Source organism: Dermacentor variabilis, chromosome 4, assembly GCF_050947875.1.
Source record: "Dermacentor variabilis isolate Ectoservices chromosome 4, ASM5094787v1, whole genome shotgun sequence".
Lineage (NCBI taxonomy): Eukaryota > Metazoa > Arthropoda > Arachnida > Ixodida > Ixodidae > Dermacentor > Dermacentor variabilis.
Genome location: NC_134571.1, coordinates 64,743,559 through 64,815,647, shown reverse-complemented (window position 1 = coordinate 64,815,647; position 72,089 = coordinate 64,743,559). Strand labels below are relative to the sequence as shown.

The following is a 72,089-nucleotide window of genomic DNA, read 5'->3' as shown; positions in this document are numbered from 1 at the left end:
CGCTCCAGCATATATGCTGGGCAGTCGCACATCATATAATACTAAGTGCAACAATGGCAGACCGGAACGGTACTGAACATGGAGGAAGGAGAAAGATAGGAGGGAGTATTACGTCATGCAGCCAGCCTTGGTAAGAGAACGCTCCGTGAAGCCACAGTTGTGGCCCAACACGTCAACCTCTTGAGTCGAGATCCCGGAGGTAATTCGAGATTTGCCGAGATGATTGGTTGCCGGTAGTTTTTATTCGGTGCGCGCTCGGCCGGCAGCTGCTCGCTGCTCAGGCAGAGGTGGAAGCCGCCATGGCTTGACATCTGCTCTGCCTGTATCTCTGGTCACAGTTTTCTATGGATGCTAGTTCCACTTCGGTCGTTTCCTGCAAGGCATGTGTTCTGCACTTTGGGCGAGTTGTGAGAGGTTCACAATCCAATGTGCATCAGCGCATTTAGGCTGCAGGTATACTTCGGCCGGAGTAAACAGACCGTTGTGAGCAATAAGAAGCGATATGTATCTGTCACATTTTTGAGCGAGGCCTTGCCCATGTGTACTTTGCCCTGTTATGCCAGCTTTATTAATTTGCATTGCGGATGGATCAGTGGAATCTTACGCATGAGGGTTTGCATGCATGCAATTGATCGCCCTGCAGGAGCGGAGTCATCCTCGCAGGCGAAAGGCGGTGGAGCTCATTGCCTCAGATGACGCTGACTCCCGCAAGAAACGGTGAGTGGCATATGGTACGTACGTGCTATGCTGTGTCTTCATGAAACGCTTTGCGTTGTGAATTTATCTGCTCTGAAGAAAAGCAGCAGAAACTGCAAACAACGCTTGCTCCAGCTTTGGAGTTTGAGACCCATATTCGGCTGGGTCATGCGGTCTCCGCTACGTTCCCAAGCACTGACCCTGCTTCGAACACTGCTTACTGCGAACACGAACAAGTGGTAGGCCATTGGACGCACACCATCTTATTACAAAAAAAAATTATGAGCTTTTGCTTGCGAAAACACCAATCTCATTATGAGGCACGCCGTAGTGGAGGTCTCCAGAATTATTTAGGTCACCCGAAGTTCTGAACGTGCATCTAAATCCAAGTAGACGGATACTTTCGCATTTCATCCTCATTGAAATGCGGCCGCCGTGGTCGGGATTCGATCTCACGATCTTGTGCTTACCAGCACAACACCATAGCCACTAAGCAACCACGGCGGGTAAAACATAGCATGTATCGGGAACGAAAGAGAAAGGTACGCACCTTTTGGAGAGGCCTGCAACATTTGCCTGCAACTTCCGACAGGCTTTCTCTATGATGTGGCTCGTGAAACGGACATGCGTAGCGCTACACCGCGATTCCATTCTACAATCCAGAAACTTGAGTGCTGCATTGAGCGAAAGTACCGCGGTGGTAGCCATGTTTTTGTTTATTTGAAGAGTTTCAAATGGTTTCGAATATGTATCGAAAAAAAACAACAAATCAACCGGGAGTGCTAAAACATACCGCGCTCTCTGGCGTTTTTACCGTGTTGGGCCGCCACATCGGCTTCAGTCACGTTGCGGCATGCTCCCTCCAATTATTTCCATCCTCCATGCCATGAACCGATGTTTTTTTTTCTGGAGATTAACACACAGACAGACGCAAAACGTATAGTTCTATGATCACAGGCTCAAAAATGTGAACCGATAAGCCACGTGCTGGATGACCATTTTCAGAAGACTGCCTGGTAGTCTCGTAGTGCCATTTTGAATAGCAGAATAAGATCGCGCTTAATTTTGTGCAGTATGACATTTACTTCGCTGTAGTTCTTATCAGCACGATACAAGAAGCCGCTGAAATCACCATGTGCACGTGTGAATGCAAGACTAAGTCCGCAAAGGGGACAAAATTGGGTTTGCATATACGTTTACTACACTGTCGTGCGGCTGTACCTTTCTGTTTAGAAAATCGTAGCAAACAGTATGCGTTGCAATTACCATTCCCGTGTAATCTCAAGGGCAACTAGTATCGCATAATAAAGCACATTATGCATAACAAATCCTGGTTTTACAATATGAAGTAAAGAGCTGATTTTGTGTCTTTTGTTTTTGAAGTAGTCGTGAGATTGATGTGGTAAAGGTGCTTTACCAATTAGTTGGAACTTTTTAATCTTGTTTTCACGAGGTCTGAGCAAATCTTGTTTACGCGGACTTTTCGAATGTAACAGAAACATCGACCTGAAGTGAGCGCTTGAGTTGATCTGCACTGCGTTGTTGTTTAATGTTGCGTTATTAGAAAGCAGATTTCGTAACCCCCCGTATGAGTAACTGTGGGCAGTTCTTGCTTCACTGCATTGGTCAATAATCACTCGGTCCTCACATCTTCCGGAGTGATGTATCACTCGCTGAATGCAGTTGACCAAGACAAGGGCCCACGACTCTGGATGCTTCAGCCGAGACGTGCACGTTGTCTCTGGCCTCATTATGTTTCATTGCCCAAGGGCATCTCATACACGAGACGGTCAAGTTAATTGCTTCTGCCTCGGACAAGAGCTGATGCCTATTCGCTAAGGGTTAGTCGGTGCGCTGGCGCTGAAATTAGGGCCCTTACATGGAGTTTGCCTTGCTTAATTATTGCAGTGCCAGCGCGTGCAAATGACCTGCGTTCGCAATGACCTTTCCAAACATTCGGACCTATAACTGTAAACACAAATATTTACAGGCAAGCGCAGCGCAAATAAATGTAGCTTTACTCCCTTGAAGCATGAGTCCTTCAGTGACCAGTACACGCGTTTCCAAGTTACATAGTTAGCATTTTGCACTAATTGCGATAGTTAAGGACGGTATAAAGTAGGCGACGTTGTAATAAAGATGCGAAATATATTCGTACGGGTTACAATAATTCTTTTCGACGTACAATTACCACAACTCTATAGACCTCAAGGAGTCTCAGCGAGGTAAATTTATTACTTGCGAAGAAGCGTATAGCATGCAGAATGCTCCACTGGTCGTGAATAGCTGACGATGCCCATAAGGACGTAAACGTTACGCTTAATGTACACAAGAAATGTTGTAAGAAAAGTTGCTTTCAAGGCTTTCACATTTCGCTTTTTACTTCGATGAACTAATGCTTTTGTATGTTCTGTGGCTGACCGTCGTCTCCTCTTAGTAAAAGCGATGTATGAAAGTTGCGCCCATCAAGCTCTGTTAAAAAAGGTTACGTCTGCAAAACGCAATGTGGCGGGAAAAAGTCCCGACGCTATATCGGAGCCTTCCTGGAACATCGCAGCTGCTTTCAGATGTTCTAAATAGTTCAATAATGCATAAGATGGTAAATAGCGCAGCAACTCATTGTTTAGCTATCCACAACAGTGAATAACAGTACAGTTTCGAATAATGAAAAATGGGTTGAGTTGAGTTGAGTGGTTGTAGGCTACTGGTGAGATTAGCCTTGCAGTTGCTGCCGGCAATTGCTCCATGGTAGCGACACTTAAAATACATAAATCACATAAATCAGACACAGACCTCACAACTACACATAGTCACTCCTAAGGTCGCAATGTGGAGGCGAAATCCGTGTCCTGCAGGTAATTTAAAAGAAGGCGAGCTCTCAGATAGCCTCTTTCATAAAATTGATGCAGGGCGCTAAAGCAGGTGTATGGTAGCCCATTCTCAGCACAGTAACGCTTATGAATGCGCGAATTTTTCACATTTTAGGGTAACTGGTGCTCGTCACCTTGAATTACGGTAGCAGCCGCGCCAGCTTAAATATTTTGCTTACTTTAGTCAACCTAAATCTTAAAGTTGTAATAATGGCGTTCTCAACCGCTGGGGCAACGTACACTTATCTTCAGTTGTAGGCTTCATTTTATAGACGTTGTACATATAGTGCACTCTCGTATATTTACCTAGCAATGGTTTCAAACGTATGCCCCACGAAAACAAATCAGCGATTCAGTAATTCAATGAATCAGCAAGAATATTTCAGCAATTCCGCCGGCTAGAACTGATTTAATACGACAGAAGCCGAATCCCGCAATGAACATGGCCAGCTTCTATAATCAACAACTTCCTTGCGATCCGCACAATACCGTCTTCGTCGACTGCAGTATTTCTTGATGCGGCGAGCGTTGCGCAATAGCTCCGTGGTGAGTGGATCGTGAGTGGATCGAAAATACACAGTTGCGCAGCACCGTACGTTCTTAAATTTTATTTATTTTCCGACAATGTATTGACGTTCCCCAGGCGACAAACGCAGTCAAAAACTGCTTGAAGGTTGCCTGGAAGCCGGCATACCCAGCAGCCGTCAGACTAGCTTGACACAATTTCATTGTTCTTTGTCTTGCTAATATTCATATATGAGACTAGGTTATTACAAAAAATATTATTTATTACTACAAATAAAACAAACATCAAGCTTTCAGATAGGAAGCGTAAGAGAATAAAGAAACAGCCTAATGCAGCAAACGGTATTCAACATGTCTTTTATCATCATCATCATCATCCTATTTTATATTTTTAGCATGCTTTTACAGCATGTATTTACAGTACCATTGTTAGGCTGCTGAGCACGAGGTCGCGGGATCGAATCCCGGCCACGGCGGCCGCATTTCGATGGGGGCGAAATGCGAAAACACCCGTGTACTTAGATTTAGGTGCACGTTAAAGAACCCCAGGTGGTCAAAATTTCCGGAGTCCTCCACTACGGCGTGCCTCATAATCAAAAAGTGGTTTTGGCACGTAAAACCCCATAATTATTATTATTATTACAGTACCATATTACCACACATGGAGCATACAATGAACACTTACAAAATGCATGACTTAATTATGTATTTTGTACCCACTGGCGCAACCAAAAATAAACAGAACCCGTGTCCTATCATAAGCGTCGAATGAACAATTTCTTTAACTGCATGGCGAGGAGAACAAAGAACGATCCCCACTAGTGTTGGCCCAAAATTTCCATCTTTCGTCGTTTGGGTGGAGGTAAGCTGAGCATGACAAGGAGTCCTGACTATGGCGGCTCGAGGACGCCAGTATAACCAAAGAGACGGATAGATGCACACAGCAGATCTACTCTCATGATGTTAGCTGCAGTCGCTGGAATGTTTTGAAAATTCTCATGTCAGACAGGATAGTCATTGCCAAGTTCATGATTAAAAATGTGCCGGCAAACCATATAATGTGAAAATGGGCAATTTATGTAAATGTTTCCGCATTTGTAGCGTATAATTCGCCCGGCCTTCTTGAACCTCCACCACACACACACACACACACACACACACACACACACACATATATATATATATATATATATATATATATATATGTATATATCTTAGTTGAAATCAAGAAAAAGAAATGGGCATGGGCAGGACATGTAATGAGGAGGGAAGATAACCGATGGTCATTAAGGGTTACGGACTGGATTCCAAGGGAAGGGAAGCGTAGCAGGGGGCGGCAGAAAGTTAGGCGGGCGGATGAGATTAAGAAGTTTGCAGGGACGGCATGGCCACAATTAGTACATGACCGGGGCTGTTGGAGAAATATGGGAGAGGCCTTTGCCCTGCAGTGGGCGTAACCAGGCTGATGATGATGATGATATATATATACATATATATATATATATATATATATATATATATATATATATATATATATATATATATATATATATATATATATATATATATAGTGTTAAAACGAGTCATTCACTCCTTTGAAAATGTCAGCAACCTTGCAGCCATTAGAGGGAACCTCTGTGGACGTACTGGGCACGGCTGCACAAAAGGAATCAAGTTGTGCGCGGAAATGTTTCCATATCCATTTTCTTTAACATTTTTTTTAGCGAACGTGAATGAAATAGAGTTACGCACTAATAAAGACGCAGATGAGCTATAAGCTGTAGAAGTAGTCTATTCCTCGAACGACGACATAGACAGCCGCAAGTATTTCAACTATACGCACTTTAAAATTCTAAACCATCTTGTGTATTGAATAACACTTCATGGGGGCCTAGTTGGTACATAATTCTGAACTTAACGTTACATCGCAAACACCTAAGACGATCCACAAAAAGAAAGACACAACACACACAGCGGCAGTGTATGTCGTGTCTTCCTTTTTGTGGATCCTCTTAGGTGTTTGTGCTGTAACGTGAAGTTCAGAATTGTGTATTGAAATCCACCAAATCAGCATACGCTCATTCTTCGCAAGCCGCAATCTCATGTTGCCATCCCCAGCAGCCGCCTTCGTAGGCTGTATTACTGTGAGTTGAACGAATTAATTCTAGCTTTTCAGTGGATTGTCGAAATGGTAGCTCGTGCTTGCGTTTTCAGTGCGCAGGAGAATTTTTAACGACTTTTTTTTTAAAGCATAAGCTGAGTAAATTATAGGCAGTACCAAGTCTCGGATGTCCTTCTTTCCATGCGTGTCTGTTAATTTTTGAGGGCAACATTTGATATTCCTTTTCCCATCCTGTGCAAATGGAACGCAATACGGAGGGATCCAAGCTGGTCCGGAGATTCGTTCCCTCTATTTCTGTTTCGCCGTTCCTGTGCTTTAATCGCGTCATGCATTAAACTGACACTATTTTGTTTGCAGTCAAACGGTGGAATAAACATAAAAAAGCACGAAGGACGAGTGTTGTCTAACCCTTGTGATTATTTAAAAGGACCAGCGTAATTACGAGAAGCCAACAAAGCGACCATTCGCTCAAACCAAAGCATTTCCAAGGAAACCAATGGAACCAATTTACATAATTGTGATACCATTTTTCATTGCAGAGTTACAGACTTGTAAACTTGATAGTTTCATTTTCTGAATATTCTCCATTTTTGCCAATTTTTCATAAAGAATTGACGACCTAAATCTAAAATTCGAAACCAACAGTCACTAGATTTCAAGTTTTTCTTTTAAATACAACAAACCTCGTCAAACTTGGTGCTGTGGTTGCCGAGAGAGACGAATTCTCTTTTTACGTGTATTTAGATAGGATCACCGGAGCTAAAGCTTTCTCTTAAGCACAAAAGGAACTGGAACACTAATGCATTCCATGGGACACTTTGTAAATTAATATCTGGAAACTGGTGCACTGCTGAGAATTCGTTCTAAGTATACACAGCTTGCGAAATTCACCGACTATAATTCGCAGATTGAAACAATGGCGTAATGCTATTATTTTAAAAAAAACTTAATTAACGTAATTATGCTACATGTTTAGATAAGTATCTTGGTTTTATGTAGAAGTAGTGGTCACCTGATCGAGTGATTTAGACCAAGGATTAGAATTGAGCTATCTGCTGCATGCAATTTTTAAAAATTTGGTGCAGGTAAAAAAATACACCTTGTATATGGAACTTTACTAACCACGCACCTTCCTTTGGTGTCATTGGGTACAAAAAAGACGTCCTTACTAGATCGTGCATGTCTCGTGTGAGCAGATACCGCCATCGTAGCGCGCGCATGACGAACTTTCAAGAAGGCGTATAATTAGCAGCGTGTTTGTAGATTCTAGCGGGAGTGGTGGCATATTTAAAGCTTAGTCCGTCATGGTAAGTGTAATTAATTGCACATAATCCAGTGCTCATCTGGAGTCATAAGGCTTTCAGCTTGCCAAGTTGTTGCAGAAATTAGACGGTTACGCGACCGTAGCACCCTCGCGCAAGACACGTATTGTCTAGCTGTAGCTTGAGGAGACGCGGCAAGCAAGACAGCAGGATGCCAATCAACGCCCAGCCCTTTTGACCACGGCGTATCGCGTCCATCTCCGTAGGGAGCGTAAGCACAGAACATCGAGGCAAGCGCAGGAGCTCCAACCACCTACGACTGCAGCCGGCTAGAGCGCCTCAAGGCAGTCTCACACGCGGCCAGTAAGAAATTCTGTGAACGCAACTGACGTAACTTATAATACCAGCCATCATAATTCACCACGAGCGTCGAGGGTACACCCAACAGCCCCAGTCTGGGACACCAACCACAACGTACTACGCGTGCTGCTCATTACTGCAGGCGCTCGGGGTTGACTACACAGTGGTTGAAATCTGTCTTCATTGACAACGACTTTGGTTACAAGTGCGACGTGTTTGACTGGTTGTAGTTCCAGCAAAATACGAAGCCAGCCACTGCAGCCGTGGCGCAATTTCTACAGGGGCCGTTCCCAGGAAAGGATCCAGCCAAGATTGAGCTCTGTCTCAACTACAACGCTTGAATCTAGCAACGGGAGCCACTTATGAGCCCGAGCGAAGGGCACCGGTACCCTCCGCACTGTACTTGTTTGCCCACGCAAGGTCCCATAGAGGAAAGGCTCGTGTGTCCACACGGTTGTCGTACCTTCAGATACGACGGTGGCGGCATGCGGCACAGTGTAGCATCGTGGGGTGATTTATTGTTATGGTGGGCGCTAGCAACGTGGTCAAGATCCTAGCAACGTGGTGAAAATCAGTTGTGATGATTTATGCTGCCCTTGGCAAAATGGCAGTTACTTGGCTGGGCATTACCATTACCCTGTCATCAGCACTATCAGTTCCATTATGTACCGCATTTTTTCTGATTTCTTTCAGGGCTTAAGGTGTCGTCGCGATTGCCTAAATCGCGTTGCTGTCAAACCCGGCTATATCGAATCGGGGGGGGGGGCACAAACAAAGTTCAATATATATGTAATTACAGGTATGGATGGATGGATGCAAAACTTTACTGAAAGTCCTGAGGTATGTGACTCAGTGCGCTGCGGGCCGCTCCCACCTTGGAACAGTCAGGCCACGCCCGACCGCCGCAACTATGGGTGCTCTAGCAGCCCATAGTTGCGCCCCGGCATCGGGGCTCTCGATAGCGGACATCCACTTGTCCTCATTGATTTGTTCCGTGCCTCGCAACGAGAGGCAAGCCAGAGCATATGGTCTAGGCTAGCGAAGTCTTTATTTGCAGTGCCTGCAAGAACTACTGGCATAAGTGTCGGGATAAAGCTTGTGGAATAAAGCCAGGCGGGGGTACGAGCCTGTTTGCAATAATCTGAGGGTCGATGCCTGCGCTCTATTTAACTTCTTGTGAGGAAGGGGAAAGTATATCCAGCAGAGATAAAAGCCCTGCTTAATTTCATTTTATGTGGTCGGTTGATCTCTCTTCTTCACCGCTGAGGGCAGGCGGGGGTGTTCTCCATGGTCGCGGAAAGCGAGACCTCGAGCCTTGGAGTGGGCCAGCTCATTGAGGTTTGTGGGGCCTCCCATGACGGATCCCATGTGAGCGGGGAACCACGTGAAAGTGTGGTTGGCGGTGCTTTTGCCGTCTAGGATGCGACAGGCTTCCTTACACACGGCGCCAACGCTGAAGGCGTGGATGGCTGCCCTTCAGTCACTAAGATATTGGCATGTTTGTCGTCCTAGAGGGCCAAGGCAAAGGCAACTTGCTCGGCCGCACGCGACGACGTGTTTCGTACCGAAGCGGCGTTAACGGTCGAACCCCTGCGGTTGATCGACACTACGGTGAAATTGTTGCTGTTGCCGTACTGGGCCGCGTCAACGAAGCAGATGCCACCAGGGAGTTTTGTCACGCGGCGTAGGAGCGCCACCACCCTGGCCTTCCTTCTTTCTACGTTGGGCTGGGGAGGCATATAGCGCGGGGTGGCGGATATGATGTTGTTTTTCTGCTCTTTCGGAAGGCCCTGGTCGGCGCCTTCGACCGTGACCGGCGGGATGCCCATCTTTATTAGGAGTCGTCTGCCCACTCTGGTGCTGGAGAGTCTGAGAAACTGTGCCCTTTCTTGTGCTTCTGCAATTTATTCCAGGGTATTATGAATGCCCAACTGCAGGAGTCGGTAGGTGCGCGGGTAGTTTGGTAGCCTGAGCGTGCTCTTGATCCTTCTCCTTATCATGGCATTTAGCTTGTCTCGCTCGGCCCTATTCCAGACGTGCATGGCCACTACGTACGTGAAATGGCATAACAAGAAAGCGTGGACTAGCCTTATGAGATTCTCTACGCTCAAGCCTCTCCTTCTGTTAGCTACCCGCTTGATTAGACCGATGACGCTATCTGTCTTCTTTTCTAGTTTGTGAATGGTGATGGTATTTGTGCCCGCCCCTTCGAGTGTCATTCCCAAGATTCGAATGGACGCGACTTTGGGAATCGGATCTCCGCACTTGGTGTAGAGATCAATGCCAATTTCAGTGGGGTGTTTCCAGTTCTGTGACTTTCCGCCCTTTCTAGTTGGACTGTAAAGAAAGAGTTCCGATTTCTTTGGGGAGCGCCGGAGTCCCGTGTCTGTTAATAAACGCTCTGTAGTGTCGACACCTTCCGGAGAGCGGCTTCGACTTGTCCGTCACTCCCTCCCGCGCACCGGACAGTGATGTCGTCCGCTTAGATCGTGTGACCAATGCCTGGATCCTGCCTTGGCATCTCGAGAGGTCGACCATTCCAATGAGGTATAACAAAAATTTTATGCAATAATATTCACGGGGATTTTGCTGTTGTTTCATATACACAATAATTCGTTATATGTAAGTTCTGTATATCCGGGTTAGACTTCCATTACTAAACAAATCACAAAATATCAGGGTAGTGCCTTCAATTATTCATTTGTTTGGGGAACCGAACATTGATTATTATCACAAAGTGGCTTGTTCATACATCTCAGCGACATACAAAGTGTGCTGCGAATTGGGAGAAACTTAAAGAAGGGATATTTACTAGACTGGCGTGACCAATGCTTAAGTAGTAGTAGTAATAGTATAAACCTTATTTACGTTATGGGCTTTATGCGGTGTCCACTGTTTTCTGCAGTTCGCTGGGTTTGATCGAGAAGAGCCCTGTGGCCCTCTTTATCTTCTCTATGAAGCCTTATTATTCACTGCTTTCTTGTGCGAGTAAGATGATTTTTTTCACGCGTAAGTAATTGGTTTAGACAAATTATGACAACTTTCACATATAGCAGAGAGTGAGAATACAGAGAAAGGCAGGGAGGTTAGCCAGAGGTAGTTCCGGTTGGCTACCCTGCACGGGGTAAGGGTTACGGGGATAAAGAGAGAAAGAAAGTGGAAGTGGGAGAGAGAGAGAAAGCGAGACGAGCACTAAGAAAGCGCGTACGTACCTATAGCGCGGTAGGAGGCGGCGTTCTTAAAGACTATCGTTAAGCCCCGTAGATCGCATCAACCATAATAGCGCGAATAAAGCCTTCAACGCGGTTGTTCTTTCAGAGCACTGCCCTAAAACTTTCAGTTCTGATAGTGGACGATTGTCCAACTGGTCCAGTACTCTGCACATCACTTGTCTCTGGGCACCATATCGTGGGCAGACACAGATAATGTGTGTGAGCTTCTCTTCTCTGTTGCATGTGTCGCACGTGGGCCTGTGGGTCATTCCAATAAGGAAAGTATATGAGTTTGTAAAAGCAACGCCTACCCACAGACAGCATGGTCTGTTCACGTCGGCGTGACCCAGGCGGCAGGTGCATCCGTATGTCCGGAGACAACGAACGCAAACGACACATGGTGAAAGCGTTCAAGTCCCACAGGGGCAAAGTACAATCACGGGTCATCAATCGCAGCCCTGCCGCAGCGTCTGTTTGCGAAAGCGAAATGAAGACTCGTTGACCACATTCTTGCGCAGATCGGGCGGCTTCGTCAGCGTGGTCGTTGCCACTGATGTTACAATGTCCTGGAAGCCATTGAAAGATTATGTTGTGTCCCATGTCATGGCTGTGATGATATATGTGTCGAATTTCTGAGGCCAGTTGTTCATTAGATCCGTAGCGCATTGGGCTTTGTATGCACCGAAGGGCGGCCTTCGAGTCACTAAAGACAGTTCAATGTTGCAGTGGTTTCCACTTAATGAAATCAAGTGGAGCACGGAGTGCCGCGACTTCTGCACCCGTCGATGTGGTCACACATGATGTTTTTAATTTGATTTCTTCACATTTTGCGGGAAGGAAGACTGCAGCAACAGAGCTGTTGAGTTTCACCGAACCATCTGTGTGGACATGCTGCGGGAAGCTGTTCACGTTGTGAATGTGTTCCAAATTTGCTTGTTTCAAATATTGCGAAGGCGCTCCGGATTTGTTTCTGATGCCTGGAATTGTCAACTGCACTTTCGGCCGGTGCAGACACCACAACGGGTAAGATAATCGTGTAGCAGGCGTAAATTGTGATGGCAAGTAGGACTGATGTCTTACAATACTTTTGACAAAAGTTGAATGTGACCTTTTTGCTGGTAGGCAAGCAAGATGTTGGGAGGGAATCCGAGTCAGGTGTGGGATGTGTGCTCTCAGGACAGACACGACTGCGTATAACTTTCAGCGTGATATCTCTCATTGCAGGAGTGCCAAAGCAGAGCTATTTTCGCCAATCCTCCCTATTTTGACAAGGCTGCTGCTGGTGTCTGCTGCTGGGTCGGTGACTGTCTCCGGAGATATACTTCAGGATATACATTCATATAAAAGTTATATGCGTGTTAAGCTTAGGTAGCAGCGAATAGTATTATTTAATCCCTGTGCACTGATCAGCAAGTCAGTGTGAGATGACGCATTTCAGTTCTGCGCAGAAAAAAATAAATTTTAACATAAACCTTCTACTTATAACGTCGGCTCATCGGTATCGCTAAAGCACACAGACCTTTTATGGGAGTTGAATTTTACTTTCCCAACATTTATTTTAATTACATGATTATTTTTTAAATTTACCCACTCGATATGCGGCCCTTGTTGGGGGCCCGTTTCCTGGCCGACCCTCCTCAATGAGGATGTGCCACCTGCTGTGACACAAAAAGTTCAGAGTGCTTAAATGTAGCTAGATAGCTAGATATTTGTCATACTTCTTTGTGCGTACATCATTCATCTTCATTGCATTCTCGACAAGCACGATACATCGCTCCCATCCTCGTCATATCGCGTGCTGGACTCGGCACACTTCGCTGCCTAATTGGATCTTGGCACTTGGGCATAGCTTGTAATAAACATGAAAAAAACTGTATGTGATTCATATTGAGACATTGGTGGTCGGTAAACAAACATTACGCGATGTTGCATGCTTCATATGATCAAAGTAAAATAAAAGCGTATGCGTCGTCGTAAGTTCCATAGAATTTTATACACACCGCTTGACGAAAACTTTGTTGCGTATAGATTCCAACATGCACGTTCGATATGCTATTTTTTTGCAATCTTGGTTTATATTTTCCGAACGGCCTGGGAAGTGTTAAGCGCTATACGATTTACACAAGAGCAAATACGGAACGAAGAAGCAGACTAAGTTTACTTTCGCGTCTGTGACGGACAGGTAGCAAGGCGCGGGAAGGGGTCCGCCGAGATCAACTCCCCGCGGCGTCGTTTACCTGGCGCCACAGCGGCGTACGAACGGCTTGGACGTGCCATCAATCATTTTGTGGTAGCGCGCAAACACACTGTAGCGCACGAGGAGCCGCATTTTCGTATTTTAAGAGGCAAGCCATTCTACGTGTTTTTTTCGGCTATCTGTAAGAGCTGGCGCACATGTAAGCCCGTCGTCTCGTCAAAAAAAAGAAAAGAACGTATATGCAGCGCTTATCCGCGTATACAGCCTCACATTTCTATTGATCTTTCTTTATCGATCTTTTTTATCGAATATATTTATTGACAGAACGCACAGTAGTATGTTACGTGTTCCTGGGGCGCCGCATTTTGTGGCGCTTGTATAGTCAAGAACAGCTAGGCTCAGGCATGCAGCCAGAATTTTTTTTCGGGGGGGTGGGGGGGCACCCCAAGGTTACATTTTTATGCAAATGCGGGGTGGGGGTACTTTTACCAGTGCAAACGTGAATAATGCCCACTATTTGCCATAGAGGCGCGTAAACCCGCTAATGGCAAAGAAAGTAAGGCGTATATCACAGGTACGCCTGTGATATACACCTTGTTTCATTTGTCCTTTGCGGCTTTACGAGCATTTATGGCGACCTGTGAGATACACCTCTCCTTGGCTTGGCAAACAAGGAGCCACATCAAGTGGACTCGCGCAAGAAATGAACGCAGGAAGGACACTGCCAAGAACAAGTAAACAAGCGAAAGCGTAAAATTTCTGGTAGCGTTTCCTGAATTAGCTCTTATAGAGAAACATACATTTGCGGAACATTCACAGTTCTTTTGGATCCCTCGTTTGCTGCTGCACCAAGTTTAATGTCAAAATCAACTAGTAATGTTGTGAATGTGTGTAATGATGCGTGGCCGCCAATCTCCTACAGCCGCGTAAAGCGCAGGACGCGGCGGTTCTGCACTGCACCCACCACGGAAGGTTAGTAAAGAACTCGCATAACTACAGTATAGGAGTGCCCGTACATCGGGCGGCTCGACTGAGAACTGTAGAAGCGTTATTCAGAACACACGCAATTGTTCTCCACTTCCGGCGGCGTTTTCTCTACTTCATTTTTAAAGAAAACATCTTCATCCATTAGTATTTCCGCAAACAACAAAAAATTTTTGCCTTTCATGCCTGTTTGGTTGTTTCCTTGGCTTTCTCCCCTTAGTATATCGCTTAATTTCCCAACTCCTTGCTACTCTTGTTCCCCGCTGCCGATTTTGCAGGAGAAGTGGTGTACAATTGGGTAAAAACCAGGCAGGGTAACGGGTGAATAAACGAGTTTAGTGGTTATTGCAGGTTATGATTGAAATTTTGAAATGATTTGCCATGGGTATTTAACGTAGATCACTCAAAAGTTATCACTGAGGCTTTTCCAGCGGTGACACCTTGAGATTGCGGAACAAACATTGAAATAGTGCGAAAGGCGAAAACATTCCGCCATTTTTTAGTGGGTAGAATATCAATATGGTTTCAAGACCTCAGTTCAGTGTCATTTCCCTTGACCCGATCAGCGACAGATTCCACGCCTCGGACATAATAGTACTGCAACTGCAGCCCAGTTTTGACAGATGAACACCTGTGACGTTTCAACATTGATTTAGCGGCGCTTTCGGAATCTGTATGAGGAGTACTCGCGTGGGCGGAAGGGGGGGGGGGAGTTAGGCCGACTAATTTTGGAGGTGGGGGCACAGACCCCCCGAACGCCCATGCCACCACTCCTCATACACTGCGAACTTCACTATTCGTCGTATTTCTCGATGCCTCATTTCCGATTCCACCAGGAAGATAGCGGAGAACTTTCACGTCATAAATATGGTGATGCCTGTTAAGCTGACCATCGATATCGTCGTCAGAAAAATAAATTCGCTATCTGTGCAGTGTTATTGATTATGACCGCCTGCTGGAAAAATGACCTGTGATATGCAATCGTTGGTTGAGGTTTATATTTAGTTCTGTTAAAATAATGCTTCCTTTACTCTCTTAAAAACCTATGTTCCTTCTTTTTCGAATAAATTATTCTTCCTCAACGCAGTGACCCAGTGGCTATGGTTTTGGGCTGCTGAGCTCGATGTCACTGCATGTAGATCGGGGCGCAACGCATAAACACGCGTTTACTTAAATTTAGGCGCCCGCTAACGAACCCCAGGCGGTCGAAATGAATTCGGGGGCCGTATAACGTAAAACTATTCCAATATGTTTTTATTCCAATGTCCTGACGTCACGTTTGCGTAACCGCCGACGCAAGCATTGGGCGATCACCCACAGGGTTGCCTGAAGAAACCAATCAAATGCTGCCCTCGTTCATAGGAGGTCACTTTTATTTGCTTGAAAAACGAATAACATTGCCTGCACTCAGTGGCTTGTCTTATCTAATTGGCTCACAAGAGGCGAGGAGCATGCTCAAGTGGAGAGCGATTCGATGGGGTCGAGCCACTGCACTGAATATCGATAACCAGATGAAGAAGGTGGTGCCGGCGTCTGCGATTGGTCCGCTTTCTCTTACTTAGCTTGCGGTGGCTCGTTGACAATCGCGGCGGCATGCAACGGAAGCTTAAGAATGACGCTAAAACGGATCCTCAGTAAAGAAGAGTTGGCAGAACGAGGTCGTAAACGTGCCGAAAGTTCTCGAAAACGTTACACGGGCGCGCAAAAAGCTTTATTACACGCAAATAAACCCATGCTCCCCTGCAGGGGCGAGTAGCCAGTGTCGGAGCATCGGCGGCAGCCATCCTTTATTCCTTTCGGAACAGGGCAGCCTTCGGCTATTCAGAAGAAAATTCAGTTTTGTTCGGCATATTAATGCAGCTTTAACGCGTACGCGTCCCTTTGACGCGGTAAATTTTTGCGGTTTTTTGACGTCGCGTGAGAGGCAGGTGAACCGGGTGCAACTCGAGAACTTTTGACCAATAGCGGAGGGCTAATGGCAAAAAGGCGTCGAATCAGAAATAACTATTTTTGTTTTGTTCGGTCAAATTATGCATATTTCAGTGTGTACACGTCGTATCATATAGCGAGCTATCGCGGTTTTTGTGACGTCACGTGATAGAGAAGTGAAGTGGGGGTGGTCCAAAAAAGTTTTTGACCAATCGTGGTGGGCTGATTGCAGAATTGGAATAGAAAAGTTTGGAATAGTTTTACGTTATAGCACCCCTGATTCCCTCACTACGACGTGCCATATGGTCAGATTGTGGTATTGGCACCTGAAACCGCAAAATTTTTAAAGTACTTTATTTTCAGGTTAGCGCTATCGTTGTGCACTTGTCTATTGTCTGTCGTTATTCACGCCCAACCCTTACCATCATAATTGCAAATTTTCGAGCGGCATCTCAAGAGCATGCTAGGTGAACTTGGGGAAAAATCAACAGAATACAGCCACTGTTCAATTCATACAGCCCAAAAGAGCTAACAGCAGCAGAAGTGCCAGACTCTTTACGTGGTTAGTGACCTCTGTCTTTCGTCCTCTTCCGCCTCTCCCAGTGTGTCTATAAGGATTCCGGAAATCCTTTGCGATATAACCGCGTAATCGTTATGAAGAAAATTACAATGAAAGAAAAACTGTTAATGCGCCACTGGGATTTGAACTTCTGACCACAGACTGGCAGTTCAGGATTCTACTTCATAGCTACGACAGTGGAGAATGCTGATCCCGCAGCGTTTCAGTGTGCCAGCAGCCAATGCCCGTTCAACATCTGCGCATTGGACACAGCTGGCGTCCGCAAGAAATTCGCCTTTTAGGGCCTACCCAGTTGCGCCAAGCGGTTCTAAACTCAATTTTCTTCTTCTACCTGTAAGGACAATGATTGATTGCGCCTGCTTCGTCTTCATTGATCTTGTTATACGAAGAATTTGGCTTCTTTTGTTTGCTCTATGGCGTTGACGTCTTCTTGTTTTTTCTTTGTTTTTTTTTTCAGGGATAGAACGAAACGTATTAACGGGGTAGCCGAAATAGGAATTTGAGAAAAGCCGAATTAATTCAGCAGTAAAAAGCGGAAGAGTTGTTTTAGCGGATACCAGTGGCTAAGTCCGAATGGCCATTCCAACACCGCTCTGTAACAATGTGAGACTTACTGCGCATTTCCCCAGCTATCGCGTCACTGCGTCACGTTATAAGGACAAATTGTCAATGTCTTTGGTAACACTTGTTTTACGAACCCTGGGAAACTAACGAATAACAAGTGAATCGCGCTCTCTCTGAATGGCAGTAACACACAGCGAACGAAGCGCACGCTGTCGCAGGCACTGCGTGTTGGTTGTCCGGAACAAAACACGAGCACCATGAAAGGCCGTCGTTCTTGGTCTGCACCCAGTACAAATATTATCATTTCGCTAGTGCTTGACATCCGTGGCCTTATAGTTTGTAGGCTAGAGCGCTGTATCTCCTGTATACCAGCCGGAATGGCTTTCTCTTTGACTCTGTCGACAGGTTTCGTAAATCAGCGTAGAAGAATAGACAGGTGGGCGAACGACGCCTCGTGGCTGAGGAGTTTAGGCGTTCAAACGTGGTCATATTGCCTTTGCCTGCCGCCAGACAGCGACAGTTTATTAGGGTCGTCACTTTGTACCGTCTTGATGTAATTTTCTTTTCGTGTATTTTGACTGTCAGTTTTTTGTGTTTTTATGCGTATTCTTCTTCTGTTACCTTTCGTTTGGTGAAGTAGCTACGGATATACTGCTTTACGCGTCTTGTGGCACTGGCTGGAAGTCTGTCGCGCAAATTTTGGGTGTTTCCATCTTCGAACTTGTGGTAAATCTTAGTCAACGGCAGCATAGATACATCTTTTTGTAAGGATCGTCAAATCAAAGCAATGAATGTGGGGAATAAAGCGGGTCTTGTTATGAGGAAGTTTTAGCTTGGGTGCTCCTATCTAAATACATGTAAAAGGAGAATTCGCTTTTCTTGACAGCCACTCCACCAAAGTTGGCGAGGTTTGTTGCATTTAAAAGAAAAACTTCACATATAGTGACTGCTTCTGTCGAGGTTTTGATTTAGATGGTCATTTTTTTAATGTAAATGAGGAATTTCATAAAACACGACTATCAAGTTTAAAGCTTTGTAACTCAGCAATGAGAAATAATACAACAATTCTGTGACTTGCATCTGATAGTACATCTAAAGCGGACAAAAGTGATGCGTTACACAACAATGTGAAAAAAATTTAGTAGTATGGAAATACAACTTTTGTACAACCCTTGTACACAACCTAACAAATTCACGTAAGGTAGAAATCGACATACAGAATTTGTCCGCCTTGAATGATGTAATATATGCCATTTACAGAACTGCGATACCGGTTTTCAAACACACACAAACACAAACAAACCGCGTACACTATGGAGCGGTAGGGGGCGGCTTCCTTAAAGACTATCGTGAAGCCCTGTAGACCGAATGAACATCAGTAACACTAGTAAGGCATTCAGCGCGGATGTTCTTTGGGAGCACCGACCTAAAGCTTTTAGTTCTAATAGTGAAAGATTGTCCCATTGGTACGGTGATTGTGCAGTCTAAATTTAGTTGCCATAGCGGTGACTAGGTATAGGTAACAGGGGGGAATGGATATATGCACTGGGCACGTGCCTTCTCTTTTTTTTTTTTTTTTGGTCGACGTGGAAGTGGCCCGCGGTGGGTCCTCCATCGTAAAGGGGGCGTCGGAGTGAGTAAAGTTCATTGCATGCCTGCCTGCTTCTTGAAGTTCCGGTTGTCATCCAATGTTCAGTCCTCTAGGTTGATAGGGATGCGATATGCGGCATGGTATGTGCTTTTCTTTACTTCAAAGCGAGAGAAAAAACAGAGCGAATTGAAAAACAAGGAGGGTAGCTAATTTACACATGGCTTACGATGTACCATAAGTAGTTTTTTATTGAAAAAGTATTACTAACATTGATGACTTGCTTGCGCCCATGAAATCGTTACTTAGCAGATGTATTATGCCAGGTTCCGCACGTTACCGCGCTTGATGAATGGTGTTCGGGCGGAGTAATCTGACAACATTTACAAGGCTAGCCCCCGTATTCCCAAACAATCCTGCACTCGAAGCCCTTCCTGCACTGAAGAAACCACTACGCTTCTGAAGAATTGCCGTGGAGATGCAATGAAGTGTTGAGTGGAAGAACGTTCCAGATTACGGGGTGGATACACCTGCAGCAAGCTTATTCACCTCCTTGTCTTGCGAAACGCGCAATAGCCTCAGGTATTCTTACGTAAACTTCTTTTTCATGACCCAAGTCAACTATGGGCGTGCGTGCCGACATGATGATTAGCAGTCGCAAACATTTATTTATTGTGTAGATCATTCAATATTACTTGAGTTATCCGCCCATTAAAATGCAGGTATATTCCCTGAGGTGCTGATTTAGGTTGCAATTCAGTTTTCATATTAACGCCAGCATTGTTGGACATGGTGAGAACCCGCCGTGGTTGCTTAGTGGCTATGGTGTTGGGCTGCTAAGCACGAGGTCGCGGGATTGATTCCCGGCCACGGTGGGCGCATGTCGATGGGGCCGAAATGCCAAAATACCCGTGTACTTAGATTTAGGTGCAGGTTAAAGGAACCTAGGTAGTCCCAATTTCCGGAATCCCCCTCTACGGCGTGCCTCATAATCGAATCGTGGTTTTGGCAGGTGTAACCCCATAATTTAATTTTTTTGGACATCGCGAAATCTATGGATAACCCAAATTGAACATTCCTTTCCTCGTTTAATTTCTTGACGGGTTCTTGCGTACAGTTTTCGAATATCACGGAGTTTATTATGCTTGTTTGCCAACCACCTTTATAAACCGGCACCTTGCACTTGGGAGAAAATATGGCAGCCTTCTAAATTTATCTAGGTAAAAACTTCATTGGTTATTCATATGCCTTCTCCCCATGCATTGCCAGTACAAAGTTTTTATGATTTCAACTGAATGGCGCACATTTTCACGTTTTACGCAAATGATTACAGTCTTTTTAAGAGCAGAATGAACGTAAAGCAAGAAAAGTACAGGGGAGGATGCGGGAAGCTTAGCTGGTTTGATGAGCTTAGGAAATTTTCAACGATTTGGTGGGGTGTACTGATGCGAAGTATATAGGGTTAACTGCATATCGTAGGCAGTGCTCTTCATAATGCAGTAGACATATTCAATCAATCAATCAATCAATCAATCAACCAATCAATCAATCAATCAATCAATCATGTTCATTTAGCTTTCCAAGGAACAACGCCAAGGTCTGAGTGCTGGCGTACGCATATATTGAAATAAAAGAAAACAACAAACAAAAACTGTGCTGGGGAATATAATGAAAAAAGCAATGAATAAATACAAGAATTGTGGAAAGACAAAGATACAACAAAGTGCATTGTAAACACAAAAGAAAAAGGAGGAAAAGGGCAGTTTGACAATGTATGAAACTATGACACAACGCAAGGCTCGGAAAGGAAGGATGAGAGCGTGTCATGAAAATATAAAGATAATGAAAATAGGCGTTATAATGACACTGTATTCTGTGGACGGTTGCGTGCTGTTAATGACAGTAAGGTACATGGAAATGCCCATGTTCTGTGGTGGTCTTGCGCTGAATACGAAGCATGGGCGCCTCTAACGTAAAGCTATTCCAATTCTGCAATCAGCCCTCCGCGATTGGTCACAATTTTTTGGACACCCCCCCCCCCACCACCCCCCCGCGATAGCTCACGAAAACCGCGATAGCTCCCCATCTGATATGACGTGTACACACTGAATATGCATCACAGGACTGAACAAAACAAAAATGGTTATTTCTGATTCGACGCCTTTTCGCAATTAGATCGCGGCTGTCGGTCAAAAGTTTTAGGGCTGCGCCCACTTCCCCGGCCTGTCGCACGGCACCAAAGTGACCTGTACGCGTTAAAGATGCATTAATATGCCGAACAAAACTGATTTTTTTTCTGAAAAGCCGCAGGCTGCCCCGTTCGGAAAGGAATAAAAGATGACTGACCGCCGATCGCTCACGCACTGACTACTCGCGCCTGCAGCAGAGCGTGGGTATATTTGCGTACAAGAAAACTTTTTGCGTGGCCGTCTAACGTTTTCGAGCATTTTCGGCACGTTTACGACCTCGTTCTGCCAACTCTTCTTTGCTGAGGATCCGTTTAACAGGATTCTTAACCTTCCGTTGCATGCTGCCGCGATTTTTAACGAGCCACCGCAAGCTAAGCGAAGAAAAGCGGACCAATGGAAGACGCCGGCACCACCCTCTTCATCCGGTCATCCATTTTCAGCGCGCTGGCTCAGCCCCATCGAATCCCTCTCCACTTGAGCGTGCTCCTCACCTCTTGTCAGCCAATTAGATAAGACGAGCCGCTCAGTGTAGGCAATGTTATTCGTTTTTAAAGTAAACAAAAGTGACCTCCAATAAATGAGAAGAGCGTTTGATTGGTCTCTTCAGACAACCGTGCGGGTCACCGCCCGATGCTTGCGTCGGCGGTTACGCAAATTTGGCGTCAGTAGATTAAAGTAAAGACGTATTGGAATAGTTTTACGTTATAGAGCCCCATGATACAACTGAAAAGTTCGGGACAGGTGAGGATACCGTGAAGGTGTTGAAGAAAAACTGAAGGTCAGCGCGATTACGTCGTGAGTGAAGTAAGGGCAATGACAATAATATAACAGTGTTAGAACGAGGTCCAATGTCACTGTTTGCAAATCTGGGATGAGATACGCTTAGAAACGTTTTCTGGGTCCGATTTATAATGTCACTGTTATATCTAGAAACGCAATTCCGGACGATCGACGCATATTCCTGTTGAGGAAGACAGATAGTTGTGTAACTTGCGTAACGGTGTAGGAGACTTGAATTCCCTCGGTAGTCTGCAAACAGAGCCAAGAGTGCGCATACCCCGCATAGCAACGCCTTTCTAGCAACACCATAGAAAGCTGTAAGGTTGCATCAAAAAGTACACTCTCAGATATTTCAGACCTTACACAACGGTACAGGATATACATAAAAAAAAAACAAATGCTTGCTGTTTTTCGTGTAAAGGTCACGATTTTGGTCTTAGTTGCGTTCAAGAAAAGAGAAGCAGGTCTGAGTGCAGGGTGCGACAGTCATCAGCAGTGCCAATTTTCTCTAAAATTTTGATGTAATCTGCATATCGAAAGAAATAAGAGTTCCGAATAATGGAAAGAATGTCACTAATAAAAATTAAAGAAAGGAATGGCCCTAATATTGATCCTCGAGGGACACTGCTAGTCGCCATGTAAAAAGAATACGTTTATCCATTGACGTTAACACAATAATAATAATAATAATAATAATAATAATAATAATAATAATAATAATAATAATAATAATAATAATAATAATAATAATAATAATAATAATAATAATAATAATAATAATAATAATAACATTATTATCAGTAATTATGTCACGTATTTGGTGGAAAGTGATTCTACCTCAAGTAGCCTTCCTTCTCAGTCTGGTAGGGTGCGTACGCTATCAGCCAAGGAATATAGACCTTGTTTTCAACTGTAAGAAGCGCCTTAAACCTGCCTATACTTGTGGCGCTGGTGGCATCTCTCTGTGGAAGCATACTTGTCCCTGTTCCTAAAAGCATCTTCAATAGTTTCCTGAAGTCTAATACGTTTCCTAGCACTTGGACGCTGGCACAGGTAAGTGCCCGTACACGAATCAGGTGCTAGAAGTGCAGTTACTATCGACCTATATCTGCCCTCCGCGCGGCGCCAAATGGTCTGAATGTGTATTGCCTTCCCTGCGTTCTGGTAGTGTTAGGAACATTTTACCAGATTACCAGCATGGCTTTGTATCAGGGCGCTCCACGACAAGGAATTTGGTCAAATTTATGACCAATGCTTCGAGTCTGGCACATAGTAGCGGCCAAATCGATGCTCTTTGACTTTTCTATTGACAACAGTGTGAACAAGAATGCACGAGAAATGTTGTGGCAGTTATTGCTCCGTAGACTGTACGACTTCTGGTGGACTAAACAATTTTTCGTTGGGCTGCTGACCACGAGGTTGCGGGATCGACTCCCGGCCACGGCGGCCTCATTTCGATTGGAGCGAAATGCGAAAACACCCGTGTACTTAGATTTAAGTGCACGTTAGAGAACCCCAGGTAGTCGAAATTTCCGGAGTCCTCCACTACGGCGTGCCTCAGAATCAGAAAGGTGTTTTGGCACGTAAAACCCCATAATTTAATTTTTTTACGATATTTCGTAGACTGAACGACTTCTCGTACTACACTTGTGTACGAGATTGCGTTCTTGCTACTGAATGAGTTTCTCGTACATCATGAACTAGTGTGTTTGTACGAGCTGGATGAATACAAGATGAACGAGCTTGTACGACCTGCAAGAGTATGAACCCTAAAAATATTGGCACCTCCTTTTCATATTACTATAGTAATGAAAATGCAGTTTTTGTAAGTGTACGACATGCGTTGTCACTTGTGCTGATCTTACTGCACTGTTCTCTTGCTGTAATGGTTTTGTCACAATTCTACAGTAAAGAGTAATTTTAGGTGAAAAAAATGTCAGCTGAAGTAATGGCTTGTATTTCGAAATAAAAGAGTATACTTTACGCAGGTCCTTTTGCACAGCCATTCAAGCTTTCATTAATAGTGATGTCCTGTGAATTTAGGCAACAGCATGTAATACATCTCAAAAGCGTTGTTTATTGGACCTTCTAATGGTACTTTGATGCACCCAGCCTGCTGGTAGATGACCAATGGAACGTTTTGCTTGAGTGAGAGCTTGCAGAGCACCTGAAGAAATAAAAAAAAGCCAACAATTTCTTTTCACTTATGCAATAAGATACCACATAGGTAAAATAATTTTCGCTATATTCACACAGGTAAGAATGCTCCAGAGTTCAGAACATACGGGATACTGAACAAAGTTTATTAAAAACAAGTGGTTTTCTGCAAAGCAATGTTCCCTGCAATGACTCATATAGGAACATGCATTACTGTGGTATAATAAGTTGTCACATTAGCAGGCCACTGAAACAAATGTTATCACAGTAAAATAAAGAAAGACAAGCACACTGTTCGATCAACAATAATTACTAGTATTGAAGCAAGAGAAGCAACAAGCCTAAAATGTCATTTAAGAAGGCAGCACAAACAGGTCAATCGAAGTAACTACAACGAAGGCGCCAAATAAGACAACGGACGAAGGAAGGAGACACGAGACAACCACGTAGGCGCAATAAAACAACGGACGAAGGAAATAGACACGAGGCAATCGCGTAGGCGCTGTTGTTGTTTTATTTCCGTCCGTTGTTTTATTTAGCGCCTTCGTTGTAATCATGCACAACCAACTCGCCCACCAGCAAGTGCTCAATCGAACTAAAGTACTTGGAAACTGCCCGTCTGCCTGCAACGCAGAAAAGCGTGGTAGTGTGGTGGCTTTCACATTGCACTGCTAGGACAAATGGCGCACAATGATATCTCGGCCACAACGCCCGCATTTCAGTGGAAGCAAAATTCAAAAATATAAGGTGCATTGGGCACACAATAAAGAATACACAGCGTCAAAAATTAATCCAGAGTCCCTTACTAAAGCGTCCCTCATAATCATATTGTGGTTTTAGCAGATAAAACGACAGAATTTGATTTACTTATAGAGCTAAGTAAAGCATTTTGATGTAGTTTGCCATGAGCTCCTCATTGCAAAGGTCACCCAAATGAACATACCTTCTTTCATCACTACCCCGGTATCACTTTACGTAAGCAATGCCTCGTGCTTCGTTGGTATAAAGGACATAGTTATCTTAGGTATGAACTTAGTAGCGGAGTTCCTCAAGGATCTGTTCTTGGCCCTTTTCTCTTACTACTGTTCATAAATGACATTTCTTTAGCAATTCGACTCTTCATTTCTTCTATATTCCAACATCTTAAACTATCAGCAGTATTCACGACTGCATGAAACTCCAAAAAAGATGTTTATCACTCTCAAATTGGTGCAGAAACAATAGCTACAAAAACTATGGTATTGAGCTATACGTGAAAACTGTACAAAGGGCAATTTTCATACATCCTATCGAATGCTCCACTGTCCAGGGTCGATGTAATGAAATATTTTGATGTGTACTTCGATAAAACGCTAACGTGTCATTTGTGCTCTTGGAATTGGTTGTCGTATATCGTATGGTTTCCACTCCCCTGTTGTCTTTCTGAAGTTGTGTTGCACTGTTTGCCTTCCACTACTAGACCATGCCTCTGTAGTTTGAGGTGGAACCTGTAAATATAATTTAGATCTCATTTAACACGTCCAGAATAAATGAGTAGCTATTTTGAAGCACCACTCTGCCGTTCTTGTTACCATAGTCCAGCCTTCTGAAATATAGCTTAACGCACACTCCTAAAATTAACCCATATATGCCTAGCGTCCTACATGTAATACACTTCTTTCATTGGCTATAACTCGTTACATTGCATATGTAAACACTTGCGGTTGGCAGCCTGTGTCCATCAGGTCATATCTCTTCCCTGTGGAAACTTTGGTGAGTGAGCTTTTAATCCTTTCTGCATAACAACCACTGCAACATCTTGGATTTTGGGACTTAGAGGAGGGCATTGCCTCATGGCAAAAAGTTACCAATAACAATTCAAATTTAATTGATTGTTGCTGAGAATGGGCTTACATGTCCCTAAGGGACAACATTCATATTCGACAAAGTATCTGTTGTTTGTATTTATACTTTCTTCACTTACAACATTTCAGTAATAGGTTGCTTAAACATCGTACCGAAGTTAAACTAACGCAACCACGAATTGTATTGGTCCTTTTAGGAACGGAGATATTTTTTGATCAAGCTATTGCAAACAAAAATCCTCCCCACTATAATATAACAGGACGTATTCATACAGACCTCTCGTTCCTCTGTAGGGTGGTTACTACTATAACTAACCGTGGGAGTGTAAAACAAGTACCCAAGAAAGAGGATGGGAAAACGGCGTCGCGGTGGCTGAATTGGTAGAGCACAGCACGCGTAATGCGAAGACGTGGGATCATTCCCCACCTGCGGCAAGTTGTGCTATGATCCACTTTCATTTCCATTAAGTTATCATATCGTTAATTCATTTAGTAAGTACAAGTAACTTATCCTGTGTTTTCCTTGGTGTCATTGTTTGTTGGCTTATTATGATATGATTAATAAATATCGGGCCTCTTGGTTAACCCACTTTCTTCTCGTTTATATATATTAAAGATTCTGCCTGTTCGGACTTATTTCAGAGTTCACTTCCTCTGTTTTGTTTATATGTAGATAATCATGCTGCATTATTCCTCCATTTCTCACCGGCCTCCTCGTTTTCTGTTTTCGTATTTGTTTCTTTACCTCACATTGTGTTGTCTGCATTTGTTTTCTCTGTACTTTTTGTCTCGCGTAGTACGTGCACCAGTACAAGGGCTCCATACATATTTCTGGGCACTATAATAAAACATTTAATGAATGCTTGATTCAAAAATCGATTGATTGATTGATTGATTTTAATTGCCCTTCCTTGGCTGCCGACGTAATCACGTAACTTCTGTTCCTTTTTAAACTCCTTCGCGATATCCTCACCCTCCCGAACTCCTTAATTGTATCGTGTTTCGTATTTCGCGCGAGAACAGCAGAGAACATAGACCTTTCCATTTTTCTGCCTTTAATCACCAACACTGAACGGCTTCCAGAATACGGAGTCTTTGTAATGCTTACCTTCGTGATCGTGATATCTTTCATAACTTCCTGTCATTGTTGTTTTCCGAGATTTCAGTTGTTTCATAGTTGTACGCATTTTTCAGCCTTTATTATCCTTCTTCTTTCATATTTACCTTGGGTTTTGTTTTGCGTAAACTGTTCATTTCATAATTGTTTTATATGCGTTCTTTTTATGTCCACCCTTCTTGTCATAACTGCTCTTTTTATATATTCATTCTTTATTTATACTAGCATGCATATTTTTGTTCTGTTTTTTTTGTGCTTTGCTGTATGCGTGCGCCAGCACTCATACAGAAAAGCATAAATTGATTGATTGATCCATAAATTGAAGCTTCATAAATTTAGCTTCATAAATTGAAGCATAAATTGATTGATTGATCCATTTATTTATTTATTTATTTATGTATTCATTGGATGTACTGATTGATTGAGTGATTAATTAATTAATTAATTAATTGGTTGATTGATTGATTGATTGATTGATTGATTGATTGATTGATTGATTGATTGATTGATTGATTGATTGATTGATTGATTGATTGATTGATTCATTCATTCATTCATTGGCTATATTTCACCGCTCTCCTAAACAACCGTATAGATTGCTTCAAATCTCGGTGGTGTAAAATATCTCCAGTAATCAGTGAGTGCTCGTGACACCAACGTTATATCTTCCTATCTGGTTTTCAGGAACTGCGCGGATGCGCATTAATAATTACAACTTCATTCTCTTTTATTATGCAAAATATATTTTCAGAGGAGTAAGTGCGCCCGCTGCATGCCTGCGTTATGTCAAAGGCGTAGAGGGACATCTCGGAGCTTTTTCCAGATAATATTAAGTGCATATAGCAATGCACTCAATACGATGAGTCATTAGTTTATCGGTGTATGCATCACATTTTCCACACCCGAGTTCCCGTTGAAACGAGAACGCGAGGACATGACGCAACTGCGTTAGCACGATGGAAAACTGTGTTTAGAGTACGCTAAACTAATTTACCAGCAGCCCACTCTTTCTCTGGGCTTTACGACTATCACCTACGCAATGACCTGGCTATTTTCGACTTCCGCCGTGGCAGGGAAGTGCAGTGGCTCGTCGGAGCAGCTCGACATGACCACTTTTACAAGTCTTGCTCTTTTTGAGGGCTCACTATAGTTCCTAGAAGACACAATCGAAGTTTTCATCGAAGTCGAACCTTTTCTTGAATAGCGAATCCCAGCAGAGTTATGAGCAGGTTACTGCGACTCTCGTAAGCGTCGCTCCTATAATATCATGACAAAGATGTTTGCACGTCCTCCAACTTGGTTTATTTATAATCAGTTTCACCTGCTTAATTTCTTTTTCGTCAGCCCGCAAGTAATCCGAGTACCTTTCTTTAGAAACCAAACAAAAAAATGCCACGTCGTACTGATAATATGGCAGCATCGAAAGCTTGAGCCATGCGGTAAAACATCTCTCAGAGGCTAAAAGCCATCAAAATCTCGGCATGAAAACTGTGGAGGTTTTGTGGATGTGCTTGCTGTACCTACATATTGGCAGGTAAAATTGGTGCTACCGGCAGAATTGTTCCTTTCTTTCTTATTCTTCTATAGTAATCGTATCGAGGGATAAACTAGTGGTATGCGCACAAGAGCATCCGCGTTTGACAAATCATGTTGCAATCATTATCTAAATTTACAAACCGAGCGGTAGGTTCCCTATAAAACTATGCGTGCGTTAATCAAGCGTTGGTGTTCGATTTTTCCCAGTTCATTTCATTAGACACAGTCACTTTCAAATTTATGTGCCGCCATGCGTTGTTAAGCAAAACGGTAAACGTGGTTCTTCACGGCTTGTAACTTCTGTTGTCAAGCTTATCGTTAACTTCATTTACTCTAACAAATGAGGAGGTAGCTAAAAATTTTCATCGTATAAGAAGAAAGACGAAACCCCTACTATTTCGTATTAACGATGCAATACCTTAGAAAAGAAGTTATAAATTTTGACTATTCAAGAAACCGAACTTTCAAATATCGTAATTGATTCCAAAAGAGAATATTTTAATGCAAATTGTTTTGACGCTGATTGTGGCATGTGCCTAGAGGTCGATCACTAGAAAGTAAAGTTATTACCAACCTGCAATACTTATCTTAAATTTATAGGCACCTTTCCTGTTTTTATTTTAGCTATTAAGTGGCTTTTTTCATTGTACACCAGTTACACGTGTGCAGTATGGGGCAGAACAATGTAAATGCTTTGAAATCAATGCGGCCAAGGATCACTGTATAATTAGCACCCGGCATACCAGTTCGAAAGATCTAACCATCCGTCCCGTCATTTATTTATTAGAAACGCGGCAGCTGCTGTAATACCTAATTCGTCCATAAATTTTGCTGAGAAATCTCTGCTCTCGTAAAATTCACGTCGGCCACTGAGCAGGACCGTTCTTTGTTTGAGCCCTGTTCACGTATATGAAAGACACATAACTAGCGCTATATATACTGATAAATGAGTTCGTAAAATGAAGGCGGTTTCCAGGTGACAAAATCGCGACATAGCGCTCCCACAGCCACACCTGTCGGGCCGCGTTAGATTCCAAGCTTGCAAGAGCAAGAAAAGAAAGCGTAACCAACGCCTGGTTTAAGCTTTAAGATATATGAAAAAATCGCTTGCAATGCGGAACTGAGGTCCTAACTTATACGTTGCCGCATAAAAATGCGAGCCGCTGACGACGACACAACTTTGCCGCTCTTGGCTTCGGTTCTTTCGAGGTTTACTTTTCACAAAACGGCCAACGCGTGATACCATGCGTGTGCAGCAGATGCGTCTTATGGGACGCCGTCCGATCCGGCGGCGAAAGTCGCGCTTAAAGCCGCCATAAAGTGCACCTTATGCGGACGTTGTATGACGCTCATGTAAATATATGGCCTATAATTCTTTGCGTATTTATTACTCAAGGCCCCGAATTTGTTTTTTTTTCTTTTTTTTGTGTCACTTCGTATGTCACACGAAACGATAAGACACACGTCGTCTTCCTTCTTTTCTCTTTTCTTTCTCGTTCCTTCATTTTCTCTTTCATTCTTATTCTTCTATTTTTGATGGAGCTTTAGTAGAAACAATTTTTACTTAGAAGCCGACCTGGCTGAAAGTCGGCTTTTTGCGGATTTGCAATTCAAAGAGCACATGGTTTTCGGGTAGGCAAAGCCTGCGTGAGACATAATGAGAAATAAATAAATGTAAAATCCAGATCACAAAAAAACGTATATATTCAATATTGCGAGAAATTTTATACTGAACCCTTCCTCTTAGGTCCCCTTCCTAACACGAAGCGAGCCTCCACTAGCCTAGCGTCACCTTTATTTTTTCCTTTCTGCTCCAACCCTACCTGCCGTTGCAATGAGCAATATGGCCTTCGATCTCTGGATTGAATTTGTCATGTGGCCTTTGGATCTAGTAGTGTAGCATTTATTGCAGTTTAATGGCAGGATTTACTAAGACGTAATAGAATCATCGCTTCATGTCGGGCTGTGGAGATGAGGCGGTGGTAGCCAGTAGAGGTCAAATTTCCTCGGCTTGCAGGAAGACAGGAAAGTGGTCGTTTACTTTCCCCATTCTCTTCGGGCCTCAAAATCTGAACTCTAACCAAAGGTTATTCACCTTTTGTCTCGGTAACTTTCAAAAAAATTTGTAAAATTGACAGTTGGCTATCGTCAACCAACAACACCGGTGCGCGCCGGATTGTCGAGTATGCCATACGACAAGAGAGAGAGAGAGAGGGAGAGAAAGATAAAGGGAAGGCAGGGATGTTAACCAGTTAAGAGTCCGGGTTTTCATCTCTGTTACCTACATGACCGATTTCGAACAGACGTCCGCATGTGCGAATGGAGTGCCGTATCATTGTGGCGCGAGCTGAAGAAATTCGCATTCCTACCTAGCTCTTCGGTTTGCTAAACAATAATTGTGAGCCAATGATGGCAGCTAAATGGGCTTTGTTGGCATGGCATTTCATACTTCATTGTAGCGCAAACTGAATGACAGGGAGAACAGAAAGGCACATTTGACAACCACACAGCGCTTACTTTCAACGACAGATTTATTTCCAGTTCAGAAGGTCATACGGCACGTGTAAATAGCATGGTGAACATGAACGAAAAACACGGCCAATTACACGCAGGCATTTTTCGAACGCATACCTCTCTGGAAATAGGTGAGGCTGTAAAATTCCTGGATGCCAGAGAGGCCAAATTATTTTGCAAGGATGTAGTCAGCCGTGCAGGTATGCCTACGACCTCACAGCTGTTGTTGCGCTACTCTCCCCTTGCGATTTTGAGGCGAGCACCGCGAAAATAATTGATACCAAGGCGAGGAAGACGAACACTGCTCCGGCACAGCTCCTGACAAGAAAGGAGGACACAACACTTCTCCCTTTGCATTCTAGCAAAACGCCAGGCCGGTGCATAGACGGGAAGTGTGTGGACGTCTCTGCAAGTAAAGCACGGTCAACTGTGATAGCAAAGCAGTGTCAATAGTTGAAACATCAGACAAACACGTGAACCTACCCAAAGCATAAATTCATTGACGAAACCGAAAACGTTAGATCGACATGGGCTAACTTTGGTGCGTCGCATGGTTACTGCCTCGGGGCGGCATCGGTATCACACAAACACCACGGGGTGTCGAAATGAATCCGGAAATAACTTCTGTGAGCCGAGCATTTTCAGCCGCGTGCTTAGGAGTCACTGCCTTTTTATGGCTGGTGCGTCTGCTGCGCTGCCGGTTGTCTAGATATCGAAAGTCGGCTTTAAGAGAGATGGGAGGATTCTGAAATGGAACAGTGAGCACCTGCAGAGCCCAACGCTGCGCCTGTGCGTATACGCGGCGTGGCAGAGAGGAAGCGCCCTCAAGGAAAAGCCCGACAAACAGGTAGGATGTATTCTATCAGATGTAGCAAAGGAGAAATGAGTGCCATCGTCGATTCGATTAAAACTGCCGTGACCTGTGGCGAAACCTGTCTCTGGGCTCACTCGCTGGATTAATCTCGCGCAGTACTCACTTCTTTTTCCTTCATGCTTTTTTTATTTTCATTTCAGAATCAACCTGTCATGCGCTGAAACTCATTTCAAGGCCGTTTTTGTTTTCTTTTTCTTTTTCGAGTTGAATTCTGTCTTGTTTGTTTCGCTTTTTTCAACGTTGTTAGGAAACCGTTCTAGGCCTTCCTGGAGACGCCATCGGAATTTGTCTCTTTCGTGACTGTCACGTGGGAGGTCAAGTTTCAAAAGAAACGATATCGAAATTCTGTGGGTATGCGACTCGAACTGGAGATGCCTATATTTAGCCTCGAACTTATTTTCCTTGTTTTTGTTTTCATACATTTGTATCTCTTAAATACCAAGTAAACTGCGTTTCGCGACAAGAATTTCAGCCATTAGATTATACAAAGTAGCAAAAAAAAGGAGCAAGAATATTCAATGGCCTGGTCCCAATATAGACCAATATCATCATCATCATCATCATCAGCCTAGTCACGCCCACTGCAGGGCAAGGGCCTCTCCCATACTTCTCCAACTACCCCGGTCATGTACTAATTGTGGCCATGTTGTCCCTGCAAACGTCAAAATGTCATCCGCGCACCAAACTTTCTGCCGCCCCCTGCTACGCATCCCTTCCCTTGGAATCCAGTCCGTAACACTTAGTGACCATCGGTTATCTTCCCTCCTCATTACATGTCCGGCCCATGCCCATTTCTTTTTCTTGATTTCAACTAAGATGTCGTTTACCCGCGTTTGTTGCCTCACCCAATCTGCTCTTTTCTTATCCCTTAACGTTACACCCATCATTCTTCTTTCCATAGCTCGTTGCGTCGTCCTCAATTTCAGCAGAGCCCTTTTCGTAAGCCTCCAGGTTTCTGCCCCATATGTGAGTACTGGTAACACACAGCTGTTATACACTTTCCTTTTGAGGGATAGTGGCAACCTGCTGTTCATGGTTTGAGAATGCCTGCCAAACGCACCCCAGCCCATTCTTATTCTTCTGGTTATTTCAGTCTCGTGATCCGGATCCGTGGTCACTACCTGCCCTAAGTAGATGTATTCCCTTACCACTTCCAGTGCTTCGCTACCTATCGTAAACTGCTGTTCTCTTCCGAGACTGTTAAACAATACTTTAGTTTTCTGCAGATTAATTTTCAGACCCACCCTTCTGCTTTGCCTCTCCAGGTCAGTGAGCATGCATTGCAATTGGTCTCCTGAGTTACCTAGCAAGGCAATATCATCAGCGAATCGCAAGTTGCTAAGGTATTCTCCATCAACTTTTATCCCCAATTCTTCCCACTCCAGGCCTCTGAATACCTCATGTAAACATGTTGTGAATAGCATTGGAGATATCATATCTCCCTGTCTGACGCCTTTCTTTATAGGGATTTTGTTGCTTTCTTTGTGGAGGACTACGGTGGCTGTGGAGCCGCTATAGATATCTTCCAGTATCTTTACATATGGCTCATCTACACCCTGATTCCGTAATGCCTCCATGACTGCTGAGGTTTCGACTGAATCAAACGCTTTCTCGTAATCAATGAAAGCTATATATAAGGGTTGGTTATATTCTGCACATTTCTCTATCACTTGATTGATAGTGTGAATATGGTCTATTGTTGAGTAGCCTTTGCGGAATCCTGCCTGGTCCTTTGGTTGACAGAAGTCTAAGGTGTTCCTGATTCTATTTGCGATTACCTTAGTAAATACTTTGTAGGCAACGGACAGTAAGCTGATCGGTCTATAATTTTTCAAGTCTTTGGCGTCCCCTTTCTGATGGATTAGGATTATGTTAGCGTTCTTCCAAGATTCCGGTACGCTCGAGGTAATGAGGCATTGCGTATACAGGGTGGCCAGTTTCTCTAGAACAATCTGACCACCATTCTTCAACAAATCTGCTGTTACCTGATCCTCCCCAGCTGCCTTTCCCCTTTGCATAGCTCCTAAGGCTTTCTTTACTTCTTCTGGCGTTACCTGTGGGATTTCGAATTCCTCTAGGCTATTCTCTCTTCCACTATCGTCGTGGGTGCCACTGGTACTGTATAAATCTCTATAGAACTCCTCAGCCACTTGTACTATCTCATCCATATTAGTAACGATATTGCCGGCTTTGTCTCTTAACGCACACATCTGATTCTTGCCTATTCCTAGTTTCTTCTTCACTGTTTTTAGGCTTCCTCCGTTCCTGAGAGCCTGTTCAATTCTATCCATATTATAGTTCCTGATGTCCGCTGTCTTACGCTTGTTGATTAACTTAGAAAGTTCTGCCAGTTCTATTCTAGCTGTAGGGTTAGAGGCTTTCATACATTGGCGTTTCTTGATCAGATCTTTCGTCTCCTGCGATAGCTTACTGGTTTCCTGTCTAACGGCGTTACCACCGACTTCTATTGCGCACTCCTTAATGATGCCCATGAGATAGTCGTTCATTGCTTCAACACTAAGGTCCTCTTCCTGAGTTAAAGCCGAATACCTGTTCTGTAGCTTGATCCGGAATCCCTCTAGTTTCCCTCTTACCGCTAACTCATTGATTGGCTTCCTATGTACCAGTTTCTTCCGTTCCCTCCTCAAGTCTAGGCTAATTCGAGTTCTTACCATCCTATGGTCACTGCAGCGTACCTTGCCGAGCACGCCTACATCTTGTATGATGCCAGGGTTCGCGCAGAGTATGAAGTCGATTTCATTTCCCGTCTCACCATTCGGGCTCCTCCACGTCCACTTTCGACTAACCCGCTTGCGGAAAAAGGTGTTCATTATCCGCATATTAGTCTGTTCTGCAAACTCTACTAATAATTCTCCTCTGCTATTCATAGAGCCTATGCCATATTCCCCCACTGACTTGTCTCCAGCCTGCTTCTTGCCTACCCTCGCATTGAAGTCGCCCATCAGTATAGTGCATTTTGTTTTGACTTTACCCATCGCCGATTCCACGTCTTCATAAAAGCTTTCGACTTCTTGGTCATCATGACTGCATGTAGGGGCATAGACTTGTACCACCTTCAATTTGTACCTGTTATTAAGTTTCACAACAGGACCTGCCACCCTCTCGTTAATGCTATAGAATTCCTGTATGTTACCAGCTATTTCCTTATTAATCAGGAATCCGACTCCTAGTTCTCGTCTCTCCGCTAAGCCCCCGTAACAGAGTACATGCCCGCTTTTTAGCACTGTATATGCTTCTTTTGTCCTCCTAACCTCACTGAGCCCTATTATATCCCATTTACTACCCTATAATTCCTCCAATAACACTGCTAAACTCGCCTCACTAGATAGCGTTCTAACGTTAAACGTTGCCAGGTTCAGATTCCAATGGCGGCCTATACGGCCTATACCAATATACTCTTCCGTAAATTTCGCTAGCCAAACTATGCGCCCTGCGGCACCGCTAAGCACATTTTCAGGCTTTCTCTTTGTGTCCACATCATGACTGTGCTTTAGTATATAGAGTGATGACCGAAATACTTTCATAATTTGTCTAAATATGAAAAAATTTAATCAAGACGTCAAAATATGTGCATCTGCTTATATTAGCTTTTAATTCTCTTCAACCTCATTTTTTTACATTGAGTTGATTGAAGACAACAATGATGAAGTTGAAGTGAATTGATGCCGAATCAGTAAAAAGGAGCCTTATCCCATTGGAAACTTTATGAAGCTTGAATTTCACGTGCATATAACTACAACTGTAACATGACACATGCATACGGGTTACACGATACGTACGATCCGCACCGGTGGCCCAGTGGCTATGGCGTTGCACTGCGGAGTCCGGGGCCGTGCGTTCGATCCCCTCCGCGGAATCTCTCGTCTACCGTGTGTTCACTTGTGCGTGAAGGAACCCCGGGTGGTCGAAGTTAATTCGAGTTTCCTCACTACAGCCTACAGCGTACCTCATGATCAGATCTTGTTCTGGCCCGTAAAACATCCGAATTTCAATCATTTTACTGTTCCATACTTGTTACGCGGATAAAAAGAGAGCCGACAGCCTACTTTAACAGGATCTTCTCAATTTTCCTTGCCCAATTCTCTTGCTCACACTCTTGGCTTCACGCAACATCTCTGAGAAAGCCAGCTACGTTCTTTTTTAGCTAACAAGCGCTAGCAATTTGGGACAGTATTATTACTCGCGGTGTGCCAACACTGGCCGCCACCGTTCATTACCCAGAAACCCAGAACATTCTTCGAACTGGCTCAAGCAGCCGAAAAATTAAACGTCCTGAAGCCAGGCGTTGTATCAAGAAACAAAATTTTCTGCGGCAAACAAGCACGCTTTTACTGACACAGTTTAGCGGCACGACAATTAAGAAGAAAGACGACTTGGAGCTGTTTTAAAATAAAAACGGAAAGCCCTTCCAGAGGCAATTAGTGGGAGAAGACCAATGAAAAGCTTGTTGGATATTGCGCAAGCGAGACAAAAATAAAATAAAAATGAATGGTACACTGACTTCACTGACGGAGCTTTCGTTCTTTTCTCTTCTTTTTTTGCATTACCCGCTTTTGTGACTTATTAGAAAAGCTTCAACAGATGGCTCATGAACACTACAGTGTCTAATAATTACAAATTTTGGACTGATATAGGAAGTTGAACATTGGGTTTGAGGTGTTTTGAGAAACGACGTGGTCGAGCCTCCTTCCGTCATCTCTTCGACGCTTAGAAATAACACTGTGGATTTGGTATACACCAGGAGTTTTTGGCTGTGGAGGACACTTAATTCGCATATCCATTCCCTATACAAAGTATCATTGGGGCTTGAAAGCACATTAGAGTGGAAACTTATTCCTTAATTGCAATATTCCCGAATGAATCAATAACCTAACCGCGGACATCGCATCAATGGTCTGCAAGTTTATTTCAGTTCTGAGTTTTAGGTATGTTTATTTATTTATTTATTTATTTATTTATTTATTTATTTATTTATTTATACTGTCAGCTGTAAGGTCGTTACGAGGTAGATGCGAACAATGCAACTCAACAAGTGTACACAGCCACAAGTACAACATGTATGGAAACCTAGTCCAATTAACTGGAAACAAACAAGCCCGATATCCCAATCGCCCAGCGGCGTATGGATCCTGGCGGAAAATACAACATATTTACCGACCATTACTCACAACAGTACGATGGGTTTCGGATCTGTGAAAATCGAAAATTGGACTAAAGACATGGCAAGAAAGACTAGAAAATGACAAGAATTTCTATTTGGATAAGCAACGGGACAGAAAGTGTTCGAAATTGAGCAGGTTATTTGCTTGCAATAGAACCTGAGGCAGGGTATTCCTTTCTGCTGTTGTTGTTGGAAAGAAAGAGTACTTAATGCGAAAAATCTTTGATGAACAGAACAGAAAACGCGAGCACGCAGTTCCTTGGGCGGATGAGGGAAATCCATTTCGCCTGTTAAATCCCATATTATAATCTGCAGTCACGCGCGGGCGATTTTAAATTCGTAGATTACAATAACATAACGTGCATATTGGAGGGGCAGGCTTCAGGCACTTCGAACGCGATAAAAGAAAGCATTCCTTTTTATCAGACGGCAGATCAACCGTAGGATGGACATAGGAGTCATTCTACAAAGTGCTGTTCTCACCCCTTTTCTCCTCTCCGAGCGTAGCTTTGCGAATCGGGCACGTTCTTGGATCACCTCATTAGCTTTGACTCTTCGTTTCTCTCTCAGTATGTCCGTTCTTTCAAAAGGGGTTGAGATAATCAGGAAAGCATTGCCACAACTTGTTACCACGAGACAAAACTGCTTCAAGAACAGCCGCGGGCGTGCCATACATTTAGGATAGAGGCGTTGACAGAGCCGATGGCCAGGCGATCCTTATCAAACACGCGTAAAAAAAACATATCTTCAAGGACGCTTTTTGTTTTCTTCCATGGCTATTACTTATATGGTGGCATGCAAACACCCTAAAGAAATGGGTGTTGTGGAAGCACCCTTCTGAAAAGTCCCAGGTCTGCGTGACACACGCAGCATAGTCACCGCGTAAGCTGGAGGAGTGTCTCCATAAGAGACCGTCGTAAACTGACTGAACATGGTAACTGCAAGTGCTTTAGGTATATTGAAACCCATGTTTTTATTTTCATACATTACTTTCTACGGCTTTACTAAACAGTACTACGCGTACTCGATTAAACAAACAATTATCGATCCGTAGACATGTCGCCGAAGAAAGCCGCGGAGGTAGAGTCGTCCCCTAGAACTTCACGTGGAAGCCAGACACCAGCCACTGCGTCATACAGCTGACACGTTGCAGCACTTTGGATGTGGATATCCATACATACTATTTATTCGAGAGCTTGCATAATGTTTTGTTGCAACACCTGCGCTGTCGAGGCACACAGAAACCTATGTTAATGCTATATAGAGTTGGACGTCGGTGGCTAGAAACGCAACATGGATTCTATGTGAGCGATTGCAGGGACCCGATACGTTGATACCAGATACATATATTGGCGATTCATAATTCTTTATTGTGTCGGAGTAGTAAAGCTGCCTGAAAATTTTAGTAAGGCCATATATTAAAAAAAATATGTGAAAATCCATGAGCTGGCATACAAAACGATCCTTTTTCTGTGTTGTTATGCATTACACAAACAAACTCCTTTATTTCACAGGTAATATTGCATTAAGATCGCGTTTTTCATCCCAGAACATTCGCTCCTTGCGCAGGAAACCTGTACTTTATCGCCCTGTAGCCCCCTTGCATAGCTACAAGTGCCAATTTCAGCATAAGCGAGAACGCTAATATATATAGAAACACCCTCCTTATAGGTTGCTTAAAAACACCCGGCATGTGAAGTGCTTAAAAAGCCCAAAACACGAATGCAGATGTTAAAACGCGAACTCAGAACATTCAGGGTGCTAATCTTTTTATTGTGTAGTAATGTTCTCGCTCCCACCCTTACATATAGTGAGGTATTATGGGCAGGCACTGATGCTAAATAAGGCAGTGGAGGCTGTGAACGCGAAAAACTCACATTCAGCACCCTCAGGGGTTACAAAATTTTGCTGTGTAACCCCGGACGTGAGCGTATGCCATCAGGTTAAGTAGTTGTACAGTGCCAAGGAGATGCACATTTGTTATTTCTTCCGAACGAAAATAGTTTGCTGACATAGGGAAATAAAATGTTGCTATAGACACCTTACAATTTATGTTCAGGTAGCAGGGGTGATTTGAATGCTGTATGCAGCACTTCAATATTGCCTGTCTGTGTGCGGTATTCTCAAGTCGAACTATTGCAGTTAATCTAACGGCAGCGTGCTCCAAGCTTGTGCTTAACACCTGTGAACTTAGGTTCTTTTGATACGCCAGCGGCCGCTAACTATTCTGAACATCTGATATTTAGGTTTCGAATCGAAGTCTGTCGCACTACGGGAAGAAAATCTGCTTTTCTGCTTTAGCTTTTGTTTTTTATGGCTCACATATATTTAAAGTTTTTTAATGAATACACGCATTCCAAATGCAGTAAACTTGGTCCAAAATATTCCTTTTCATCCATTATTAATGTCCTTGGGAAGTTCGCCGCATCTGTTCTAACGTGGCAAAATATTTGTCCGAGCAATAATATTTATGTAACAAGCCTGCTTCGACATCTCCAGTCTTTTTTCTTTTGCTTTACTTTGGTGGATTAGGGCAGCCACGTGGCCCCGGAAACGATTGGGGCCTCAGCACTTATTCGCATGTTGTCCTATTTTCCGAAGCCGTGTTTACTAAGTACAGCAAGCGTATGCCTAGAAGCGGACTGTAAGACCCCACTAATGCGGTATAAGCCCGAGCACCCTAGCAGAAAGCGTAGCGAGCCTCGAAGCAATCGAACGGCAAGAACGGGCGAACAGCTGCGTGTTGATGAAAAAGAAAACGAAAAAAGTTTGTGGCCAACAGCGCGCTGTAATATTTTGTCCCTACTCGCACTCTCCATCGCCCTACGGAAGTTCAATACGGCGGGGACAGGGTTGATGATGGGGTCAAGGAAACGCACGCGTCCCGAGGAGCAGCAACGCAGCTTGTGGGCCTATACTGAGCACGATCTTTGGTATTCATAAAGAAAGGTGTGTCCTCGAAGGAGAAGCAGCGTTTCTTCATCTTGTCTTGAATAATAATAATAAGAATAATAATAATAATAATAATAATAATAATAATAATAATAATAATAATAATAATAATAATAATAATAATAATAATAATAATAATAATAATAATAATAATCATTTTTACGTTCGCCAGCCCTCAGACCTTAGGGTTCTTACTGGGCACGTTAAATAAACATGATTGATTGATAATTGTTGTTGTTGTTGTTGTTGTTGTTGTTGTTGTTGTTGTTGTTGATGATGATGATGATTAATAATGATCCCTCCTAGAGCCTAACGCAGATGCTAAACCCCTGAAGTTGTACCCTTTAGGGGTTTAGTCCTATTGCAAAGCGCCCTTTGCAATAGGACTATAGATGGCCCAGTTACTCCAGTTTTTCCTGGCACTTTTCTTATAGTGTGCAGGTGTGCCGGTCATGTTGCATGCCGTGGATTTAAAAGGACCGTGTGCGCCTAAGGCGCTTTGCTTGGGTACCATACAGGTTGAAGAAGGCAACGCAAGCGGCACCGCAAACGTTAGCGCAGTGTTTATCACGTTCTCTATTTCTTCTCTTGCGTGGGAGAGTAGGCACTCAACAGTTATTGGAACACTGCATACGGCTCGGTTTGGGGGTGAACAAAGCTAGCACGCAGTTATCAAGTTACTCGCGGCCACGTTGCTATTTAAAGGTTATGTGTGCAATGGTTGTCAAGAGTCTCAAACTACAAGGAAATAGTTTATAAGAAATTAATGCAATGCATACGCGAAGCAACCGGCTGCGCGAGCGAGCGCTGTCTGCACTGTTTACGTGCGCAGTCGTAGTGTTTTCACATGCTATGGAGGGAATTATGGAAATCGTAATGCTTTGGCGTTGCGTTTTCTTAATACACGCTCTAGGCCGCGTAGTATTGCTTCTTTTCTTTCTTTCTTTTATGGAGAAGGGACAGCGTTTCAATTCAGACACATTTGCGTGGTCTCCATAGCATCGTGAAAACACTATTTCACAATTAAATTTAAAAAATACAATATGCGTAATAGGGACACTGAATGTGGTGCAACATAAAATGACATTAAAGGTAGCAGCTCCAAAAAAAGTTTCTTTTCTCGAAGTACTCGTTGCCCATAAGAATTTCGTAGTTCACATTATTTCCAACCCGCACTTTTCTCTCCCACAAATATTTGAGCACAATTATCCTGTCCTAATCCTTGAAAACATGGTCCGGGGCTTTCTTCCCCCCCCCCCCCCCCCCCGAAGAAAAAAGAAAGAAATGTACGATTGGTTCATTGGAACGCAGGTTTCGTTACCTGATCACCTATCGACGTTATAAAAGCGCTGAAATGCCTGGGAAACCTCTTTATACATGAACCCATCACCGCCTAACGCCTTGGGAGAAAATCCGCGCGGTGGCACCAGCGTTGCTGGAAAGCGCAAATAGCATCGAAAGATTAGCGCAAGCGCGTATGAAAAGGGAACCACCAACATTTACGCTTCGCGAAGTGCAAGCCGGTTCTGCATGGAGTTCCTTCTCACCTAACTGACACTTACTCTTCGGCGTTAGTGCCTTTTATCGAACCGTGCAAACTAGTGAGACTATAAAAAGTAAAGAAAAAGAGTTGGCTGTGGAACAGTTTCTTCCAGGCTGCCGCCTGAATACCCACCGTGGCACTCTTGCGGAAGGCTATAGAAATGAGCGACAACCGACGTGCCTCATCGGCCTATAGGGCCCAGTGCAACGAGCACTTCGATCGCCACTGGCGTTGTTCGAAGTTGTCGATACATCAAGAACACAGTTGAGAAGGGTATTGATTTGAATAAAGCCGCACCTAATTTCGTGGCACATCACAAGTCCTCCAAACCCGCCGCGGTTGTTCAGTGGCTATGGTGTTGGGCTGCTGAGCACGAGGTCGCGGGATCGAATCCCGGCCACGGCGGCCGCATTTCGATGGGGGCGAAATGCGAAAACACCCGTGTGCTTAGATTTAGGTGCACGTTAAAGAACCCCAGGTGGTCAAAATTTCCGGAGTCCTCCACTACGGTGTGCCTCATAATCAGAAAGTGGTGTTGGCACGTAAAACCCCAAATATTATTATTATTACAAGTCCTCCAACTACGAACTCTCGGCCATTAAGTTTAGAGACAAGTGTCGCCACACCCGCGCAAGCCATCAAACGAAAATGTCTGGCGTACAAGAGAAAATACGTGCCTGTATACTAGTGTTAGATTAGCTATACGTCAAAGAACTCCGAGAACCAAATTTTCCAGGATTTGTTCTGAACTTGTGTCTTATCAGTTTCTTGTTTCGGGAGCTGCATGAAAAATAAGAGTGGTTGAGGATTCTTTTAAGTGCTAGGTTGTGTTCTTCTTTCCAACGCAAGCTTCCGTGTGGATCATTATCCTTTATTGATTTAAATACAGGGTACTTTCAAAGTGCAACTAATCTGCCGCGCTATCTAATGTCCTCAACATATTAACATTTCGCCCAACATTTACCTCCTCTTCTCTAATAGGATTTATTCCGTGCATATTTTCTTACTATACAACATGCCCAATGGTTCTTAGGGTCATGTATACAAGTGCATTAGGGCACGACGATATTAGTGGAAAGTTACTCAAAATTTAGGATAATGCATAGCCTTCCGAACATCCACCGGCCACTGTAATTGCAATAATCGCAATCGTACTTAGCATCGTCGCTAACACTCTCGTGTGGCATGACAGGCTTGGAGTTCAAAGCCAATCACTTGGCCCAAATGCTCTTCATCCCGCCCTGCAGAGTGTCAAAAATCTTCGTACTTTTTTCGGCAGTGTTTTCGTAAGCGCGAAAACTGGATGGCCACGACGTCTTGACGATGCATAGGAAATATGGCCTGCGCGCACGCTCTTGATCTAGAATATTATCAAAAAATTCCATCTTTAAGAAGAAATATTTAATTTATGGCCGGGTTCATTAGGAGAGTAACTACTGGGCGGGTTGACCACCTTCACGGATATTGAAGCTCTTGCCATGGGTTCAAACGCAAAGTTTGCTTTTCGCGAAGCACGTATCCTCCCAAGTGTGTACAAGAGGGGCCATATTGCGAAGCTCCTCCGAGCTGTTGGAAAAGTCTGCGCAGTTCCGTCTACGTGCCTTATATATATATTATATAACAAGTTTCAGCCGTGCTATAGTCCTTGCAAACGGTGAGCTTTCCCTAATTTGATTACAGCATGGTGTTTTTATTGGACGGCGTTGTTGGGATGACGAACATGACACATCGGGGCCGTGATGAAGATAGTAAACTTCATTTCTTTGGAGGCTATACTTCTACAAGTCTTTGGGGCCTCATGACTTACTCGAAGGTAAATAACGCAGATGCGAAGAAAATTTGCAGGACACTTAAGTGCTCCTTTAAAAGTGGAAAGCGCTAGCATTCAAAGATGCCTGACTGTTTCTCTCGAGCTTCCCCGCAACTGGAGTTTATGTAACCGTAATGTTTAGTGGCAAACATTGCGGACAAACGCAATGCATGAAGGTGAGCTTTCCGGTAGAAATGTGGCCTTTTGCGTGGGGCGTGGATGCGTGGGCGCCAGCGCCATCTGGATGATGTTGCAATGATCCGGGCGCGCCACTTCATGGATGGTAGAAACGCTGGAAAAGGGGTTTCTGTTCTAGTTTCCGCAAAAAGAAACTATGTTTTCTCGTTTATTCAAATTACAATCCAACGCTATCGGGTCTCTGCGTTGTGTGTAAGTCGTACGTTACGATTTTGATGACGCAGTTTACTTTGAGAAATTCAATTAGTTCAGTAACGCTTTTACGCTACACGGAGTGTCTGCGTGTTTCGGTATGCGTGGTTCGAAATCGCTTTTCGCTCGCAAGACGCTCGACGGCGTCAGCGGACGCTGACGCCGGATTTTCTGCGACATAGGGTCCTTGACGTTATCACGTTAAAATGGAATGCAGGGTGGAAAAAATATGCACGTCCAACGCTTATGTCGAAATCTACATGAAAGGAAACTTTGGTAAAGCGGTTATTTAAATGATTAACAACGCATGGCAATGCATAAAATTTTGGTTACTTTCATTCTGTGAGACGAATGATTTCGTTAAATGTTTTTGTTCATTATCCCTAAATGTTAAAAGATTATTGTCATATTATGTTTATACACTGTATATTTCACAAGCCATGCCACATTCTAAAATCTAGATCAGGCAGATGCACAGTGTGAGCCGTATACACAGCAGTGTCACAAGGGCTAAGGCAATGTAGGATACCTATTGAGAAAAGAGTAGTGAAGAAAAGTATATGCACATTAAAGTGCGACATATACCAAGCAAAATATAGGAATTCTGTGCCTCTTGTGTCACGGTGGGACATACTAAGTCGGTGGGATTGGCCAAGAAAGGCCGGACCCCACAGGTACCTACCGAATGGTTATATAAAAAAAAAGTGAATCACAGAATTTGTGAAATATAATACACTATTATACTAACTAATCGGCGCGCTTTACAGATATCTGCGAGCTGAGATGAAATGTTCTGGCTTTATGCAGAAAATCATAGCAGAAGGTGCTCATTCTGGAGCATTGGCCAAGAATAGGCATACACCCAGGGACACTTAGTGAATGGTTAAATTAAAAAAAATAATAAAGTAAATTGGCGAATCGGGTCAATATAATTCAACATCTCATTAACAGGTCGAAGTGCTTTAGAGATGCCCGTAAGCCGACATAATGCGTTATGGTTTTATTTAGAAAGATAATGCAATATGTAATAACTTTTTGCCGGCATACTTGGTCGGCATATAACAATTGTATGAGCCACTTCACTGGTAGATTAATATAATCTTCGTTTATATAACCACAAATACACGACACACAGCACCCAGTAGCCGGGTAGTCACACGAAACCCGAAAAAAGAAGGCACATAGTGCTCCGTTTTAATTTTCTACGGTAACCTGATTTTATGACCTCGAATAAATGTGATGCGCACATCCTTTAAGATATCAGTCTATGATCTCTCTCTAGGCAATCAAAGGCTTTCTTCAAGTCTCAAATTTTCCATAAAAATACATGTTGAAACATATCTTCGAGAATCTCACCAAATTTTTTTTCAGGAAAGCACGAGTTTAGGCTATAGTCACGAAGCCATTTTTATTCGAATTGTTTTCCAGCGAGTTGTATGTTAATCAATGTTATTGAGCAACTCGAACCTTTATCATAAACAAAGTATATCGCAGACAGCGCAGGCTTGACCGAAGTCATCCTCCGAAAACCAACCATCTCATCAATTTGTAGAACACCAAAGTTCTGCAGAATCATGTTTTGTGCTTCGACTTTCTTGACTCGTCGTGAACCCTAAGGCCTCGGTTCTCATTGCTCCAAGGTCTCGCGTACGCTGCTCCGTCTCAGTTCCTGTCAGTACAGCAAGAAGCTTCGCCTTCCTGAGTCGTCACCTTTTCGAAACGGCCTATCCTAAATGACCAAGTGGGATCCATGTGAGGGGCACGCTGCTCGGGCGTTTCGGCAGAAAAAAAGTATAGTTTTCTTTTTATGCTTCGGCAACAATCTTTTTCGTACCCACAGATGTTACTGGAATCACGTCACTAAATAGTAATTATGTCGCTTCAGGCAGATATAATTTGCTAGAAAAGAACGTAGCAATAAGGTTACTTATCACGCTAATTATGATAATTAAGTACATTCTTATTACAGAAATTAAGGCACAGCTTTATATCTTTAGGCTGAAATAAATCGTCATAAAAGCTAAGTTTCGTGTTTCAACGTTTCAGAATGGCCATGTAAGCGGAAATAATTGGGCTCAACTTATTTGTAGAATTTTCCCTATTACGCCCCGCACCACTGTGAAGAGCAGCTCCCAGTGGAACCTTCATTTGACGTAGCATGGCGGCATAAAATTACGCATCCTGGGCTACAGGGCGCGATAAAGCTCTCCGTCTCGCCTGTGCTGCCTAAGAGACTACGTATCCAATCGGGAGTATCGCGCGCGCCAGCGCCAATCGCTAGAATGTGAAGAGCAAGGCGCAACAGACCGGGCAGAAGAAGAACACAAACTACAGGACCGGCGCCACTCGAGACTGGCAAGCTGAGACGGCGATCAAGTTGACGCACAAAATGGCAGGATCGATGCGAAAGCTTCGTTTAAAGAAAGGCCCAATGTAGAAGAAATATGCCCAAGTAAGGCTCTTCCTTGGGCTAGTTGGTTCATGCTTGAATGCAAAGAGCAAGGTGCAATAGACCAGAACAGAAGAAGAACACAAACGGCGAACAAAACGTCCTGTAGTTTGCGTTCTTCTGTCCTGGTCTATTGCGCCTTGCTCTTTACATACAAGCATGAACCAACTAGCCCAAACAAGAGTTTTACTTTCCAATCGCTAACTTCTGCATTTGAAAATGTCAAGAGGTGTGCCCTTACATTACTTCTGCAAAATTTGACGGTGTTAAATGATGAACCCTTACGTTGTGTATGTCGCCATTCATTTAGATAGTGTATATTGCGTTCCACTATTATGTCACGTCACCTCGTTTTATTTACCTTAGTATACGTCTCATACACTCGTTATCTCTTTTCTTTCCTCGAAATGCTTCCACTTATGAACATATATATTGTGTAATCCCTCCCTCACACAATACTCCTGGTGGAGCCTGTGAGGTTTTTTTAAATAAATAAACAAATCGGAATAAGAACGCGGGAAGAGGGAAGTACGACTGCCGCTTGTGTTTATGCCACCCTGCTACGTCACAGGATGCTTGTTCTCTGATCCGCACTTCCTAGTGCTGCGTGATTAGTTAGGTCACTTGAACAAGCAAGTTGAGGATAATTATTTCGGCTTACATGGCCGTTTTGAGAAGTTGAAAGACAACGGTAGACTTTTATAATGATGTTAATGCAACCTTGTAATATAAGTATGTCTCATAAAGTTTGTGACTGAGAAGTTAATGTATTAAATTTATTAGTGAGCTGATTGCTTTGGTTTTTCTGGCAAACGTGTCTGCCTGGTAACATAATGAATTTGTAGTGATGTGCTTCGAGCAAACCTTATGGGCATTTTTAAAAAGAAAGGAGTTCAAAGCAAGGAAGAAAGAACACTGCATACAATGCCCCTTTGACAAGCAATGCCAACTCTCCGCCGCAGCAGAGGCCACCTCCTCCTCGCAAATGACTACCTGCTTGTGAGGGTGATACATCCGGCCAGCTGACCAGCACAGCCCAGCAATTTAGCAGAATGATTGTGCGCTCTGAGCTGACGCCGAAGTATCGCCTGCGCCTGCTTTCTCCTCGCCCTTCCCGCCACCTCCCCCCCCCCTCCACGGGCCCTCCACGGGCCTAAAGGCGTGTTATAAATTGTTATAATCCTAATCCTCCATGCACCTCTCTCTTTCTCTTTCCCAGCTGTTTCTGATGGCGACCCAAAACGCCGAGCACTCCAGCATTTCCTATAATGTTACCGCGTTAAAAAAAAAACGGTAATCACAATTGACTAACGCCGTAATGCCGTTTTTACGATGGTGAAATATTCGACCAAGACAGGCTTTTAATAAAGTGGCGAATTTCGTGCTTAAGGGAGGAAGAAAGTCGTTCGTGCGTTGTTGATATTATTGATTTTACTGGTGTATTTCAACGAAAATAATGACTTTCCTTTTGCGGCGGACCGAGTTGCGTTTTTGCCGCATAACGCCTTTCGCAACCTTTTCTCGCTGTGTAGGCTCCAGAGGTGTCTACATTGTTATAATGTGCCTTTTTTACTTGTAGTGAATCGTTAAACATTGTTATAATCCTAATTCTTCGGTCTGCGCGTTAGCCATTCACCATGGCAGTCCTTTTCAGCGCTACTTATTCATATTTTATTATGACAGCACATTTTATTCACGTCTCGCCTTCTAAATGTACTTAGTCCGCACGTACCGGGTGCTTCAATAGCATTCGCAATAAAAGGTGCATCACAAAGAAAAAAATAAAACAAATTTAGAAGCTCGAAGGAACACGGATACATGAGTACTAAGCCTGAAATGCTATAGAGACAAGTCCGAAATGTAGATTCCAATATTGGATTTTTGGATCACAGAGTAGCGCCTCCACTCTCCTTTTTACTTCATTAATCTTGCATACGTAACGTTGAGAAAAACTTACCGACTAGGTTAGGTGAGGCAAGGTACGCGTTGTGACATAGCCGAGGTATCATACCATAGGCAGACTAACTACCACAACGAACAACAATATGTACGTTTGTAATACTCAACGTATAATATCACCGTAACTCATTGCTATGCATACGAGCTGTTACGCTTCTTATTTCAAGCCTTGATGTGTCCTGGTGCCTTCGCAAAGAGATAACTTCACTGACTGCAAGCAGCAGCGTACCTTTATTGATGTCATCATACCGCATCCTTTCAGTGCAATTGAAGAGCAACTTAACGACCAAGCAGGTTCCTCCACTCATTTTAGTGCAATTCGTATAACTGAATAAATGCTACATGCAGAGACAGTTGGGGGCGACTGCGAAGAGCTGTCGCCTTCTTAAATAGGCACACTTATGGTGAAGAACGCGAGCGTGCAGTTCCCTAAAGCGATTGAGGATGCAACCGTGCGCATAGTACAAGTCCGTATGCAAAGTGGTAGCACGTGCGCAGAAAGTTAAGATTCCACAAAGTTGTGCTTCAATGAATCCCTGCTGAGAGGCAGCGCAGCTTTTTTTTTCTTCTGTCTTTCTTTCATTTTTTTTTTTGAGGCAAGGGTCACCACCAAAAACTATTGATCGTTTACTCCGTCTAAGAAAGCTGAAAAGGCAAGCTAATCACGCTCAAGCACGTTTGCGCTAACTAACTTCACTAATACTTCGCACGAACGGTGGTTCATTGTAGATTATGACGAAAACGCGACGCGTGAACACCCACAAGAAAACTGGCGCTCCACATTGTCCACGGTCCCACACAATGCAGTGCTGTGCAGATGTGTTGACTTTAGCATAACTCCTGGAGGAAAGTTTTGCTTGTCTGTTCTTCTTTATTTGTTGTTTGCCGAATGTAATCTGCAAATGTTTAAAGTTAAAGTTTAGCCCTAAGGTAAACTTGGACTTCTCTTACGGGTTGCTGTATTGAGTTTGATTGCCCGGACCAGGAGGAAGTGTTTATCAACTGTGAAGCCTTTCTTTCCCAGAAACCAGTTTGAATTTTCTTCGTAGAACCGTGCTACTAGATGATAATGTTTCCATTTTGGAAACTTCCTTCAACTTGTGGATTTCTGCAAAGTTGATTTGCCATTTCCAGTGTCTCCGCGCTTCCATTTGTTGAACTATTAGGCCTCACCCTCTGATGCGCTAGCCTCCTGATTAACTCGGATGGTAGTGCGACCACGCAAGATGGACGTTTTCCTCAGTTTGACCTGTGGACAAGGACGAATGTCTGTTTGTCAGTGGTGCTGCATTTCTGAAAAACATGTATTAGTTTCATTTGTAGCTTCCTGCTACTGAAAAGCGGTCGACAATTCTTCTCCTACAGACTCTAGTAAAGTAACATTGATACTCCGCTGCTGCGCATTGTTGCTCAACGTGTACACAACATCAAAATAAGCAGCTCCAGCGGTGTTTTATTGTGGATATGAAAAACGCATTGCGAAAATTGAGAACTACACAGGTACGGACAGGCGATTGTAGCTCGCATCAATCATCGGGACTATGGATACGTCGTCGCTCTCGGGAGAGCACTTAGGCACACCCACGTTAAGTTCGGGTCATCGTACGCTTATGTATTGTAAGGGGAAGTGAAATACCGAACCGACTAGAGTGCACTCCTATTTTAGGACCTCAGGTAATCCGACCTTTTCTTAAATTTAACGCACTGAAAAGCCCCGGATAATGACCATAGAGTGCTGCTTGACTAAAAACACGCTCTCGTCGAAAGGCTGGTAATTAAAGCCCCACTGCTGCCTCCTCTTGCCCACCATGGTTACTAAAGCGTAGAAAACACAGGAAATTCTGTCGACGTCGCTACTGCTTCTTCAGGTGACGAAGCAACCTGACTCGCAGCAACCTGACTCAGCAGCCTGACTCAGGTGGCAGCAACCTGACTCGTAGTGATGATGACTTGCGCTGTGCTCAAGGCGACGCCTCCTAGAGCATTCGGGTAGCGCATACGACAGTATTGAGGTGTGTAGGCCATTGACTGGCGAAGATTTGTATAATTATTATGATAGCGTAACCAAGTACTCTGTCGAACACGGAAGGCTGCTTCGAGCAACAAAAAAATGAGTTTGCTCATTTGGTCACCATTACTTAATTCAACCTTTCGAATAATTCGAGAAAAATCTTGCGGCCCTGCAAGAGTAAAATTGACAGGAGTCGACTGTGCTTTCCAAGCGCTTAGCGAAAAGGGGGCTCTGTGAATAAAAAATAAATAATAAGAAAGTAAAAGAGAAAGAAAAATTAAAAATAATAAGAAGAAAACATTATAGCAATCGAGAGGCTTTTACAACTCTGCTCAGAATTCTGGCTTACGAGGAACACCCGTGTCGACAGCAAGCACTTTCAGCTTTCTACAAACTTACTTCTTTGTGCTCTTCGGCTATACGTTTCATGAAAAGTTTTAAAGCGCAATGTGTCTCGTTCCAGAAACATCACAAAGGTCGAAAGCTGTATTAGAGCATCGAGCAATGACAAGTTCCTTGCGCGTGTTGTAAATCTGCCTACTTTGGTGTTCTTCTTTGTATCAATTCTAGAAGCCGCACTAGCGTTATTAATAGAAAACATTATTAACACGCAGTGACTTAGAGACATGAAAAAATGTTTAAAAAATAATTGCAAGTCTATAAAGAAATGGAAGTGACGGAGGTGCTGAATAGCGAAAACACTATTTAATAAACTTGCACGCTAAGCCGTGAACGTGAAGGCACGTACTCAGCGGTACACAATGGAAATAGTTGCGGCTACACCAACAAGATCTACTGCTGTGCCATTCGGCAGATGTAGGATCTATCGGTGCAGAGTCGGCCCATAGTTGACGGGAGTTTCCACTAGCTCTACACTTTAGCCATAAAATACAATCGGGCCACTCGGCAAAGGCCGGAGCCAAGGCCTAGGATTACCCGATGCGGAGGCAGAACGCAATCAAGGGTTTGGCTAATCTCCTTGGGTAATCTCTCTCTACGCAATGCCCTGTTTCTCGTACTCCTTTTGTTTAAAGACATTTGCGGAAGAATTGCGCTCGTGGGCTGAAGTGCACTTCTAGCTTCCGGACGAGTTCCTTTGCTCCCATACTGGATAGGAAATCCTGCTCCCTTGGGCGGCGCGTACATTGAAAAAGTAATGATACTGCTGCCATGTTTTTATTACCTCGGTGTGCCTTTCCTATATCTTCCCCTTTGAAGCACGCGGGGCATGCGCTCCTTCGGCATATGCAGTTGCCAGCCTACCTCCGAGTCTTTAATTACATCAAATAGAAAATAATAATTATTATTTGGACTGGACTGTATACGACAATTAACCACGCCGTTATTGATATCGTGAGGATTGAAAGCCCGTCTAGTAGCTTCAGTTATATATAGGAAAGCACTCAACTACAGCATCTTGTGTAAACTTGATAGAACACGCAGGCATTTTACTTCGGAGACTTGCCGCTGTTCAAGGACTTTAAAGGGGTGGCGTCATCGCATTTCTGCTGCGGCTTATCAAATGTGCGGCCTGTCGCGTGCATCGAAAACGGTGTCCTCCGCCGCGGCGCCACAAGCCGGGACTGTTTGTCTGGAATCGGCGTAGAAAATGCGTCAGGAACAAACTTTGTATGCCGTCGCCCGACGCGTCCTGTCCCCCGCATGGATGGATGGATGAATGTTATGAGCGTCCCCTTTGGAATGGGGCGGTGGGTTGCGTACGAAGCTCTTGCTATTGTGCTGCCTAATGTCCTACCTATAGGTTAAAGAAAAAGAAAAAAAAACATGAACTCCCACAACCAAAGAGACCAGAACACGGCAGGCGGCTTCAAGCAAAAAAAAAAAAAGTGAATTTGCTAATTTTGCCACCATTACGCAACTCATTATTTCGAATAGTTCGAAAAATGTCGCAACTAGCGCCATCCAGCCCCGCCAAGTGGCCGAGAATGTATCTAGGGCTGTCACGCTCGCCCCCGCTGCAGCCCGCCAGAAGCGGCAGGCTGGACCGTTTTCTTCTTATTATTTTTCATTCAGCAGCTTTGTCCGTACCATCGACTACCTCCCTTCGCCCCACCTTCGAGCACTGAAGCTTACACTACAGGATGCGGAAAGCATTTTTTACCCACCTTGAATCTTCTTTATTTGCTGTTTTTGTGATCTTGCTGTTTTTGCTGTGTCATTTATTGCGCCTTTACCACAATAAAGACAACCAGTTGTAACCCCCCCCCCCCGCCCCCAGGGCTCGTATTCTTCATTTCCCGGTGTTTTGCACTTTGCACTCTTTCCATTTCAATGTCAGGCTACAAAGCGGGAATGAGTGTCGGAGTGACGCCGTTCCCGGTTGCGTTCCAAAGGACGATCGTTGTGAGCCAAGTATTAGAACCTTTGTAGCACAGCAGTTTCGCTGAAGTGGCAGAATAGTAGAAGGTTAAGCAGACAGACAAAGTCGATGCTGATAAGTGCTCCACGTTCCCAGTTCTTCGCTAATAACTGCAGCTTGGCGTCGGAAGCTTCGAGATACCTTGAGCTAGTCTCAGCCAAAGGGCAAACGCGACGAGGTGTCCCGTCTTGTGCATCCTTTGTGTAGTATAAAACGCATGGTTGTTTTTACTACCTTGTCTGTTTATTCATAGTGTTGACCACCTGTTTGTTCTGTTTGTTTACTACCTTGTCTGTTTATTCATAGTGTTGACCACCTGTTTGTTCGGCCGCAACGTAATGCAGTGATATTGAATTAGGCGCAATTTAGCGCTCCGAAGTTCCCGCACACACCTACACATGCATACACTCAAGAACGCCACTCACACACTACCAACGGCTCATTTAGCGCATGGAACCCATATTTATACAGGACACACAAGTTCAGTGAGCAGCATCAAAGCCAAACATGTTAGAAAACAAATAAGTAGCACAATTTAAAGCCTCGCATCAAGAAAGGAAAATTCTGTCGGAAACTAAGGTATCGATGGTTCACTCACGCACTAATCATTATTCTTTTCAATGAAGAAAGCTTCTAATGCTACACGTTCTTTTAGCGTTCCTTTAAGCGTTCCTTTAAGGACACAGTAGACGTAAAGCATTGCTGTGGAACTGGCGTCCATCTCGTCTACATTTTATTCTCACTTCCTTCTTCTCTTCTCCTGTGCACCGGTTCCCGCGCTTCTTCATCTTCTTTTCGAAGGCTCATACCGCTTCACCCTTCCAGATATCTTTTGCTAACCCCTCCTAGGGTAATACTTAACAACGTTTCCAATCGATTCACATTCAACTGAGCCCCGTTCACCAATGGACCACACAGTCTTCAATATTCCTTTCTGAGTGGCTGTCTTTGTCACTGAGTAAGGACCATAAAATTTAACACTGGATTCTCTTACTCCTTTCCTAACTAGAATGAGGTCGGTGACTTGAATTTCTGGGATATCTGACCAATGTCTCTTGCCAAAATTTTTTTTCATTCGTTTACAGTACCTCTCCTCCTGCGATTTTTGTTTCCTCTCCTCGACGATCTTGAGATTTTCTAACAGCCCCAGTTCACGGTCCGCCTGAAGAATAGGGGTCTCTCCTGAAGAAGCAAACTGCGGGCTGCATCCCAAGCCACTGGTGTAGGAGCGATTGTGATGTCTTACAGCTGCTTCTAAAGAGCATTTCCATCCACCAGGGAAACTATTGTACATCCTGATGTATTGTTTCACATCTCGTATAGCGCGCTCTGCAAGCCCATTCGCCGCGGGATAGTATGGCGCACGGAATTTGATTGATATATTGTGGTCTCGAGCCCATCTTGTTAGTTTTTCACTCTTGAACGCTGGACCGTTGTCACATACGACCGTCCTGGTTGTCCTAAACAAATCCCGTTAGAGGAGGGCGATGACACTATTCGCACAATCTTTTCCTGCCCATGCCGCGACCATCCTGGTGCACTCATCTACGGCCCGAAGAAAAGCTTGCGTTTTTCGGACTCCTTCTCGTTTTTTAGTTAGCTCGGCAAAATCCAGGTGTATAACTTCAAAAGGCACGTGCGAGTGGCAAGGTATTATCATAACGTCCGTAGGCTGCTTATACTTCACTTTGTTGATTCGACAAATGTGGCATGAACGAACGTATTGATTGACGTCTTCTTTCATGTGAGGCCACGTAAATCTCTTCACTAGCTTGTTGTAGGTGCGCCAAAATCCGTCATGTCCTTCAGATTCTGGGCTATCGTGGTACCAATAAAGCACCCTGGAAACCAGCGGTGGCGGGACTTGATGGCGACCTTCCAGAAAAATTAATTGTTCCGTGCCTTCCCCCAATTTTACTTCATTGATTTCTTACCGATTGTTCTTTGTTGGCCTGTATCATCAGTCTAGACAATGCATCTGCATCAGTCAGAAGGGGTCCAGGTCTGTCGGAGATGGTGAAATAAAATTGCTGCAAGTAGTTCACTCATCTGGCGATACGTCCCTTAGGTTGGGTCATATTCAAGAGATGAGTGAGTGCCTGGTGATCCGTGAACAAAGTAAACTTCGCACCTTCTAGGTACGTACGGAAGTACTGAATTGCTTTAAGGACAGCAAGAGCTTCCTTTTCAGTAGTGGTGTAGTTGACTTCAGGTGGCTTGAGGGTGTAGCTGTAGTAGCCTACTACATGTCGCTTTTGTTGGCCGGATGCTTCTGGACGTTTCTGGTACAAGACTGCACCTGTTCCATAATGTTAGGCGTCGGTATTAAGTTCAAAGGGTAAAGTGAAATCTGGTATGCGTAGAATAGTGTCAGCAGAGATTCTGTGCACCGGATCGTGGTAGACTCTCTCATATTCCTCATCCCACTCAAATGGAATTTCTTTCTGCGTTAGGCGCATGAGGCATCTTGTTTTTATGGCAAAGTCTTTTATGAAAGGTCTGAAATGTCCTGCTAATTCCAAAAACACACGCAATGAGTGGACGTCATATGGTTTCACCAGTTGGCATATTCTCTCGACGGACTCTTGTTTCGTGCTTTTGGTAGTCTCATAAAATACTCTTCCAAGAAGCACAACTTTTCTTTGAAAGAATGCACTTTTCTTAAAATTAACCTTGAGTTGTGCCAAACTCAAGGCATTTAATACCTGAGACAGGTGTTCCTGATGCTCAGCCTCTGTTTTGGAGAAGACGATAATATCGTCTATGTACACGTTACAAAAGACACCAAGGAAAGGCTTCAGGACTTCGTTCATAGTCTTCTGGAACCATGCTGGCGAGTTTTTCCAGCCGAAAGGAAACCGGTTATGCTCGTACAGATCGAAGGGCGGGATAAAAGCAGTGTACATTTTTGTTTCTTCGGTTAGCGGGATCTGCCAGAAACCTTTGCACAAGTCAATGCGTGAAAAACTCCGGCAACCACCTGTCTCTTCTATAATTTTGTCTATCTTTGGCATGGGAAATGGTATAAGTTCTGTCTGGCGATTGAGAACCCTGTAATCTGTGCACAGTCTGAAAGTTCCATCTTCCTTCGGCACAATAGTTATGGGAGAGGTGAACGGTGACACCGAAGGCCGCATTATACCGGCGTCTAGCATCTCCTGCAATTCTTTCTTCAACCATATGTTGCGTTCTCTTGACATGTTATAAGGCGATTTTCCGATGACGGTCTTGTCAATTAGTTCGAAAGACACCTTGTGCGACTTCATCGCTTGTGGATAGCTTCCTATGCATACCAGTTCAGGATAGGTCGTTGCAATATCCTCCGCGCACAAGACAATTCGCAGGTTATCTTTTCTATCCTGCTGTGTCTCTTCCCTTGATAGTCCTTTCCTTAAAACCGCATCGTCCCAGTATACGTTGATTTTTAGTTTCTTTATATCTGGTCTAGATAGCAGAAAGTCGTACGTCACCCCCTCCATCATCAGTACTTCACTCTCTATTTCATGACCTTGGAACTCGATGTTTACTGAGACCCACTGATTATGCATTCTCACTTTGCCATCGTACCCTTGCGCCCGTAGTACTCTTCCACTATGCACGTGACTTGCATCTACCAGCTTGGCATTTATTATAGACACAGAAGCACCGCTTTCAACCAAAGCCATCATATGTCTCTTTCCCACTTTGACAGGAATGTGAAGTAGGCTAGAGCAAGTTAAATAAACACTCTCAGTTGTGGTCATCGGGTCGGACTGATCCCCCTTGTTTATTAGTTTTTCGTCGTCGGAGACAATTGAGCGTCTGAAAGTAGGGTCGTTGTCGACCTTATTCACTCGACCTCTGGGAGCACGCCAACCCAAGTTCTCTGTAGTGCCTGCAAGGCAGCTCGGTTCTCGCGGATTACGGCTTGACCAATCCGCGCCGGTCCGTCTGAAGCGACTGCTTGAGCCAGCGGTTATATTTTCTTCTGAAGTAGATGGTATGTCGTGAAGGCACTCCAGGAGCCCGTCCATAGATTTAGGTGATCGTACTTGCACTAGCTTCCGGACATCCTCGGGGAATCCGCGCATTATTAGTGCTACTGCGGCAGAAGGAAAAAACATAGTCTCGGCCAGCTTTAAAAGGCGGCGTTTTTCAAAGAAATACTCGACGGGGGAGCCCTGCTTGAATTTGAAATTAAGCGCGGCGTCCCATCTTTGCACTGGGTCGCTTCGGAATGTCTTCAAGAATTTTCCCTTCCACTGGTACCAAGAGTGGCCAAGATCTTCAATAATGTGCACATCGTACCACTTCCGTGCAACACCTCTTAAATAAGTACGCATGTTAGTAATCTTGTCCTCATTAGAGTGCCATTTGTTCTTCCCAGCGGCATATTCATAGAATTCAAGCCAACTTTCTGGGCTTGAAGACAAGCCGTTCTACAAAATTCTACAAATTTAGTCACCTGCTCCTCAACGTTTAGAGAGCTTATAAGCGACGTCACCAGTTGGTTTTGTTGTGCAATCTGTTCTTGTTGTAGCTGAAGGACTTTCAAAACGAGGCTCACTTCTTCTGTCGAAGACCGTGATCCAGAGTCCTTATGACGCATCGGTTGAAGAACCAATTCGTCGAATATAGCCAGACGCAAGTTTACTTTCACCGCACCCTTCCGACGTAGTTCAGCAATGTCAATGGAAACCTTCTCTAAAACCAGGTTCACGAGTTCTGCCGAGGTGAGTTCGCGAGGTAGTTCCACCGCTGGTTCGTCTTGAGCTCGGTATCTCGAAAAGATGATCTTCTCTGCGGAAGTCTCCTCGAGCAAAAATGTCACCCACATGTTGGAGTCAGTTGCCGGCTGCGCCAAAATAATGTAGCCTTCCTAGTTAAAGGACACAGTAGACGTAAAGCATTCCTGTGGAACTGGCGTCCATCTCATCTACATTTTATTCTCACTTCCTTCTTCTCTTCTCCTGTCCACCGGTTCCCGCGCTTCTTCATCTTCTATTCGACTAGCATATATATATATATATATATATATATATATATATATATATATATATATATATTTATATATATATATGTGTGTGTGTGTGTGTGTGTGGCGTTTGACATTGGTCACGGCGCAAGCGTGTCTCTTTATGAATATGCGTTCGATTCGCCGTATAACAGTCGGTAGTGCGCGCTGTGTGTGTGTTTCGGGCATGGGGACGCGTTCCTTGAGTGTATGCGTGTGTGGATGTGTGCTTGAAAGCGGCAGTGCTAAATTGCGCCTAACTATTTTAATACGACGGCTCACCAACTAGTCCAAGACAAAGTTCTAGTTGTGCAGTCGCCGCGACCGCGCATTGGTCTGGTGCTCGCCATGGACACTGAGGGACCACAGTGAGTATCCTTCTTATTGAACTTGTAACTTTAGAAGTGGTGACGTAAGATGGTTACCACAGGAAAATCGTTCAAGCGTTAGATAAGGCTCAGAATTTAGTATTTCTATTGTTCTCACCTTCACCGGCCGCGCAGCTGTGCAACAGAAACGAATTCCCAATGGCAGACTGACGATTTCGCTAGAATCGTAATTTTTTCCTTGAAAACTGCAGAACGCTTGCTACAAATGGCAGGATAACTGCAGATGAAAGGTAAATACTATACACTGCTCGCCTCAATAAGCGCGGCAAGTTTCTTCTGCAGCGCGTGGCGAGGTAGATATGTCAACCCACCTCATCTCTTTGTTTTCCTATTTACAAGCTTCTGGCTATATAGAAAAAAAAATTGTTCCCTCAAGATAGACTCGAATTGGTTTGGAATAAACCCACGTTCCTTGCTAATACTCTGTACACCCACCTTTTTGGCTTATTTATAAATATTGCTTGCCAATTTCCATTACTCTTCAGCTTTTTACGTTTTTTCCCGAGTGTTTTCTCCCGAGCATAATTGATGTCTGCAGATCTCACAGTTAGCGAGCGCGTAAGTATACTCGAGAAATGAAAACACTGCCGGCTGTGGCAACTGCACGTAGCCGAGAACATCCCGCGATAGTGTAAGTGATTAATCTGTCATTGCCAGATATAACTGCCGGAAAATTGTGAAATAGCAAGGGGAAATCCATTAGACCGTCCGAGCTTCTTCCTAAAAAACAGATAAGCCGAGCATAAGCTTAACTAAAATTTCGGTTAGTTTTCCTTAATCTGCTAGTTTCGAAGTGCGAAAGAGTAATTCCACAAACCATTGTCCATTTTTCTTTGTTTTAAGCATAACAGGGAACGTTTATGTTTATGCTGCCGTGCATTGTTGGTCTCCGAACTTTGAAAGAAATGGAGATGGTTCGAGATAGCATAGACAGCATAGCATAGGTGTGGGTGACCACGGTAGCACGACCTACATTTCCATGAAATTCATTACAACGCTCGCAAGGCTCTCGGGATACCATTGCTGCATGTTTTTGTTGACTGCTCGAGCAGCAAAGGTTATGCTTGGAATAGGAGAAAGCACAATTTGCGCGTTTGTAAGCCATGCCACTAGTGTAAATAGTTATCATCTCTCCTTCTTAGGAAATAATAAACTATTACTATATTTTGCATACAATCCATATGCACGAGAACGCATGACAAATTGCTAATTAATAATGTCTGGGGATATATTGCATGCCAATAGCTTTTAGTGTAATGTTTATGAACAAATCAGTTTAAGATTGTGTAGTAATGCGTGTGTTGTCCTTGCGTCACATTAAGATTGTAAACCTACAATTCCGTTTACTTATGAATGAAATATGGTGTTACGTTCAAGAAAAATGCGCCATCAAAAGTAATTATAACTTCAGCGATTTTATTAAAAAAGGTTACCGTGCTCGACGGCCAGGATGGCGCAAGTGGTGGCTGGCCACATCGTTTAAACTGAAATGTAATAATTACTGAAATGCAGGGTGTTATCTTTAGCGGCCCCAAATTTTTAAACATTGCCTGTGGCAGACAGCACCATTCTAACCCTTCATCTAAATTATTTGATAAGGCGGCCATTATTTCTACGAGAAACCAAAATGCCTAAATGTATAAATATAATTACGGTAATTATTCTTTGAATATTTTCTCTGTGGCGCATATTTCAGTCATTGAATTGTAGCTTGTGACTGTACAGGGCATATCGAGTTAGAGCGAACTCACAGGGCTACGTTATTTAAGAGAAATTATTTTCAAAGTGACCGACAAAATGCATTGGCATTCCTGGTATATTTGGACTTCAGTGCATAAAAGAGCGTTTTCTTGAAATGGTAAGTGAAAGAAAATTTCATTTTTACCGCATATTTGATGGCGCTTATCTCGTACGCGGGGCTATCTTCAGAATTCATTTTAAGTCACTATGCTTCGCATACTCACTAGCCAAAATTCGTAAATTGAAATATATGCCGTGAAGGAATTAAGTAAGCAGGGCGTAATTAACGTAACTATGTTAATTACTCAAATAAGCTTATTGATTTCTCGTAAAAGTAATGGCCGCCTCATTGAGTAATGAAGATCAAGGGTTAGAACTATGCAATCTGCCACAGCCTATTAATAAAAATTTGATGGAGCTAAAAATACACGATGTATGTGATCTATTCTTATTTTTTAATCATGCCATTACTGAAACTTTGAATTACATGCCATTTTTCCTTTGCCTTGTAAATATCTAAATAAATTGTTTGCTTATATTGATGAAACAACATTGGTATATTGCTCAGTTGACATTTTTGCAAAGACGACAGAAATAAGCATGGAGATCCCAACAGTACCATAGATTATTTACTGTCTTCTTTGTTAACAGGCCCCAAATATTACATTCGAATACAATTTTTTTTGCAAAGAGCTTTATCAAGGTATGGCCTCCCGGAGAATGTCCTCTGGTGCATGCATGTCAACGCTCTGCCCCCATTCGTGCTACATAGGCTCCTAAAATTACTTCCTAAAGAAATAGAACAATTTTCAGATCCGGGTTCTTCGTAACACATTGGATTGGATTGGAGAAACTTTAATTATGCCTGCAGTTGGGCGCTCGCGCGCCCCGACGAGGGCCTACGTCATCCTCGAAGGTGCCGTTACTCGGCGCGGGTCTCCGCTCGCCGTTGCCGGCTCGCTGGGTCCGTGCCTTTCGAGCGCCTCGAGGACCTGCTGGACGGCCCAGAGCTGATCGTCTCGGTCGTAGCTCTTCGCGGCTGCCTCGAGCCGCGGTGGGAGTGCTCTTGAGTTAGCGTCTTCTGGATATTTAATGCAGTCCCACAAGATGTGCGTGTAGTCTGCGGTCCCCCTCCGGCAGACTCTGCACATATCTGTCGGATATGTCTCGGGGTACATGCGATTTAACAGTTTCGGGCTCGGCAGCGATCCGGTCTGGAGCTGTCTCAGTACTACCGCCTCCGCTCGACTCAGTCTCGGGTGCGGGGGTGGAAGAGTCCTGCGAGCCAAGCGGTAGGCCTTCGTGATTTCATTGTAATCCGTCATGCGGTCCTTGGTTCTGAACCATGTCGGACGGTCTGTCGCCGGGGCGCGGTTGGTTAGCGCTCGCGCCGCGGCGTGTGCCGTCTCGTTATGGTTCTCATTGCGTTCCGACGCGTCGCCCGCGTGCGCCGGGAACCACTTGAGTCGTACTTTTCGTTCGTCTAGTTTTACCGCTCGCAGTACGCGCTCAGCCTCCCTGCAGATTCGCCCTTTGGCGAAGTTTCGCACCGCCTGTCTTGAGTCACTCAGCACCGTGTGGCAGTCTGCGTCGGCGATGGCCAGGGCGATGGCTACCTCCTCCGCTTGCTCCGCTTCGGTGCTTCTCACGCTCGCTGCCGTCCTCGTGGCGCCGGTTGACGCCTCTATGACGACCGCTGCGAAGGCGTTCCGTTGGTATTCGGCCGCGTCCACGTACCGCGCGTGTTCGTCGTTGGCATGCTGGTCGATGAGAGCCTTGGCCCTCGCCGCTCTTCTTCCCTTGTTGAACTCGGGATTCATGTTCCTCGGTATGGGGTCGATTCTGGTCTGGCGTCGGACCTCTTCGGGGACGGGGAGCTTCATCTCCACCTCGTTCGAGCGTCTTATTCCCAGATCGTCCAGTATCTTCCTCCCGGCTTTGGTCATGGACAGCCGCTCCAGTTGAGAGGTCCGTTGCGCTTCGGCTATTTCGTCGAGCGTATTGTGTAGCCCGAGTTGTAACAAGCGGGCCGTGCTTGTGGACTCGAACAGGCCCAGCGCTGTCTTGTACGCTCTTCTGATGAGCACGTTGATTTTGTTTCGTTCGTGTTGCAGCCATCTGTGGTAGGCTGCAACGTACGCGACGTGGCCGATGATGAAAGATTGGACGAGCCTAATTAGGCTCTCCTCTCTCATGCCAGCCTTTCTGGAAGTGACTCGTTTGAGGAGTCGAATCGCGTTGGCTGTTTTTGCCTTGAGACGGGTGATGGTTTCGCCGTTCCTTCCGTGCTTTTCGATGACCATGCCTAGGATCCTAATTTTGCCGACCTCGGGGATTACGTTGCCGGATTTGGTCACGATTCTGATTTTTTCGCTTTCGCGTTGTCTAGTCTTGCCTCTGCTGTATTTGGTAGGTGGGAGTATGAGAAGCTCCGATTTGCTCGGCGAACATCTCAGTCCGGTGCCTTCCAGCTGGTCTTCTATTGCGTCGACGGCGGCTTGCAGCGCGCCCTCGATGTGGGCGTCGCTGCCACCGGTCACCCATATCGTGATATCGTCCGCGTAGATGGTGTGCCTGACGTCTTCGATGCACCCGAGCTTTTCGGCCACTCCGATCATTACCAGGTTGAACAGCATTGGCGAAATGACCGATCCCTGTGGTGTTCCGGTGCTCCCGAGCTTCTTCTCTTGCGTCTGTAGGTCGCCTGCTCGTAGCTCGACAGTCCTGTCCGTGAGGAAGTCCTTGATGTAGTTGTAGGATCTTTCCCCCATGTTGAGCTTGGAGACTTGGGACAGAATCGCCGAGTGTTTCACCTTATCGAAGGCGCTCTGCAGGTCGAGCCCTAGGATGGCTTTGTTGTCGCGGGCGCTGCCGCCATCATCGATGATTTGGTGTTTGAGCTGCAGCATCGCGTCCTGCGTGCTGAGATGCTGTCTGAAGCCGATCAAAGTGGCCGGGTACAGCCCTTCTCGTTCCAGGTAGTCTTGCCACCTGTTGAGCAGGACGTGCTCCAGCACCTTGCCCACGCAGGACGTGAGCGAGATGGGCCGGAGGTTATCCGTGTCCGGCGGCTTCCCCGGCTTGGGGATCAGGATGGTCTTGGCTGTCTTCCACAGCTTTGGCAGCGCTCCCGCTCTCCAGCACTTGTTGTAGTAGTGTGCGAGCTTTTCAATCGAGCCGTCATCGAGGTTCTTGAGCGCCTTGTTCGTGACGAGGTCCGGGCCGGCTGCCGACCGGCTATTGAGGTCGTGCAGGGCCGCGCGTACCTCCTCGACGTCGATGTCACGATCGAGGTTCGCGTTAGGCAGGCCGCTGTACGGCGCGTGTTGTTCCGTAGGTGTAGTCGGCAGGTATTTGTCGTTAATGCGCCTGGTGACTTCGTCGACGCCGTGTGCTGAGACCGCCCGATGTATGAGCTTGGCGAGTCTGTCCCTTTGGTGCGACTTGGTCTTCGTTTCGTCGAGCAGGTGCCGCAGTAGGTTCCACGTCTTCCCGCTATGCATCTGCCCGTCTGCCGCGTTGCAGATCTCGTTCCACTGTTGCATGCAGAGAGCGCGGCAGTGATCCTCGATCGCTCGGTTCAGCTCCGCCACCTTCTTTCTCAGTCTGCGGTTAAGCCGTTGTTTCCTCCAGCGATTTAGTATCGACTGTTTGGCCTCGATGAGATGCGCAAGCCGGCTGTCTACTTTGTCGATCTCCGCGCCCGTTTCAATCTCTTTGGTCGCGTCGCGTACGCTCTTGGTGATTTCGGCCGTCCACGAGTCGATGTCTTCGATCTCGTCGTCACCGTCGCTCTTCAGGCTTCTGGCGTCTCGAAAGGCATCCCAGTCTATCCATCTGTGTGTTTTGACGCTGGTGTCGTTGTGTTCCGGTATGCCGATTTCCACGATGGTGTGGTCGCTGCCTAAGTCGATCCCCGTGTTTCGCCATGTGATCGCGCCCCGGATGTCGTTCTTGACGAACGTGAGGTCTGGAGTGGTGTCCCGGGACACGGAGTTACCGATTCTCGTCGGATGTGTCGGGTCCGTGATGAGGGTAAAGTCGAGTTCCGTGGCGTCTTGGTACAGGTCGCGGCCCTTTGCTGTGTACTTGTTGTAGCCCCAGGCAGGGTTCATCGCGTTGAAGTCTCCGCACGCGATCAGGGTGTTACGGCCCGCTGCGGTGCTGGCTCTGTGCAGTAATGTCTTGAATCTCTGTTTTCTCTGAGATGGCTTGCTGTAGACGTTGAGCAGAAATATGCTTCCTTTTCTCTTCTTGCCAGGGATGATTTCGGTCAGTGTGTGCTCGATCTTGAGATTGCTTTGCAGCTCATGTTCGACGAACGTGAGTCCCTTCCTGACCAGGGTGCACAGGCCTCTGCCGTCGGGCGGTCCCTTGTGCACTCTGTAGCCGGGGAGGGACGGTGCGTCGGTTAGTGTCTCTTGTAGTAGTATAACGTCTGGCTTGTGCGCGGCATGTACGATGTGCTGTTGGATGACTGCCTTCTTCCTTCCGAAGCCGCGACAGTTCCACTGCCACGCGGTTACACCTGCTGCTGCTGGTGTTGCGTTGGCGGCCATGATTGCGTTGCCGTGTACGGGGCTCCCTGGTTGGGTGGATGATGCGCGAAGAGGGGCGCAAACGTCGGGTGGCCTACCATCGGCTGTAGGGTCCTTTCGATGTAGGCGAATCTGTTCGTGTTATCGGCTCGGTAGGTCTCCATTGTTTGTTTCAGTGCTGTCACTGCTGCGATGTTTGTCGTGATTAGCTGTTCGAGTTTGCTGAATGTCGCTTCGAATTTCGCTTCGAGGCTGTCGATGCGATCGTTTTCTGTTTGCGTGTGCGTGGCCTCGATGGCTCGCTTCTTCGGTGCCGGTTGCTCTATGGCTGTCTCCTGGATGTTCGTTGTCGTTTCCTCGGTCTTGCTTGTGCTTGGCATGGGTCTCTGTAGAGGCTCGTTGTTGCATAGCAGCAACTGACGAATCTCGGCGATCTCTTTCGTGAGGTTGTTGATGGTCGCTCGCAACGCCGCGTTTTCGTGTCTTAGGAGCTCATTTGCCTCCCGGACCTTATTCATATCTTCTTTCTTCGTGGTTTCGGTGATTTTCTGCACGTTCCTTATGTTGTTTCCTTTCGCTGCGTCGACCCAGCTCACTCGCTCACGTGACGGTGACGTTTTCCTGCTGAGGCTTCTCTTGCAACAACTGTTGTCTCTGGATTTGGGCGCGCGGTTTTCCGATGGGGTCCTTGACTTTCGCGCAGCTGGCGGCTTGTCCAGTGGCGGGAAATCGCTCTCCGACAGTAGCTGGCGTTCGGCCTGTCGGCGCTCCCATTGTCGCTTGCGCACTACGTAGGGGATCTTGTATTTCGCTTTGCACGTTCGGTCTCCGGTCGGGTGTTCGCCTCCGCACAACTGACATTTTGGGGTACAGCGATGGTCTTCTGTAGGGTTCGCGAGTCCGCAGGCCAGGCACGTCTTGATTGTGGGGGTCGGGCAAACGTCCTTGCGGTGTCCCACTCGGCCGCACTGCTGGCAGACGTCGATCTGTTTCTTGTAGAGGCGGCACGGAATCAGGGTGACTCCGTATCGGACAAAGTTCGGTACCTTGGACCCCTGGAACACCACAATCGCAGTGGTCGTACTTCCAATCCTTTTTGAGGCCACTGCTAGCGGGTTCCTCTCGTTGACGATCTTTCTATCTAGCTCTTCGGCGCTCGCGTCGATGGGGATGCCTCTGATGACGCCCTTCACGGTGTCGTGAGGTGCCGTGCGATATGCGCTGACCTCGTAGGGTTTGCCTTGAATGGATATTTCCTGGATTTTAGCGTACCTTGCCGCGTTGTCTTCGTTCGGTGTACTTACGACCATGATGTTCTGTTGTGTGTTGGGGCAGATGGTGTCCGCGGCGCTTTCCTCGCTCGTGATCTTGGCCGCAGCGAGTATGGCCGCAGCGACGGTGGTGGTGCCGGTCTTGACGATGTCCAGTCCCCCTCTGGGTCTGACAACTATCTTGGTTTCTTCTAGTGGCATGGCTGGCATGCGTGCTGCCTTGATGGCCGAGGCTCTGACGTTCTTGTAGAATTTTGACCTCGTGCTTGTTTGACACCCGCCGGGTGCGTCGGGCTTGCCGCTGGCGGGGGTCCGCTGGCGCAGCCTCGACATGCGTTCCCCCGCGAGCGTCCATCCGGCGTCGCTGTGGTATGCCTCGGGTGATATCTCTGTTCCCTGAACTTGAACGCACATGTGATTGTCCACGATCATTGTTGTTTCAGAGGGCGCCTCCATCTCGGAGCTGACGAGTGGCACACTTAGTTTGACCTATGGCACAACTAGCTACGAAACAGATTGCTGGAGTGTGCGGCGAATAGCAGTCTGCTTTGACTAAGCCGGTTAAGTAAACGAAAACTAAAGCACGGGGTGCCCTGCAGCTAGCTAATGAAGGCTGTGCTGCAAAATTCACTTCCCTTTGGCGTCTACAACGGCCCTCTATACTGCCGAATGAGATGGGAAGGAACTGTGCTTCACTTTCTGGCTAAAGAACTGCAGAGAAAAGTGCACAGCGTTGCAATCACGGCACAGCAAAGAGATCAAATGCATGCAAGGACTGAAACTTCAAAAAAAGAAAGAAAGAAAGAAAGGAACAGCTTTTGTATTCGGTCTTTTAGCTGCTTACGGTGGCTTCGCTTCAGTACCGTGCAGCAGCTGCAAGAAATGAGGGTAATTTGTTCCAGAGCTCGTGCTGTCTGCTGTCCTAAACCGCAACGTAATAACGTTTTACTCCAAGCATGGTCCCCTGGTTGCCGACTTGTGTTGACGGTTCACGGGCGGTTGTTCTGCATTCAGCGCAGTTTGGACTTCCACATGGATCTAAGAATAGCCCCATTTACGGACAACGTTTACCGTAATATGAAACCATGTAAACAACAACGGAGAGCTCTTGTTTCGACCTAGACAAGACGAAAAGGTCGAAGGAGTACGAAGATTCTAATCAATTAGCCGTGGGCGAGCAAGGAAAGCTTGATGTTGGAGCTAACATTCCCAGGTGATGCGTTAGGGTGCGCAACTTGTCATTGTTCTCATGAAGTGTCTTTGCCGAAATATTGACTCCGGGTAGAGGTTTTACTCGTTTGCCGGCTGTTAATAGTCTCTGGTTTGTGTAGTTCTTCTGTCTCAGCCCAGTTGTTTATGACTAAGTGTGTTGTGTTGACCGCTGCTTTTTTGTCGATGCGAATTTCAAGTTACTCCGTAGGCGACGCCGCTCCCTTATCAACGGCGATGGACGTGTGGAGGAGTGCCGCGTCCTTGCAGGTCAACAGCGGCCGCTCCCAGAAAGCGGTCAAGTCACCAGAAAGACCGACAGCGAGGACACCGGGATCTACTCGGCGATCAGTGATGAATCCTCGGAGGATAGTGACTTCGTGCCGGTAGCAACGCACATAGCAGAGATATGACTCGTCAGGACATCTCTTTCCACAAGGAAGACGACTGTGATCCTGACGCGAAAGTCATTGGACGGCACAATTTTATTTGTGCCTGTGGCTGCTAGCGACAATCTAAACCAGCTCAACTGCCAAGCTATATCAGTGTCGCTCGAGACCCTTGTTCTGGGTCAGAGTAAAGATGTAAGAACCAACGCCTGTAAGAACATTCTCGCTATAGATGTCACAAACCGCAGCGCGCTAGACGCTTTGAGCAACGTTAACGTGATGGATAGCTTCAACGTACGCTTCTGTCAACCAGACGATCATGACTCTATAGCTGGTGCTGTGCAGGACGTAGACAATTGCCTCAGCGATGCTGACCTGCGTATACTGGTCAAGCCGGCGACAGAGGTAACTGCCATGTAGTAAGCCTATCGCCTAGGGAATTCGCACTTTGTGAAAATAACTTTTAAAGAAGACAGCCTACCGTCACACGCCGTCGGTCACTTCCGACACGCAGTACGACCTTTTGTGTCAAAGCCGCTTCACTTCAGGGCACGTTAGTGCGGTTTGCACAAATGCTGTCGTGTGATCACGATGCTCTGGGCCACACAGCTTCGACGTCTGTCGTACAGAAAACCAAAACTGCGCCAATTGTCAAGGCTCTCACGATGCATGTTCCAAGAATTGCCCACATGGGAAAAATGAGATTAAGGTCATGAGGCAAATGACCAGAGATAGTTTCGTCGCACAGGGAGGCTGTTGCTAAAGTGCATGCGATGTCGGCATTCCCATCCCCGGAAATTTGCGAAACCCACTGCTATTGCTAAGAATGCACCACGTCCACTGACAGTTAACATACTTCCACACATAACTAGCAGTACCAGCAGCGAGGATCCTAAACAGTAAATCTTCAATATCATTGCCTCATACAAGGTGTGGCCGTCATTGCAACGGCTAGACCAACCAGAGGAGCAGGAAGATGTAGCGCGCTCGCCGAATCATGCTGCACCTTCTGACAGCAGCCAAGACGACGACAAACAGTTTGTCACCATGACCAGGGCACTTATAAACACGCTACGGGTACTACCGACTGCCATACACACTCCGGCGGCTCGAGGTGCGCTTCAAATACTGGATGCCCTGAATTCGGTACTATTTAGTTTCTAGAAGCACCATGGCTGCTCCTCTGCACTCGCTAATTAAGGATATCAACGAAGCGTCTATCTCCCAATGGACTGCCAGAGGTCTTAAATCCCGTATTTAGGACTTTCTTCCCTTTGTTTTTAAGAACAAATTTTCAATCATCGCCACTCGTGAGCCAAACATTGAGAGCGCCAGCCGCCTATCAGGATATGAAGCTTTTACGTCTGCCACCTGAAGCAACCGCAGCAAAGTCATCTTTTACGTCAGACGCAAGTTCTCTTATGTTGCGCACCAATCGGCACGTAATGACGACAATCAGTATGTATGTTTGACTATAAAATGCAAGAACATTGCACTCAAACTCGTAGATGCCCACATTTCCCCTTCGAGTCGAATTGACAACGCAAGACTAAGTGCGATGTTAACAGCGACACCTGGACCATGGATTATTACTGTCGATTTTAATGCGCATCATTCGCTAGGGGAAAGCTTAACGATAAATTTTTGAGGAAGACGTGTACTACTCTTCGCATCGGACCATGAACTCTGCGGCCTAAATGACGGCAGTCCCACTCTTCTGCGAGGATTCAGATACAGCAGCTGCCTGGACTTAACTTTTGTTTTAAGATGCCTCAGTGTAAGTGGGAAATGGTTTCCGAACAACAAAACGCATGGTAGTGACCACATTCTAACATAGTTCCAACAACATGTGTTCTCCGGAGTGCCAAAAGGCTTAGTTTTATCCCCAATACTACTTTTGATTTACATTAATGATTTACCTACTAGCATCGCTTCTTCTGTCTGTGTTTTGATGATGATTGCGCTATCTACCGCACCATTTCCTGACGCAATAATCCTTCAAACTGACCTAAATAATATTTCTGCTTAGTGCGAAATGTGGAAAATGGAACCTAACATCCTTAAATGTAAATCAATGAGAGTACCGCGTAATAACATGTCTTGCCCGAACTACCTTCTTCACAGCACGGCTCTTGAATCCGTAACTACATATAAATACCTCGGTGTACATATTACTAATGACCTTTCATGGAAGTACCACATCGAGCACGTAACATCAAAGGCCAATCGCATGCTTCGTTACCTGAAAAGAAACTTCTTTCTGACACCGTCATCACTCAAGCAACAATTATATATCACTTATCTCAGATCTAACCTCGAATATGCCTCGTCAATCTGGGACTCTGGCCTTGCAACTCTTACCAATAACTTAGAGGCAATGCAGAATCACTCAGCGCGTTTTATCCTAACTACCATCGAACTTTCAGCGTAACTAACACGAAAGCGATACTTAATCTGCCCCTGCTTGCAAATAGACGGAAAACATCTCGACTTGCATTGTTTCATAAGATCTATCGTCGTAATCATGTTCTTCGGACCCGACTGATTGAACCGCCCAATTTTTTTTCATCTCGGCTTGATCCCCACAACAAAGTCCACGTCCCTCACCAAAACACTGTAACATACTCGCACTCTTTCCTGCTAAAAACTAGCCTTGACTGGAACTATCTTCCCGCCTCATTAGTTAGCATTGCCGACTTTGACCATTTTCGTGAAACTCTTGCCAGCGCAATTTACCGCATTCCAACATTTTTTTTTGTTTCTGTAAACATTCTCTATGTCGGTTGAAAACTTCATCTTTTTTTTATCGATATGATATAAGAAGATGTTGGCGCACAGTTTAAGGCGCCGGCGACTCCTCATCTCTTGAGTGGTTCCGGCATACATCGTACAGGGTTCAAGGTTACATATCAAATAGTCTTTTCACACAAGCACCAGGACTTGTCACTCAACGTTTCCACAAGAAGACTATGACGTAAGGAACACATAGTACATACAATATACAATGTAAATGTCTCCACACTTATGTAGATAAAAGCCTCAAAAGTACAAAAGATATTGTCGCCTAATAACACATTGTCTAGTCAGCGGGTGGTACATACATCGTGTAAATGCATTATCACATACAGTCACAACAGAACAGTCAACATAACATAATTCACAAACAGATTGATATATACAGTGACAATGAAATGAAGGGAACAATGAAAGCGCTAATAACGTCCAGCAATGCCGCTGTCTTCAAGAAAAGTTTTTAGGGCTTTTAAAGCACTCTTCTGTTAAGGCCGTTGTTGGCCAAGGGCCCAAAAGTTTCCTTAAACTGAAAGGTCTGCGGTCTAATTTAATTAGCGCTGATTTAAGTCGGCTTCTTGGTGCGTCGTGATGTGGGCAATCTAGAAGGAGGTGATATATATCTTCGTCTACAAATCCACGATCACATTCGGGGGTTTCCGCACGGCCGATTCTGTGTAAGAAATGCTTTGTGTAGGCAGTGCCTAGCCTTAATCGATGAATAAGGGTTTCCATAATTCTATCTAATGACAATGAAAATTTGAATTCAATAAATGGATCACTATGATATAAGTCCGAGTTCTTAGAATTCTGGTGAAACCAAGTGTTTCTAGACATTTTGAGAGATGTCCTTATAATGCAGCGTAATTCATCCTTTGATATTGGGAGCGGAGCCGTATCATTCTTGAGGTGCGCTTGTCGTGCTGCTTCATCGACTGCTATGTTGCCAGGAATGTCGCAATGCCCTGGTATCCACTGGAATGCTATTGAATGTTTCGCTTCGCTTGCATTTGTGAGGTTTTTTAAGTGTTTCATATATTATACTGTCACTGAATGTTTTCCCCTTTGTGTTGCAGAGTAATGTTAGAGCCGCCTGTGAATCGCTGAAAATTACCCATTTTTGCGCATCTCTTACTGACAATATAAATTTTATCGCACATAGGATTGCGAACAGTTCAGCCGTTGTGGACGAAGTCGCACGAGATAACTTAAATGATTCTTGTTTGTTGAGGAGCGGCATAATGAATGATGAAGTTGGAGAGGTTGCTGTACTGGAGCCATCTGTATAGACGTGTGTGTATCCTGAATACCGCATATATATCTGGTAGAGTGCTAGTTGTTGAGCGACTCGAATGAACATGTCTCTTTTGCTGAATATCCCATCTACTGACAAATCGATTTTTGGAACTGTAAGCAGCCATGGAGGATATTCGATGTCTGAGTTCCAAAATTCATTTCTTGGCAATATGTGAAGGTTTTCTTGAATTTCTACATGAACATAACTTCTATCTTGTTTCATTATGTCTTGAGCCAATGGGTGGTTTTTATGCTGGGTTTGAAGACGGAAATAATGCCGGCATGTTTCTGCAGTTCGCATAACTGGAAATGGTGATTGGCGAGCCTCAGCTATTACAAGAGAACTAGAAGTCGCTCGTGGAATAGCTAGGCATAGGCGTAGTCCTCTAGCTAAAAGTCTTTGAAGTCGCTCTTCTGACGTGTGGGAAAGTCCGTGTAAGATGGGCGCGGAATACGCTACTTTTTGTCGTATTAATGCATTGTAAACAGTCAGCATGGACGATACTGATCCGCCCCATGATGTGCCTGCAAGTCTGCGAAGTACAGTCACTATGGCATTGACCTCGTTTTCAAGTTTTTTTATGTGGGGTGCCCAGGATAACTGCCTATCAAGTATTATGCCTAGAAATCGATGCTGTGTGACAATCATTAAAGGGTGTCCTTCCAGATTAAGAGTGAAATTTTTTAACTGCCTTCGAGTGAAGGGCAATACAGCTGTCTTTGCGATTGATAGTACCATTCCTCTCTCTCTCAAAAATTTGTTGATTATATTTATGCCATCTTGCAATGCCATTTGAAGTAGTTGAGCATTAGACCCAGATGTCCAAATACACACATCATCTGCATACAGTGAAAACTTTAGCTGTGATGGCAGCCTTCTTGTTAGATCAGCCATGAC

General features: G+C 44.9%; 1 protein-coding gene across 1 annotated transcript; it reads right to left on the bottom strand.

Moving 5' to 3' along the window:
- Positions 1 to 11,493: 11,493 nt before the first annotated feature.
- On the bottom strand, positions 11,494 to 65,921 carry LOC142578220 (uncharacterized). Its single transcript, XM_075687623.1, has 2 exons — positions 64,551 to 65,921; positions 11,494 to 11,613 (listed from the first exon to the last, which is right to left on the bottom strand). Exons 1-2 carry the CDS (start codon positions 65,919 to 65,921, stop codon positions 11,494 to 11,496), a joined length of 1,491 nt encoding a protein of 496 aa, XP_075543738.1.
- Positions 65,922 to 72,089: the final 6,168 nt, after the last annotated feature.

Bases quoted from the DNA above. Each gene is read 5' to 3' on its own strand.
- LOC142578220 (XM_075687623.1), bottom strand. From the start codon at position 65,921: ATGTGCGTTCAAGTTCAGGGAACAGAGATATCACCCGAGGCATACCAC. The intron at 11,614-64,550 runs GCACCGAAGAAG...AATGGCTTCCAG, and splicing joins AGACAGCCATAGAGCAACCG to GACATTGTAACATCAGTGGC.